General features: G+C 38.6%; 1 long non-coding RNA gene across 2 annotated transcripts; it reads right to left on the reverse strand.

Annotated features, from left to right (window-relative positions):
• Positions 1-11,682: 11,682 nt before the first annotated feature.
• LOC136012765 (uncharacterized) lies at positions 11,683-30,361 on the reverse strand. 2 transcript variants are annotated; one of them, XR_010611950.1, is made up of 6 exons: positions 30,103-30,361; positions 27,106-27,284; positions 26,098-26,170; positions 16,010-16,066; positions 14,363-14,442; positions 11,683-12,066 (listed from the first exon to the last, which is right to left on the reverse strand). It is a non-coding gene; the product is annotated as an uncharacterized LOC136012765 (long non-coding RNA). The 2 variants fall into 2 exon arrangements; XR_010611949.1 differs by lacking the exon at positions 16,010-16,066 and having other exon boundaries at positions 30,103-30,352.
• Between the last annotated feature and the right edge of the window lie 41,728 nt (positions 30,362-72,089).

Below are 72,089 nucleotides of genomic sequence, written 5' to 3' on the forward strand. Positions count from 1 at the left end.
TGTGAAGTACTATTGTTGCATTTGACCAGAAGAAGACATAGACAGATGGTAACAGTGAGAACACAGTGACAGAGAGATTTAAAAGAATATTTAGAAATTTCCATAGTTAAAAAAAAAACAACAAAAAACAACAAACAAAACAAAATAACAACAGCAACAACAAAACCAAACAAAAAAACCCAGAAAAAACAGTTTTACATTTTTGTCTCTGTTTCGGTATTAGTGGTGTGTGGAAAACTTTTTTTTTTTTTTTTATTTATACATAATACATTTTCTGATATTAAAATCCATTATTAGGTACTTCTATGGTGGAAATAAAAGCATGTGAGTGGGGAAGAAAGTGACCAAAGAAATATGTAAAGTTCAAATTTCCACCTGAATTAAACTGGAACTTATGGTAGCAGTCATAGGCATTCTCATTCGGAAAATGAGAATTCCATATCAATGAAGACAGATATATGCAGGAAAAATTAAATTAAAAGGACCTAAATGTGTCTAATTTTAGCTTTGCTACACAGTAGATGAAATCCAATGGCCTCATGTCTCTATCTGAAAAATTCAGAACGTAAACCACTAAGACCGTCCATTCTAGGCACATTTCTGTAGAAAAAAATGCAAGTGCAGTGACAGTTCTAACATCAGCTGAGGATAAAATGGAATAACGTCTATAAATGGGTCATTCAATACTCATTATTTTTGCGCAAAGAAATACAATTTAAAGAAAAGGTATCTGTTCTCCATCTGGACAAGGCCATATCTAATCATGATGGATGTATGATCAATTACCTTAGACTCAAGAAGGTGTTCTTTTTCAGGATCGAAGAAGTCAGATTCAAGTTTTGCCAAAAAAATTGATAGGGGAATATGTACACAATTTAGTAAAGTCAAATTTATAAAATGCAAAAGTCCTTAATAATTTTGCCACCTCACAAAGATACTATTTGTGACCTAAGTTCCGATAAAGACAGACTTCTCAAACTATTAGATGTTTTCATATAGATTTTAATTTTCATCTGCTGCATGAATGTTCTATCTTTTGTATCTTATAGCAAATGAATAATTGTTCATTAATAACAAGCTGGAAGAACAAAATGTAACTGAGAAGTCCTCTTGTTATGTAGTGTTTAAGAATTATATTTAGTGTAGAAATTGTTCTGCTGGCAGCTAAAAAGAGACATTACCTCTCAGTGTCTGAAAGCTCTAATCATGAGAGGAGACTAGGGGAGTACTGTATGAGCAGGAAAAGAGGTGGTCTCACACAATAATCCGTGAAGTATAAAATTAAGTCAGGAAGCAGAAACAACAAATGGAAGATAGGGAGTCCTGAGGGGGCAAGGAGTGAGGAGGGAAGAAAGAGACAAGAAGTGTTTTTGCGAAGAAGTCTGGAAGAAGGAGGTCTCGAGGAAAATATCTTGATTATGGTCAGCCACAAGAACAAATGATGCAAACCAACAGAGCATGTTGTCCGTATTTAGGAAAGTTTCATGTAAGTAGAGCTAACCTTCCCTGAAATATACTAGTTATAGGCATAAGTGAAAGATATGATTCAGAAGATTAATATATAATCAGTTACAACACATATGTAGGCTAAAGAAGTTATATTTATCATCAGCTACTATTTAAGCTGTAGCTATTTTAGGATAGGATAAACTACAGCTAGTAGAAAACTTCTTGGTGTGAATGAAATATCGTAGTAACACTGTTTACTGATGTTAAATTTTAATGGTAACAACATAAACCAAGTGAATCACCAAGTAAAAGTAAGCCTAAAATCAAGAGATGTGCAGGGCTAAATAAACTGAAATTATTCTGCTATTAATGAGCATGAGGGCAAGGTTCAAGTAACAAAGCATAAAGTAGGACTGTCAGTATAACAAGAATCTAAACTCTCATTATTTTTATTGTGAAATTATTGTAATCTTTGTTGTGAAAAGAAACCCTAGGAAAGCATTGGTAAATCATCTATCCTGTCTTTTTTTCCTCATGTCTTCCACAAACATGTGAGTAAGTAATGCCCAAGATGGTAATTTTCCCATTTCTTTCTTTTTTTTTTTTTTTTTTTAAATTCTGTGAGTATTTTATTTCTGTTTGGATCAAGCAAGGATACTGATATGTGCTAAAAAAAAGACTGCCATGACTCAGATTTCTCAGTCAAATTTTAGAATTTAATATATGTTTGAGCTACTTTCACACACTGGAATCTAAATTGGAAGCTAAACTAAGGCATATAAATTTCAAGAAATTGTTCACATAATAATACTGATTCAAACTAGAAAAGGGACAATTAACTTAAAGGTGGATAATATAGTATTTGAAAAGATATGGAAAATTCATCTCTGAAACAATGTTCAGCATAAAATTAAGCACAATCATGAAAACTTTGCTAGCAACTGATGAAGGCTGCAATTTTCAGCAGACTGGAATTTGTAACATAATTTTAAAGTCACATATGGTTTATTTATCTGACTTTAGGGCAGAAATTTTATTTAGTTCTGATATAGGAATCCTGTTACACCAGTGTTGTTCAATGCTAGGTACTGCAGTTTTCAACTAATGCTAATTGCTTTCTTTTTTTGGCTCATATAAATCTTAACCATATGTGAATAAAATAGGGAAAGTGGGTAGGCTTTACATATGGAAAAGACTGACATTTTAAATACCTCCCATATACTTATGCAATGAATTTGGCCAGATTAAAATTCAACACAGAAGAAACCATGGCTTTTGCACTTAACACAAAAATCTATTTCTGCTTAGATATCTCCAATTAAAAATCCTTATGATTTTTAATCACATGTCTATGACATACAGGAATAATTGCAACTAAAATGAGATTCGGGAAGATAAGTTCTCAAAAGAAGGATAATTTATCTAAACTTCAAGCACAGAAATAAGCACATCTGTTCTCCTTCACTAGTAAATATAATGGCAATAATCTTAATTTATAAGGCTTTTTTTTTTTAATTGACATAATTCCTCATTGAATTCCAGACATATGGCCTAGTCATACTTACTATTAAAAGAAGAGAAGGAGAGAAAGGAAGAAAGTGTGCATAGTTAATATAATCTAGCCTTTGTGTGGTAGTCTCTGTCAAGGAGGTTTATCTCTGCCCTAACTAGCTTAAAACTTGACTTCTAATGACATATTTTCCTTTACATATCCTCATTACATGATACACAAAAGTAAAATTACAGAACAATGTACATAATAATGGAAGAGGCTAAATGTCCTTTTCTAGGTCCATTCCACACCCATTTTTATATACTGTGATTTTAAGAGATTAATTTGAATAGTGATTAATAAGTTTGAGAGCTGTATTTCTGCTTCATATTGTAATAAATGTAGAAAGGTTAAATTTTATATGGATGAAGACTTTTGTAGAAGTTGTAGAATCATAGAATAGTTAGGGTTGGAAAGGACCTCAAGATCATCTAGTTCCAACCCCCCTGCCATGGGCAGGGACACCTCACACTAAACCATCCCACACAAGGCTTCATCCAACCTGGTCCCAACACTGATCCCTGAGGGACACCACTCGTTACCAGTCTCCAGCCGGACATCGAGCCATTGACCACATTTTTACTCTGGATGTAAATTTCTCTCCTATCTCTCAAGTGCAATTCACCTAATGTTCACCATCTATTGTATAGATATTTACACTGGAGGTAGTTATTGAGTCCATTTTTGTAATTGCCATAAAGAGATTCCTGTAGATGCAGTTCATTCCATCATGAGACAGAAAATAAGTGCCTGTTTCTCTTTAAAGTTCTTTAGGTAACTAGCATAGATGAAGAATATGTAAAAATGAGATGAATTATCCATATACTTTTTCAGCTGGACAAGCCCAGGATAGAGTGGAAGATTGGACTTACTATATTTCTTACGTATTTCAGTACATAATCTGTACTGAAAATTGTGTTTTTTTCTCTGACAGAAAAGTGAAATTATGTTTGCTTCATCTATTTAATATTAAGGAAATAATTTAGATTTTTGGATTATATTTTAAACATTGCAATAAGTACTGGTTTTGCTCCTAAAAATGCAGTGTTTCATTGGTGTTAGTGACCCTAAGAATTTTGATGTTTGGATAGAGAATCAAGGACCTGGTTCTGTAAAGACCTATATTTATATTTGTATATGTCAGTTGTTAGCATACTTGTTTGCTTAACACTCTTTGTAGTACCTGGTAATAAACAGCACGATAGTAAATATTTCCAAGATGGGAGAAAGAAGGAGGAAGAAAAGAAGCGTTTATAAAATGCTTTGTCAGATGAAATAACATTATTGCAGAACTGAGTGTATTTTCATCATGGTATTTACTTATTTGAAGGTTAATGCATAAATATACAAAGTTAAAAGCTTTAAGCAGCCAAAGTGTGCTTAAACAAAACAAACTGAAACAAACAACATAGCTTACAGTAAGTTTAATATATGAGGTGAAACTGTTGTGAAATTAAGGAATCAAATTCTGCTTGCTCAGGGAAATGCAGATCTCTTTTCCATGGGCTTATACGGGCACTAGCTGGAATCTTGCTTACAGTGAGTATACCTTAGTAAGTTATTTTATGATATACTGTCAGTTTTCTGTTTTGAAAGTTACCGATGAAGTAGCCTTTTCCATTATGATGAACCATGAAGCTCATTTTCCTGTTTTATTACGTAGATTCAGAATGATCTGTTTACTGTGCATTTACATATTCCTATTCTGAAAAAGAAAATAAAAAAGAACCCAAAGGCAGAGAAAACGTGCAACTGCTCACTGTAATATTTTTAGTTGATTTTTTTCTTTCTCTCTTTTATGGTAAAAAGTCAATATTGCAGAAATAAGACTGATATAGTACCTATACTTTTTACTACTTCTACTGAATAGTCTACAAATATAGTTATTCCAAACTTTGGCTCCAGAAGTGTGAATACCTCTGAAAAAAAAAAAAAACCCTAAAAACCAACTATACCACTCAGTATTTCTGGTTCAAAATGTTATTTCTTCTAACAGACCAACATTTCCTCTGGACTGCTTTTCTTTCTCTGCTTTTTCTTCCTGTGATGAATTTGTTCAGCTAACCTGTTACCTATTTACTTATGCCACTACCTCTCTGTAAGAGTGCCATGATGCTGTTTCAGTGACTGTCTCTGAGCAGGCCTGAAAATAATTAATTGCAAACATCAGAGCAGATGAACTCAGATATCTAATTAAGTCTCTGAAATATCAAACAATAAGTGTCTGGCTGTCTTAGGAGGTTGATTCAGAGGTTAATAATCAGCTAAACAGTGCCACGGATGGTTCTTCATAACTAAAGCCAATAGTCTGGTTGGACATGCCAAACTTTTGAAATATTTTTGCTTCCAAAACAAGAGATGGGACAGAGAGGTGGAATAGCCATTTCCCTTCTTGTGTGAACCATTCAACCGTCCTGTGGATAATTTGGGAGAGGATAAACTGACCTATGCCAAAACAGTTCCGGGCACAGATGTATTTCTACATCCCAAGTGTTGTGACTTAATTTACTGGTTCAGATCTACAGAGGGAAGCTCACCCTGTTCTGTTGACGGATATGACTTAGTACCACTGGAGGAATCAACATTTTTTTGAAGAAAGAAAAATGTCTTTACATTTGCTATTGACTACATCAGGAGCTCTGGTGATTCAGTGCTTCCACACATCAAACTTAAGAGCTGCTTGTGGTCTGGTGTTAGGCAAAGAAGTAGATCCTGTGTCTGTACAGGTTGCTCGGTTTTGTTTTTTTCAGGATACAAAACTGTTATGCTGGAGCAAAGCACCTTAAGCAGTGGATTTACAGAAGACCATTCAAATTAAACATCATAGCAAACAGAAGCTGTTCTCTGGAGAGCCAACCAATGACAAGCTTTATGAATACTTTTGTAGAGAACACCCAGAATTTTTAACCCATTCCTTTTATCTCATGGACATCTACTGAAATTCTCATGCTTCTTCCAGGATGAATAATATTTTATCTTTATGATGTTCATTCACTTTAGAACATGGATACGCAAATACCCCACTTACTAACAACCTGGTGAAGCAAAAAGAATGTGTAAGAAGTAACTAAGTACATTCAGAAAAAAACCAACACCTTAGTACATTCAGAAAAAAACCCCAAATTTAAATGTACACAATTATGATATAAAATTTTACATACGTATATATATATATTTTTACTAAAGATACATAATATGGACTTTTCATTACTCTATCAGAACTTAAGACACTTGATCACTGGACTGGCATATACTGAGTGACACATACCAAAAGGGAAGTAGAGCCATTCTTCCAGACGTACTTTGCATGCTGAATAAGGAAATTGTGTTTGAATTCCAGTTAAATTACAAGCAGATGCTGTTTTGAGGGTTTGGAACAAGATTTGACCATTTACTGAAATACTTACGTGTAAGTCTTGAGTCATTCCTCAAGTGTTTAGGTTTACTTATGTGAGTGACTGGTACTTGATATCCAAGCCAGTTAAATATATTGATAATCCTATGACATTTTGCATGTTTAGAGTTAAGTCCTCCAAGTTCTTTCACAGATATGGACTTCATTCAATTTCTTTTTAATTGTGTAGTTTTAAATTCAGCTATGATTAAAACAGCTGGTTGCCTTCTCTTGAAAACATATTATGTCATTGAAATTTAGAAACAAGAGTTCAGTTAAGTTAAATGTTGAAGGTCATATCCTGGGAGTAAAGAAAGGACATCATTGAAGAATTAGTAGCCTTTTTTCTCTTTCGTTTGGACAGTCTAATGAAAAGTAAATATGCAAGAAAGAGCTGATGAATATCAGCATAGGGAGACTAAAAGACTGATGGATGAAGGTGCAGAAGTCTCTCTGTAAGTTAATGGTATTTTGAAGTCCAATGTAGGCATCTGAACAGGTACCTTAATGCTACTGCTGAAACTTCTTCCTTGCAGCTAGATGCTATACTTTTCTGTTTCTGGTTGACAACACTGCTTTCCAGTTGTTCAGAGCTGTCCAGTCCTGTCAGCTCCATGACAGTGTGATCACCTTAGGCTGAAACTTTCAAATGTCACAATTTTAGTAAAGCCGAGTAACTAACTACTGCTTGTGGGATGTTTTTTTTTAGAGCTGTCTTCTCCCAGTGTTGCAGCAGGGGATTAATTTGTAAGGCAGAATCTTTTATTTTCTCTTTGGCTACTGAACCCCTAAGATTAAGTCAGTTATAAAACCCTTTTTTTGAAGACATTGTATTCCCTGAAAGTACCACTATTCTATTATGTGAAAATAGGATCCAAACAAGGTACAGGGGCTAAACCTGTAAACTGATCTTTTGATGCATAACAAATACACAGATTAAAACCAGGTGGTGTTCTTATAAATACAGCATGATAATGAGCTCATTACAAGGATCTTCAGTTTTGATGCCAGCAGTCTAAAGATACTGATCAATAATAAAAGTTTATTCTGTAGGAGTTCAAATATGATCTGAATAATGATGCAGATGTTTCTGAAACATCTTAGGCTTTCTAGCAGTCAATTTTTAATTGTTTCACTAATCTTTAATCTTTTAAGAGTTAAGCATCTAGCCTAGACAGCCTTTAGTGAAAAATGTCACTTCCTTTGACACTGATTTTAAGATAGGACAAAACACGTTCTTAGCATATTTATCTCTTTCCTGCATAAAAGAAACCTAGATTCCTGTTTTGTCAAAAAGTCAGGTAGATGAAATCTATTGTATTTCTAGAAAATTTATAAAATAAAAAAATTACATCAATTCACACACTATTTGTTTGTAAGATTAATTTTCAGAAAGTAGTAGTTTTAAATCACATTCACGTAAAAGTAATGAGGTCAGGTGGCTGGAAGCTGAAGCTAGGCATATTCAAAATAGAATGATGAGCATGACTGTAAAAAAACTCAGATTAGAGATAAGTTTGTTCCATTGACATCCAGTAGTTCTGTATTAAGTTCAGATAACTGAAGTATTCCGAAGTGGCAGTTTACCCAACTGAGAATTATGGATTTCATGGGAAGACTATATGTAAAAAACTATTACCTGTTTTATGCAAGAAGTCTCATAAGATTATTTGAGTAGTTATGTCTGGCCTTAAGAGTCTATGAACTCTTTTGAAGAATAGGGTTTTGTTTTATACAAGAAGAACTGCAGTCACATTGTCGCAGTGACTTTTATTCTATATCCAGAATTTTCTGACACTTCACAGTGCTTGCATTCTTCATATCCTCTACTAAACATTTCTGAGATTATAACCTACAAAAAGTGTCTGTTCTATGTTATAAGTGGACATATTTTACTGTTTGAAGTTGATCCATTTAAATTTCTTTCATGTTACAAAACAAAGATAGTTTATGACATAGGATAGTGATTTCAATCACTATTAAAGTTCCTTTAATATGAGATATATAAAAAGACAATACAAAAACTTATATATCATTATAATGATCCTATATATCGTTATAATGACCCTAGTAATGAGGAACTGATTGGTTATACTTGGTCTGAGTTTTTTAACTTTTAGTGTCTGATTATGCAGTTGGGATATTTATTCTAGAGCATTTACAGCCAGGGATTCATCCAGAATCTTCTTTAATCTAGAGGTATAAGCATGCCACTTGACATTCTAGTCAGCTCCACAAGTTTGCTAGTGATCTCCTCTCCAGGTATATCAAATGCACAGAAACAAACTGAAAAGTGATCATTATAGGCTGCTATCAAAACATCAATAAAATTATGGATCTAATATGAAATGGTACTTACGGCATCACCAGTGACATGGAAGGTAAAATCTAGGTCTACTTTCTTGAAACACACTTCACACCTCTTCTTAGAGTTAACTACAATGAAATTTGTAAAAAAACAAAAAACAAAAGCCAACAAAATCTAAAGAACAGTTAGGCAGTTGCTTCTACTGCCTGTAATTATCAAGTTTTTCCTCAGTGTTTCCCTAAGTGTCTTCCAGTTCCTAACTGCCTTGAGTTGAAGAAGAAAGAAAGAAGAAAGAGGAGAAGAGATGGTAAGAGCAAAGGTGCTTGGCCTTTAACACAGAAATTAGTCCGGTTTTAACAAATCTTCTGAAAAGACTGAAAATTATTGAATTTCAAATTGCAGTTTAATTCATTACTCTCTGTCGTGGTTTAAACCCAGTCAGCCACAGTTTCTACACACCCCCTCCCCCCCCCCTTCTTTCTTTCCTTCCACCACCGCCCCACCCCCCCACCCTCCCAGAGGGATGGGGAGGAGAATGAAAGAATGTAACTCCCGCAGGCGGAGATAAGAACAGTCCAGTAACTAAGGTATAACACAAACCACTGTGGCTACCGCCAATGATAATAATGGTAACAGAAATAACAAGGGAAGAGAATACGATACCACCCGCAGAAACGAGCTCGACCAAGAAGAGAGTGCCCTTCAGGGTAACTCCCAGTTACCTCCCCCGGGCATGACATACTGTGGTATGGAATACCTTGTTGGCTAGTTTGGGTCAGGTGTCCTGCCTCTCCTTCGTCCCAGCTTCCCCTCCTCCCTGGCAGAGCAGGAGACTCACAAAGTCTTATGGCCAGCTACACATTTGAGCAGTAACTAAAAACATCGGTGTTATCAGCTCTGTTCCCAGGCCAAAAGTCAAAACACAGCGCTGCACTAACTACTAAGAAGGAGAAAAAATGACTTCTACTGCTAAACCCAGGACACTCTCATTAAGACTAAATGAAAATCATAAATCAAGACCATGATGGTTTTCCTGATAGAAATATTCTGGTTCTATGACATCAGTCATAACCTTTAAATGATTCTCAGAATTCTGTTTCTTTTTGTTACAGAAGTATTAAGCTGAAAGACTGAAATAAAATTCCACTTAGTTAGAATATTAGTGAGTCTAACCCACAAACTCTGTTGGCCCATCATACATCCCCAGACAGAGCTCCATACTCTCCAGCCTCTCACTGACATAAATAGCTACTCCGCCTCCCTGTCTGCTGGGCTGTCTTTCTTGAAGAGCCTATAACCTCCCATTCCAACACTCCAGTCGTAGGAGCCATCCCACCATTTTCATTCTCTGAAGATACATTAGCCCTTAAAAATACTTTAGCTTTGTATTTTACATTCTGTTGGGAATCCCATGAATCAAATAATAGGAACTCTAGTAAAATTTTTCATGCCTGGGTTTTACAATTGTTTAAGTGACTAAATAAAGGTATAGTTTATGAGCTGTAGGCCCTTAGATATTAATATCCTGGATTTATACTTTTATCATTAGTGCAAAATACTTTCTTAAAAACACATCGTATATAAGTATTAAAAAGTTCTGATCTCAGAAGGATGTGGATTCCACCTTTTGGGTGAAGTGACCACTTGGGATTTACAGCATTTGCTTTGAATTTTGAAAGAAAAAAAAAAAAAAAAGGAATTAATTTGTATTTATCATTAACATAAATAGCCCTTTTTAAGTTTCATATCACAAGAAGATAAGACTTACTGTGATCTTAGAGTTGTCAGCAAATGGCAAAACAAGGTTTCTTTCTCACCTTGTTTGTGCACACAGAGGGAAGGCTGTGTGACTGTTACTGAAACATGTTTCTGACTCCCTGACCTGTGTTAGGAGCATTGTAGGTCTAATAGCTTTATATATTCACTCTTCTGATGAGATTATAATAAACAGTAAACCCTAGATTGATACATCAAGGGAAGTTTTAGAGGCGGATGTTCACGCTAGTACATACTTCACTGGTTAAGGGCATTTGTATAACTTTCAGTACACAGCGTGGCTGACTTCATGACCAGATTTGCTTGCTTTCCAAGTTGCACTACATAATCTCAGCAGGCTTTCTGTGAGAATCTTGTATGCCCTAAAGGTATGTAGGACACAGTACATCCCATAATCACAGCTTTTAGAGAAAGCATGCTTTCTTTTTGTAGCCATAGCTGTTGACTGGAATATGCCACTGTATTTATATTAAGACATGAAGTAGTTTCTTCTGTCAGAGCAAGTGCAGTGCTCATTTGAATACTTAGAGTTTACCTGGGATCAAGCAAAGATATGAGAAATTAATGGAACAGAAATTCTGCAAGAATCATTTAATTACATAAGCTAAATACTCCAGTAACTGGTATAGCCCAGAAGGTTGGCTGGGTAGGGTGAAAATTACTTAGTCTTGAGACAACACAATGTTGAGACTGTATACACTAAGGTTTAAATTAGGCTAGCTCTAATCAGGTCTCATGGACTGTAGGCCTGTTAGTGTCAAAGTCCAATACTTTCTAACCAAGTTCTTTTAGATATTCTGAGTGTAGAGGGTGTAACGGAAATATAAAATGTGCTTATTTAAAGATAGTTGATGTTACATGGGATTTCTGCATTAGCAGAGTGATATAAAATACATCTTAAAACACAAATTTAAGTTACACTTAGCAAAATATAGATATATAGCAATTGCAATACATAGTCCAATCACAACACCAATGCGATTACCATTACCTGTCTCTATAATCAGCTCATTGTCACAATATTGAGAGTCCCCAGACTCCAGGAAGGAATATGTGTATTGAAAACAACTCAAGTCCATTGCTCCTTTTGAAATTCTTTTGTTAGCTGATCATTTTTTATACTCTGAAACCTGCAATATGGAGGAGGGGTAAGGCTAACACTGTTTCAAGTGCAGTGGGCCTGAGAAATAAAACATATATCCCTTTAAGTGTGTGAGCACTTTTGGTTTGATTTTGTTTTATTTTTCATTTTTTTTATTTTTCATTAAGTTACACTGTAACATAATGTCAGATATGAGGTAACTCACAAATAGCAATAATAATCAAGAGTAAGGAAAAATTATTGATGCAGACAGTGTCCTTAGGTAAGCAGAAGTGTGGACAAATGAGCTCTCATTATAAAATCAGGAAAGCATAACAGCCTACACTTATCTCAACCCATTATCAGATCTAACATTTTCTTGTTGTTGAAGCCGAGATGTATTCTGAAATGTAGGAGAAGTGTTAAGGTGTGTTCAGGTCAGCCATGCTCTCGCTACTTCTTCGAAATGAAATATTCTCATTTTGGAGGCATTCTTGGAAATAATTCTGAAAAAAAAAAAAAAAAACCCAAAAAAGTAAGGTAAGATTGGGAAGCAGATTGCATCTTTCACTGAACAAGAATCCTGTATGAATGAAGGGTTCTAGTTTGGAGCACAGATGACACAGAAAAGGACTTTGATTACAAAGAACACTTTGTTTTGTCACATGGACAATGAATTTGACATGATTGTTGTTGATATCATTAAAGACTTGATGTTTTTCTGTTTGTTTTATGGTTTACATTTAATATGCCACTTAATGGACCTGCTGATTGTACCTGCATGGAATGCATTAGGTTATTTTAAGTGTACTGAAGTGCATTATGGCCACTTACTACCACTTAGCAGTATTAGCTGCCTCACTATTCCTAGCACTGACCTTTAACTTCATGTTGTGAAGAACTGAGCAACTGCTAAGACTATTTTTTTTTTTTCCTAACAAAATAGAGAACAATCTGTTTCAATAATTACAAATCCAAGTGCAAATTTAGCTTGGGTGTCCTCTGTCACCCCCATTGCTGAGGTTCAGGGCTGCATTTGCAGTATGTGATTGCAGATACAGTCCAAGAAGAGATTTATAACTAACTATTCTGAGGTTTCTGTTTCACTTAGATCACAACCTGAAACATTCAGGTTTGTGCCATCCAGATGCAAATTCCTAAATTTATTCTGAAAGAATGTCTTTGCAAAACAGTGGCAGCTTTTGGATTTTACCAAATGCTATACACTGGCTTAATTCTTTCCCCCTCTCTCTCTTTAAAAAGCAGTATCAAGCATCAATGTTACAAATAGCTGCAGGTTATATGTTCTAAGAGAACTGAGATATGATAGCATAAAAGATTACACAGTATATTGCACCAATGAAAGGATACTGAGGAGAGAAGCCTGTCCTTTTGCTTGACATGCCTCTCATAAAGTATATTTTTGTTGTAAAAGCTATTTGAAATTTCATTATTTTTTGCTCACACTACTGTATCTTGTTTTATTACAGCCTATCTTTTTAGACGGGTACGGATTTCATTCAATGGACATCATAGTCATCTATTGCTATTTGAGATACTCACACTTGACATCTTGTACTGTTTTTGGCTAGGATGGAGTTAATTTTCTCTTCTCTGCCCAGCCTGTACCTATGCCTGGGATTGCTCAGACCCAGGTGTAGGACCTTGCACTTGTCATGGTTGAACTTCATAAGGTTGGCATCAGCCCACCTCACAAGCGTGTCAAGGTCCCTCTGGATGGCATCCCTTCCCTCCAGCGTATCAACCGGACCACAAAGCTTGGTGTCATCGGCAAACTTGCTGAGGGCGCACTCAATCCCACTGTCCATGTCAGCGACAAAGATGTTGAACAAGACTGGTCCCAACACCGATCCCTGAGGGACACCACTCGTTACCGGTTTCCAGGTGGAAAATTGAGCCATTGACCACAACTCTTTGCATGCGACCATCCAGCCAGTTCTTTATCCACCGAGTGATCCACCTATGAAATTGATGTCTCTCCAATTTAGAGACAAGGATGTCATGTGGTACAGTGTCAAATGCTTTGCACAAGTCCAGGTGGATGACATCAACTGCTCTACCCCTGTCCATCAGTTCCGTAGCCCCATCATAGAAGGCCACCAAATTGGTCAGGCAGGATTTCCCCTTAGTGAAGCCATGCTGGCTGTCACCAAGCACCTTCTTGTTTTTCATGTGCCTTAGCATGCTGTCCAGGAGAATGTGCTCCAAGGTTTTACCAGGCACAGAGGTGCCTCACACCATCCCACCAACAAGTAGGTAGGGATGCACAGGAAGTTCAGAAAGGACACAGCCAAGACAGCTGACCCCAACTGACCAAAGGAATATCCCAGACCTTATGATCCCATGCTTTGCAACAAAGCTGGGGAAAGAAAGAGAGAAGGAGGGTCTCAGGAGTGATGGCATTTGCCTTCCCATATAATCCTTAATGTCTGATGGAGCCCTGCTTTCCTGGAGATGGCTGAACACCTGCCTACTGATGAGAAGTGGTAAATGAATTCCTTGTTTTCCTTTGCTGCCATATGTGTCTTTTGCTTTATCTATTAAACTGTATTTATGTCAGACTGGAAGTTTTTTCACTTTCACCCTTCAGATTCTTTCCACTGCAGGGTGGGGAGCGAGCAGCTATATGGGACTGAGTTGACAGTCCAGATTTCAACCACAGCGCATACGCAGATTGCTCACAGACATAACTGAGGACACATGTTCTTTTGTAGTTGTACCTGGATGCTGAACTGATCTGGCCATATCAAGTGGAACTGCCATGTGTGGGAAACCAAATACCTTGTGTTCCTGGTCCGTGTTCGGTCTTCCTTGAAACACATAGTCTGGCCATTCTGTCTTCTCAGATGCTTCACAGAAGGCTTTATGTGAAAAACAAAACCAAAACCAAAATTAATCAAAATAAACAGTAACAAGTGTTTGTTTGCTTGTTTGTTTGTTTGTTTTTTAAAGGCAATTTTATACAATCATCTGCCTGAACATTTGAAGTGTATATGCTTTAAGGAGCAAATACATCAGTGTATCCATTTGGGTAAGGAGACGGATTATAGAATTAGAAAACATTTAAGACTTTTTTATTAAGACTTTCACAACATATAGATCATCAAAAGACTCTTCCAACCTGGTTTTCAAAATCAGTTTAGCTACAACCGAGTCCTGCGTTTTGGGGGGAAAGGGTTGAGAGGTTGGTCATGCTTGTATGCATCCAATTTGCAAATATACACTTCTAATTGGTTTTGCACAGCTCCTGGGTTAGGCAAATGTCTCACATAGTAGGATACTCATTAAACTGTTATTTGACATTGCTTTTGCTGAACAATATAAGGAGGGGACAAGCCAAAATTGTAACCTTTGTTACAAAATAGCAATGAAAATACTGGGAAACAGCTTTTAAAATAACTGCTGCAATATGTTGATGGTTAGAAGAGAAAGGAAGTAAAAAAAAAAAAAAACCTTAACAAAAGTGTTAAATTTTAAAAAGTAAATACATTTCTTTTTACTTGTAGATGCTATTGGACACCAAGAATCCTATTAGCTAGTCATTTGCATTTGCATAGTATTTTTTTCATCTGTATATTTCTATTTTGGAAATAGAGGTCCAGGGACAAGCTTACACAGTAAACCTAGGAGAACCAAACCCTGCTAAATATCAGAAAGATTCAGCATTTATGTTTACCTCTTAATAAATATGAATTCTTTGTGTAAGTACAGTGTTAAACTGAAAACCGGTACAAGTATCAGCTTTTCACTTACGTCTGCATATTTAAACCTAAATCATCTCTGCTGATGTTAGTGTAGTACTTCCCATAATTGATGCCAACTGGTCATGAAGCAAGGAGTCACCCAAATATATTTATTCATATTCTCTTGACCTACATATCCTGAAGAAGCCCCACTGCATTATCAGTCAGACCACTACAGAATCACAGGTCACAGATGATACACTCCTGTTCATTCTTCTTACATGTGCAGTATTCTAAGGCAGATTTATGCTATTCAAACCATCAGATTTAATTGGAATACTCTGATTCTGTAGTCAGTATCCTGATAACAAACAGATAAAACATTCTGACAGCTTTTATTCCTCATTGCTCTAAAGCAACAAATATAAAGCTGTAATTTATCTGTCTGAACTTAAATATCAAAAAAGAAAAAAACAAAAGATATAAAGGCAGCAGGATGTTTCAGAATACAAGAATAGTCTGGAAAATAGTCTGGAATGTCTGTATCTTTCCTTTGGTTCACATTTCTTCTTTGCAACTTGTGGCACTCTTCCTCTGAAGTAACATCAGAGATAGTTATGTACACCAAAGGATGAAATATTCAGTAAAGAACCCTCTTAGTTATATATTCCTTTAATCCTGAGGCTGCAGAATTTCATTTATGTTCCATACATTTAATACGAATCTAATCAAAGATATGTCTCACCTGTCATAAACTTTCCTTTGGTGTTCTCCTCCCGGGGTTCAAAATCTAAAACATTATCTATTGACAAAATTTCTTTATTAAAAAGTGCAGCTGTTCATGAAATTTTGGACAGAAAAGCATATGAATATAAAATTAGCTACCATTTTTATTACTGGAGTACTAAGACTTCAGCAGGTGCAATAGATATCTAGGGTAGAATTTACTTGGAGCAGTGTACAATATTTCTCTGGGATAGGCACTGCCTGTGTGAATATACCCAATGGCAACAATAGTCGAGAATCTATTAGATTAATATGAAACTGAATTTATCGTACTAGTAAATTCATATTTAATCTTAGTCTTATGTTTTATATGCAATCAAGAGACCTGGTCAGCCACACTTACAAATCTGCTTTTTGTTTGTTTGTTTCTAACAGCAGAAATTGCCCTCTGTTTTTATAGAGCCAACTGACTTATCTCAGATACACTGAACATTTATGTGCTATTTCTTCCATCATCTATGTTAGGAAGAAACAGAAAATTACGAGTTTATTTTCATAGTTTTCCTCTGGCTCTGAAATGTCTTCATGTGCATTCCAGAGAGTTACTACATTGTTTCCAGACATTACTACTTGAGATACAGCGCCAGCGCATTAGAAAAACTGACTCAAGAATTGCCTCTGTTATTCAGTAGAAGAAATACTTTTCTCTTTGTCTCCTTGACAGAAATTCCTGGAAGCCAAAACTGCCTGAGTTTTTGAAGCTTAGTTTCAGTTTATGAGATATCTAGGTGATTGTAGTCATGATTAATGATCCTCAGATGATGCAATCTGTATATTCAGAATGTTGGCTATACTTACAAAGAAAAATATAGTAACAAAAGCTCAATTACTAGTATTGTTTGAAAGCTGCTTTTGAAAAAGAAGGAAGGCAGCCCCAGCTAAAATTCATGCCTATCTCTATATGAAGTATGCATACAATCAGACAGAGATTAGTTAAATAATTTTAATTGTTCTATTAACTGTATGAGGATTTTTATTAAATTTCATGTAGTTTTGCTATATTAAACACTCAACATTCATACCTTATAGAATTTAATTAATAAAAGTTGAATTTAGATGTAAGAATTCTGGAAAGCTCAATGAAGATAGCTCTAAAAAAACCCATGTTCTCATGTTGAAACATAAGATAGCTTATAAGCATTCACATTATGACATTGTCTAACATCTGAAGTCAAGACTTTATCGTTATAAGAACATGCATGCATTATAAAAAAAAAAAGGTGTAAAAAATTTTCCATCCTGAATTCATACATCCACAATTTTATAAACACATTCCTAAATTAAGAAGTCTCATATCCCTGATTTCTGTGAAAATAATTACTCTGGGCCTGCCTGTCAGTGTCCTAAAAGATTGACCTATGGCTATAAATTTTGTCCTGAGTTCTTTTGGGAAATCAGTTTATGTAGTTAGCTTCACAAAGCAGATTTATCAAAGATATCAATCTAGTAAAGTTCCTATACTCAGGAAATAAAAGGTTCATCTCATCTTCAAAAATCAGTCTAAAGCTAATTGTCTGGGCTCCCCTAAAATCAACAGACAGATGCAGGCTATGTCTCTATCATCTGTCTGTAGAGCACTTCCATTTTCTGGGGCTAGATATACACCAGGGCACAGTTGTACCTCATCTCAAATCATGATCTCACTGTTCATCTCTTTAAACCCCTGACATTCCAGCAAGTGAATCAGGTCGTGTACCTGGGTTGGGGCAATCCCAGGCACAGCTACAGGTTGGGCGGTGAAGAGATTCAGAGCGGTGCTGTGGAGAAGGACTTGGGGGTGTTGGCTGATGAGAAACTTAACATGAGCAGGCTTCAGTGTGTGCTTGCAGCCCAGAAAGCCAACCATATACTGTATAAGCCAACTGTATAATCACTCACCGGGTTTGCCTTTCTCTTGCCATTCACTGCCAGGATAGTTTAGAGGATTAGACTAAGCTAGGAACCTAGCATCAAGCTGGCTGAAGCTAAGTAATCATTTAACATACTACAGAAATATAGATTGTAAGGACCAGAAGTATGGATTGTAAGGACCTGAAACACCCATCTGATCATTTCTTTAAAAAGTGAATGAGAAGTACTTGACTAGAATCAACCACCTCAAATATCCATTAGGGCTTATTTTTAGTACTATGCTTTAAAATATCCAGTGAAAGAGATACCATTATCTTCCTTGGGAGCCACTTTTGTGCATAAAATCTTGTTGTTTCAGAAGTCCTAAATTCTAATTTAAAACTTCTTCACTAAAATTTAAGCCAATTTATCTTTGTTCCAGTGCCATATGGAATCTATGGGGAAAAAATGTTAGTTTTATTTTTTTCTCCACAAAACTTTCCTTTTATATAAATTTCACATTTACCACACCATTCTTGTGGCTCTCTACTGGGCTCTCTTTAATTTTTTTATCCTTAAATTATCTTGCCTAAGACTGGAAAGAGTACTCTTTCTGAGGTCCTTATTAATGTTGAATTGATTGGAGAAGTTTATTTATCTTATTTACAATTATATTTCTTAAAGTGTAGAGGAGAAAAGGATTTAATGGATATCACAACAGAGCATGCAGCATGGTAATAGCTTGTGTACTAGGTCAACTCAGATGGATTTCATCTGAGAGGAAATGAGGTGGTATTTTAAATTTGCCTAAGAACAGATGTTTAGTGTCTTATCTGTTGTTTAAGAGTACCTTTGGATACCTCCACAAGACCTTTGGTTCTTTGCCTGCAGATAAACCTCTGTAAGTACCATGTCATATTTGCAAGCCCCACAGAAATAGAGGCCATTGTATCTTGAATACCTACATGTGGCATTAGAACTGAGCTCAGGCTGTATTTCTAGTGTCCATTTGCAGAAGTAGAAAGTAGGGTGAGAGGGATCAGTTTCTGGGCTTAATCACTTAGCTCACCTGGGGCTTAATTATGGCTTAATCACTTAAGTCCGATGCAGACCCCTATATTGTAGACTTTGACAATTTAGGTAAGAATTTATTCCCCTTAGGAAAATTCTTTCTTAGTAATTAAGCAGATAGCTACTGCTTAGAGGAGCTCTTTACTTGTATTAGTGGTTTGATTTTTTTTTTTTTTTTTTTTTAAGAACAGGTTAAATGAACTCCAGAATACAATACTCCCTTGAAACTTTTTTTTTTCCCCAGTTCAATTGCATACAGTTATATGTTATTTGGCAGATTTCTGAGCTATCAAAAAATAAAGAAAAAACATTATCCCAGGTAGACACACAATTTTACTAAATAATTTTTTTCATTCTCTACACTTTAAATATTAAACTTTCTTTTGCCCTTCGATAATGCATTTATATTTTGTCTTGTGCTGCTGCAAAAGCAACAGACAGCAAACGACCCAGGTAAGAGAGGGATTTCATCTAGCAACATGGACACATTAGAAATATTTTACATCCTCAATGGATAATTTTCTAAAAGTTCTTCCAAATTTTACTGTACATCATATAATTATTTTCAATTTTTCACTTCTGCTATCAGCTTGTTCTGCAAATGTCAATAGGAAACATGATTTTAGTCATCCCAAAGTTTTGTTTATTTGGATATTACCAAATTATTATGCTTTTATATAGATTTATCAATGTTTTTCTTGTCTGCTTTTTACCTTCTGAAAGTCTGAAAGCTTTTCATAATGGATACAGAATGTATAAAACCAAGTCTGTGTCTGTCAAAGCAAAAAACAATTACCATGAAATGTAATAATTAAAAGATAGTACAAACATATCTAACAAAAAACCCAGGTGCCAATGAGACTGTGAAATTCTGCTGCTTCTGAAAAATAGATGTGCGGACATAGAGAGTTATTTATTGCCCAAAGATCTGGTAAATGCAGAGTCAATTGTTTTAAAGATGTTGATGTTTCTGTGGTCTGAATGGAGATACATAATTCTGCTGGATCCTACAGATTGATAGGGAGAATATTACCTCCACTTAGATACCAGATATGCATCTAGCGCCTGCCTCCGCTCAGAGTACAGGTTGTGAGCACAGGGCAAGCCACTGCATTACAGTCTCTGCTGGAAGATGAGAGTAGCCATTTCTTATCACCTCTGCAAAGTTCTTGGGCATAAATTATTCTACCTCAGACAGGAAAATTATATTAAGGAGTACTTGGACTGTATGATACTTGAATACTGAAGAGATAAGAACTATATGGATTCTGTATGCATAGTTATAAAAAATAACTTAATTCTGGTCACCACTTTAAAGGTTTCTTTACAGCCAGGGAAGACATTTATGCCTCTTTTTCAGAGAATGAGAGTAAATCAGTTATTCCCAATTAAATACTGAAACTACTCGATTAAATCAAATGAAATTTTGAAAGCTTGGCATGTGACATCTCCAGCAAGGACTAAGTTAATGTAGGGGGCTAAAACTGTTAGGTTGTGTGATAAACCCCATCTGACTACCCACAAAGGAGCTCAAAAAAACAACAGGAGGAGGAGGACCCCAATTAATACTTTGCTGGACTACTCCAAGGTGCCTCACTAGGGGCCATTGGTTCATCAAAATACTTACTGTGGAAATAAAGTAGGGACTCTTGAGGAGCAAATAGGTCTCTCCCAGGGCTGTCCCAGCAGAACCTCAACCATGTTGTCCAGGCATGGAATACACCACAAAGAGTTATCAGGAGCAGGTCTCCGGATAACCAAACTAGGGGGCTTGCTGCCTGGAGGTGTGGAGCACACTGAGATGCAGGGGAAAAGCCGTTCAGCTTTTACTGTGGGAGGAGGCAGGGATAGAGGGTGGGGAGCAGGGGGCACAAGGGAGGTGATTTGGAGAGAACATGTGGAAAATAGAGGTTAGGGGATGAAAATGGCTGTTTAGATGTAGATAGCTAGCTAGTCTGTATGCTTGTCTGGTTATGACCTGTGCCTAACAAGTGCAGTTTGCCTTATCTTCTTACCAAATTTCTTTCTAACTCATTCCTAAGTGAGGGCTCTCTACTCACTGTGTGTGTATGTGTATGCATGTGTGTGTGTCCATGGGATGTAAGTCCAGCAACAGGAGTCAGACGGAGTCACAGATGCCCTGTGATGCAGCAACTGGATGTGAATGCAGGTGAGCAAGAGAGTGTGGGATCACTAGTGATGAACAAGACAAAGTGACTAGGAGAAAGGAGGTGGGTGGGTCTCCAAGGGCCAGTCTGTATGTCTAGGGATGAGAGCATGGGGAGCTGCTGGGACCAGGGTAGTCCGCACCATGTGTGGTTAGCACTCTGGACTTTGAATCCACCAATCTGAGTTCTATAGGCTGCCCAGGAGGGTTGTGGACTCTCCCTCTCTGGAGACACTCAGAACCCACCGGGACATGTTCCTGTGTAACCTGCTCTAGCTGGCCCTGCCTTGGCAGAGCAATTGAACTAGATGATCTCCAGAGGTCCCTTCCAACTCTAATGATGCTGTGATTCTGTGTGTCTGTATGACAGTCTGTACCAGCAACAGGAGTGGTGGACTGCATCTCTGGAGGCTTGAATGTTAGATGCCAGCAACTGGCAAGATTGGGATTCAGGGACAGCTACTGGACAGTGTCCGAGCCCAGCTGCTGGAGGGATCCACACTGTGTGTATGTATGTATATGTTCTCACTAGGAAACCTCTATCCTGCTCAGCCAGAGAGGAGATCAGGTTAAGGCCACTGGTGCTGTCTATGCTTGTAAAGGTGTTGTGTGTGTGTCTTATCTGTGATTTGTATGGCTGGCTATGTATATGGATATACATGGTATATATATGTGCCTACTGAGAACACATGTACTACCTCACTACCAGTCAGACCTGGGGACATGAGGGAGTGTCCACCTCGCCTCTCCTAGGTTGTTGGATGTATTTTCCTCTAACAGAAACTACCTTCCACAACGTGAAATTCTGCCATTACTGAAAATACATATTACAGTCACTGCTGCTCTGTATGGCTTCTTTAAAAGAGAAAGTAAATTTACATACAAGGAAAATTCAGAATAAGAAATACACTATGAAAATAAGTCAGAGGAAAAAAAACAGAGGTAAAGAAAGAGAGTCTGGAAGCAGAGTCTTTGATGCCCTTTCACTCAACCCCAGCTGATATGCTCTTATTTTCTACCTAGGATTTCATTCTTGCATTTACATTTGTCAGAAATGACAGTTGACATGGTATGTCAGGTCTCCATAATCCCCTTTGTTGTGGTATCACTTGTAGCTTACACAACATTGTTTCGTGGAGAAATGTTAGGACAGAAATACTCCACACAATTCTGTGAAATAAACCTGCCAAACAGCATTTAGCTTTCCATTACTAACTTACTGAAGAAATTCCAAGCAGGGAGAGAGGCAAGCAGCAATTACAGTTCTAAAGAAAGACACACTGAAGTTTTTCAAAGCTGCAAAGGACTTGTCTGTACTAGGAAAAAGGAGTAATTCGATATCGATATCAATATTCGATTCTGTCCCCCCTGTCCGTCCACCCCTCCAGGCCCCTATGACCCAGATACTGTCTAAATCATTATCTACAAGCTTAACTTCACTGTCTCCTGGTTAGAATGAAGAAAGTTTTATTTTGGTGAATAAAAGTCCCAGAAAGAAAACTGGGATGCTAGAATTTGATTTTATTCTCTTCTTATTTGTTCTCTTTTTTTGTCATGTTCTGGGTCATTGCAAAGCACTCTTTTGAAAGTAATGCTTGAACCACTCATAAGACACCTCATAGCATGCAACGTATATTCACAAATGTTAAAAAGCTAGAGCAGTGTTCAGAGACAGAAAGATGTACCATGGCCTTCACTTTTTTTTAAACAGTTTGAACTGAAAATTCACAAAACTAGTAATTACATGTTGTGTTCATAGGAGCAACGCACAGATCCTTGAGAGAGGCAGGGCATAGAGCTATGTCATGTAGGCACAGGGAGCGTGCTCCAGGGTAAGTTTGCTTTCAGCAGCACAGATACATGCCAGTTCGTGCCTCTTAACCTCAGGACCTGTGCATGGTCCCCTGTCCCTCAGTCAGCTAACAGTTACACTGATACTAGTAATCACTGTCAGGGCACAGATTCTTAGTATTCTATGCACAGACGTTGAGTTCAGGAATCACAGTCCTAGATGGGTATGGATGGCAAACCCATGCTAAGCCTCGTGTAGTCAGCTAAATCCTCTTTTACATATTTTTCCTCCTCAATAACAGAGTTAAAAATTTATCTCTTTGGGGAGTCTTTCACTGAATTCCTACTTTAGGAATTGGCAGGAATGTATTACAAAGGGAAACTGAAGAGTCTGCTGTCACCTCTCTCAGACAATATAGCTTTTTTTGTGTAGTGCTAGAATTTATATTCATCTGAGTGAAAATAATGAATGAGCTGAAGAGGTCACTCAGCTGTAGGGCTGCTGAAGATTGTTTCAGTTAGAATAAAATTATGAACTCTGTGCCTTTTGGTTTACTTACAAACTTTTTTTGAGCACAAGAAGAACAGGAGGTAGTAAAGTCAGTTCCCTGACTGCAGAACTAAGTCTATTAAAATATGCAGCCTCAGTATGCTGCCTTTCTTTATTGGAACTATAGAAATAACCCTCTTGCTTTCAATAAGAAATAGTACTTACCCAAGTGAATTTACCATGTGAAGAGATGAGATAGTCATGGGAAAAATATTAGCCTGTTTTATAAGTAGAATATCCAGAATAAGATTTTTTTCCTATCTATATACCATGCCTAAGACAGGAATCTCATTTGCTCTATCCTTCAGATTCATCTGTTGTCTCCTGAGACAGAAAGGTATAGGGGTTTTTTCCATACATTATTGTATCCAATTTTCCTGATTTGGCCCAGAGATGGCAAGAACTGTATGAAGTACTGTATAGGCCTTTCTACCATTCCACAGTACTTCCAGGAACTCATTCAGAAACAGTACGTCTCCTGCATATGTCTCATATACCAAATAGAACCTCAAAGGTACTGTTTAGCCAGGATAATCTCTCAGCAATTTAGCAGATTGGAAAATATGCATTGGTGTGTATTTATGATTCTGAAAAATACACTGCAGCCCCAACTAAAACTCTACAAAACAAAGCCCAATATACTACCATTCTGGAAAATAATGACTCTGTATCAAATAGAGCTAAGAGTATAATTTATCAACATTAGTCTTGATGGGGCATCCAATGCACTGTGATTGATTTAAATGTGTAGATTTCTAATGTTTTGAACAGGTGGCTAACTTATAACAACAGTTTAAACTTTTATAGCATCTTATCACGCTGAGGCAGCTCACTGTGCTTTACAATGACATTAAAATTAAAATTTAATCTATCCTGCAGAGTTAATAATTAGCTAATGTCAGTTAAAAGTCAATGAAAATAAATCAGTCATAAATGTAGGCTTAAAAAGAAGAAAATAGGGATCTTTTGATGACAAGACAACGAGTTCTGCCAAGCAGATGCATGGCAGTGGAAAGAGCAAGCACCCTAAGTGACATTTCAGTGGGGGTTAAAATTTTGAAAGATGAGTTTTGATCTTGGTTGCTAGGCCTGCTTATGGATTCATTCACTTTTTGATTTATAAAGCACTGTAACAGTCCTTGGAGATGGGGTAAAGAGGTAGCTGTTCTCTCTTTCAATAGATGACTACTGTCACTTGAATTTGACCCCCAAACTGGGCACCAAAAAGTACTGTGGTCATTTAACTCAGTTTAACCCCAGCTGGCAGCTAAGCCCCACACAGCAGCTCACTCACCTCCCCAGTCCTCTGATGGGATGGGGGAGAGAATCAAAAGGGTAAAGTGAGAAAACTCAAGGGTTGAGATAAAGGCAGGTTAATAGGTAAAGCAAAAGCCATGCATGCAAGCAAAGGCAAGGAATTAATTCACCACTTCTCCTCTGCAGGCAGGTGTTCAGCCATCTGTAGCAAAGCAGGGCTCCATCACACATAATGGTTACTTGGGAAAGTAACTCCAACCACTACCCCCTTCCATTGCATTTTGGAGGATGGAGCAAGGAGGGGGATGATCTCTTCTCCCAAGTAGCTAGTGACTAGACAAAAGGTAACGGCCTCAAGCTGCACCAGGGGAGGTTTAGACTGCAAAAATTTCTTCACCAAAAAGGTTTTGGAATAGGGAAATGGTAGAATCACTGTCCCTGAAAGTGTTAAAAAACTGTGTAGATGGGGCCTTTAGTGACATAGTTCAGTGGAGGTCTTGCCAGTCCTGGGGTAATGGTTGGATTTGGTGATCTTAAAGGTCTTTTCCAATCTAGTTGTTTCTATGATTCTATTCCTCCTTCTTCCTCAGCTTTATACGCTGAGCACGACATCATACGTTATGGGATATTCCTTTGGTCGGTTGGGGTCAGCTGTCCTGGCTGGGTCCCCTTCCAGCTCCTTGTGCACCCCTAGCCAACTTGCTAATGGGATGGTGTGAGGAGCAGGAAAGGCCTTGAGTCTGTGTAAGCAGTAGTAGAAACATCCCTGAATTATCAACACTGTAGCACAAATCCAAAATACAGCCCATGCTAGCTATTATGAAGAAAATTAACTCTACCCCAGCTAAAACCAGCACACGCTTTTCTCTCTATCCCAGTGAGTTCTACATCTGTTTCTGCAAAGTAGCATAGTTGCAAAATGAAAAGACGCTTCAGCATCTTAAGCCACAGTTACATGTATTTGAATTTCTTCAGTCTGAATCCCAGCTAAACAGTAGAAACACCATCACCTGACCTCTGTGTTTTAGAAGAAAGAGATGCCAACTATTTTGAAAGGAGGGACACAGGTCCGTTAGTGCAGGAGAGGTTTCTGAGTTGTAAAACTGGTCTGACACAAGCACAGGATTTAAGTCTTGACCTTCTCTATTCTATAAACCTTGCACAGCATGCTGTCTGTTATGAATCCTATCTAATCCTCCTCATGCATTGTATAGAAAGTCAGCATATTTAACTAAGTGCTATGGATTGTACTTGAGAAATGAGTTTTGTTTCTGGTCTGAGCTATTTATTGTGATGTTCATCATTGACCGCTAACTACCGAGGGACCTGAGGAAACTATTTTGCTTTAGATCCCCAAGTCTGACATAGCTAAAGAATGTACCTGGTGTGGGATTCAGTGTTGCAAGGTCTCTTTATAATCTCACTTTCAAGTCAACTGTCTTTTGATTTTGTACCTGAAAAAAAAAATAAAAGGTCAATAGACTTTTTTAGTCCTTATTGGTCTGATTTTTTATTCTCATCAGAACAACTGTGTAGACCTGCATGAAGCCAATTAATTACCTTTAGGCTTGGTCAAAACGGCAAGGAAAAGGTGAAAATGTAGCAAGTTATCCTATGTTTGGTATCTTAATCCAGCTAACAGCTGTAATGAATGATGACAGTATGGGTTCTCATATGTATATTCCCAGAACATCTGGAGAGCTTGCTTTTAATACTTGTTGTTATCAGTGATAGCCCAATTAAGCCGTCACAGGTGTGCTACAAATCTGTCAAGTCTTATGTATTGCAGGTGAAACTCCTGTTGTTGACTTGCACTTACAGTCTTCTGTGGCTCTGGCTGTAGCTTCACATGGGTGGTGTTGTAAGGTATGTCCCAGCACCAAATGCTGCAGTTCACTGAGCAGAATAGAAGTAGCCAGAGAAGTGAGGATGTTGTCAACTCATGGAATCGCATGTTTAAAGCACCTCATACCTTCCTGCTGGATGTTACTGCCATACAGACTCCCTCTTCCACATGACCCAGCCCAATAAAGCTTCAAGCAAGTACAGAGAAAACTGGAAACACTCTAAAATTCTGCCTTAATTTATCTTGTAGGTGTACATTAGACAAGAAACATCTAATGATTAAACAGGTGATTTCTATTAGTTCAGCAAAGTTGCAAATATACAAGAATCTTATGGAGTAGTGTGTATATTAATGAGAAAAATTATGCAAAAGTATGTGCAGAAGAAGTATAGCTCTCTGGCTCTTGTCAAGCTGACATTATGGACATTAGTCTTGTAAAATTTGGGTAACCTGTAGGGTTTTTATATGTCATCCTAAGTACCCAGTTAGTATTACAAAAATTGACTGATAATAAGTGTAATTAGGCCAAGAGAGAGATCATACCTGTGAAGCATCTAATGATGAGATCTTGACAACAGGAGATTGCTATGTGAGGGAAGTATTAAAGAAGATACAAGAATGCATAATTACGGGGTGACAGAGGTCAGCAATTAATACTTGGACATTCGTATTTCTTTCCTCGGGACAGGACAGCAGAATCAGAAGAGGATTTAATTTCAAATCTGACACAGAAAGAGGACAAAGATGCTATTAATTTCTATTATGCTTTTAAAATTATTTTAATATGCATGCTATGCTTTTTATTCAATATTTTGTCATTTATTAGTGAACTGAAAAGACATAGATATGTTTTTGTGACCAGAGTATATAAGGTATAAATCAGGTTTCCGTGTACATGCTAATTACAAAGACAAAATTAGAGCTAACATGTCGAAGTCCTTAAGTACTATTTCCAGGTACTTGTAGTTTGGAAAGATATATACGGCAGGATAGTTTGGTATAAATTAAAATGCTTATTAAATGTCAGTAGTTCTAATAAGTGACTGATATCTAATTAATGTGTCATATGTGATAATTTTTAAATGTTAATTAATGCCTAAAGACTTAATAAGTGCTGCTTGACCTATTAATTATATTAGACAAAAACTTACAGTAATTGTTTCCTAAATGAGATGCTCAAATAAAGTGTTTAAAGTGTTACCATATGACACTGATATGGTGGCATGCTGATTTTATATAAGGCCGTGATACAGAGATAACCTTTGAACCTCTGTTTCACACACTTATGTAGAACAGAATAGCACTATTTCCAGTTTCATTGAAAGATTTACTGGCCTCTCCATTCTTTGGAAGTGAGCAATTAATATTATGGGATAGAGCCTGCTATAATTTAGACAGGCACTGCAAAAATGTTTCCTTGTGTTCCTATCAGTGCAGATCTGTCTGCAGTGGTACTCGGCAAGATGCCTTAGCTGTGGTTATCTCCTGAGCAGACTGTCAATGTCAATATGTTCTGGGGTCTATCCTCACCTAAACAAGAACTCAGCTTTAAAAAAGATGTGGCCATTAAACAAAGAGATGGAGACAAAGTGTGGTCCAGTGATTATTCCTTAAAAAGGATGGGGGGGCTGCTTCACTGATTTCCAGTGTGGCTGGGACAAAGCCATGCTACTCTTTTAAAGACACTATGTCTTAATCTTCCTCTACTCTCTCTGTGACAGAAGCATAGCATTTTCTTCACATATCAGTGCTTTGAAATAAAAATCATTAAACACTGTAAGGTGCTCTTATGCACTGATAGCTGGGAGCCAGAAAAGACATCAGAGTTTCTTTATAATTACAGTAGAATACAGTAATTACTGTTTTCAGAGAATTCACTGGAAGTTTATGTCTTCTCAGAATTATATTTACAGTATTTAGATATGTGCGCATATTATATCCATTTGATTAATAAATAAGCTGTATCTAAAATATATTTTTAAATGTAATTAGTAGCTTACAAGCATTTCTTTCTTCATCTGTAAAGAAAAATCCCAGTTTTGTCTGGGTTTGTTGGTTTGTTTTTTTTTTTTATGTTCTAATTGAGAGCAATTTTGTAAGAAAAATCCCCATCTTTTGAAGGACTAGATTTTTCAAGCATTTGTTTGGTCAATTGATACTTTAAATTAAAAAATGTTTTCAGTTAGCTTCTGAAAATAAATGCATACTTAGCTATTATGTTTGATGTTCAAGATAAATTCCACTAAATTAACAATGGGGTTGGTTTTTTTTACAGCTCCTCTTCTAGAATGCATATTCTCTGACTGTCATGGCCATGCATGTTTTGATGGAGCTATTTCAATCATCTTTTTATAAAAGTTCTATTTACTTGCTCGAAAAGTGTTTGGTAGAAAAAAATGTTCAGATGAGTTACCAGGAGTAATTTATCTTCCTCAAGCTTTAAGCTCAAATATGAGCAGTCGTAGCACTGTTGTAGATTGGTTTTCATTCAAATGTCCCCTTATTTGCCATTGGTTGCCTACAATTTCAGAAAGGAGAAAGGAGGGGAGGGGAGGGGAGAGGAGAGGAGAGGAGAGGAGAGGAGAGGAGAGGAGAGGAGAGGAGAGGAGAGGAGAGGAGAGGAGAGGAGAGGAGAGGAGAGGAGAGGAGAGGAGAGGAGAGAAGAAGAGGAGAGAGGGAAGAGAAAAGTGAAGATAGAAGAGAAAGAAGAGGAAAAGAAAGAGAAAAGAAAAAGAAAAGAAAAAAGAAAGACAAGAAAAGAAAAAAGGAGAGGAGAGGAGAGGAGAGGAGAGGAGAGGAGAGGAGAGGAGAGGAGAGGAGAGGAGAGGAGAGGAGAGGAGAGGAGAGGAGAGGAGAGGAAAGGAAAGGAAAGGAAAGGAAAGGAAAGGAAAGGAAAGGAAAGGAAAGGAAAGGAAAGGAAAGGAAAGGAAAGGAAAGGAAAGGAAAGGAAAGGAAAGGAAAGGAAAGGAAAGGAAAGGAAAGGAAAGGAAAGGAAAGGAAAGGAAAGGAAAGGAAAGGAAAGGAAAGGAAAGGAAAGGAAAGGAAAGGAAAGGAAAGGAAAGGAAAGGGAGAAGAGAAGAGAAAGAAGAGAAGAGAAGAGAAGAGAAGAGAAGAGAAGAGAAGAGAAGAGAAGAGAAGAGAAGAGAAGAAAAAATTAAAGAAAAAAAGAAAAGAAATAAAAGGAAAGAAAAAAAGAAAAAAAACAAAAAAGAAAAAAGGAAAAAGAAAAAAGGGAAGGAAGGAAGGAAGGAAGGGAGGGAGGAAGGAAGGAAAGAAGGAAAAGAAAAAATAAGAGAAAAGAAAAAAGAAAAAAGAGAAAAGAAAAGAAAAAAGAAAGAAAAGATAGGTAAAAAAAAGAAAAAAAAGGAAAGAAAAAAGGGAAGGGAGAGGGAAAGGGAAAGGAAAAGGAAGAAAAGAGCGAACTTTTGTGTGCTGTAAGACGTTATATAATCAGCTTTTTAGACACAACACTTAATTCCTGTCAGGGATGTACATAATGGTCAGAATTTCTGCATTTATAGTGAACAGTAGATTTCTCACCTTGATTTGTATCCTAGTGTCACTCTGAGAGACATACGGAGGTGTCAGTGGCTTCGATGGTGAAGTGCTACCATCAGGAATCTTAAGAAGGACTGTCAGCAACTGCAACAGTTACCAATGGAAGAAAACAACCCCTCAGGCCATGAAAAAAAAAGAAAAAAAAATCAAAACCCTGCGCATATAAGGTAAGAGTTATTTTCATCTTGAGGTTCCTAATGTACCTGTGTGTTGCACAGTTTTAAAGAAGTAACTCCATTTAAATTCCTTGGTTTATTTTTTGATAGATTTGATATAAATTAGGTGATAATTAGAACCCCAAACAAGTATTCTTAATGGTGATATGGTTTTAGAAAGGATTTTCTTAAACTCCATGCTTAGTGAATGAATAGACTCCTCCATCAGGTTGTCGTGGTTTAAACCAATCCACACAGGTCGTCCACTCACTCCCCCCCTTCCTTTCCCTCCCCCTGCTACTGGAGGGACGGAGAGGAGAATCGAAAAGAATGCAACTCCCACGGGTTGAGATAAGAACAGTTTAGTAACTAAGGTATAACACAAATCACTACTGCTACCACCAATAATAATAATGCTAAAGGAAATAACAAGAGGAAAGAATACAACACCTCAACACCAGCTGACCAATAACTCGCCCCACTCCCCCCAGCAGAGCACCGACCGATACCTCCTCCAACCCTGCAGTCCCAACCCTTCCGGGTCACTCTAAGTTACATCCTGGGCATGACGTGCTGTGGTATGGAATACCTCTTTGGTCAGTTTGGGTCAGGTGTCCTGTCTCTGCTTCCTCCCGGCCTCCCCTCCTCCCTGGCAGAGCATGAGGCTCACAAAGTCCTTGGCCAGACCAAACATTCGAGCAGCAACTGAAAACATCCACGTTATCAGCACTGTTCCCAGGCCAAAAGATCAAAACACAGCACTGTACTAGCTCCTAAGAAGGAGAAAACTGACTGCTGCTGCTCAAACCAGGACATTATCCACCCCTTATTCCATACCATTCACGTCATGCTCAGATCCCACATCTTCAATATGCCATCACTCTTACATATATATATACATCTACATACACACAGAGAAAAAGATCATTTCTTAGTGCATGGACCTATAAAGCTGCTGAGTCCATCTGGTCCATGATGTCAGGCGCCATCTCTTGTAACAGTCTCTCAGAGCAGGAGAGGCTGTGTGCAGTGTTCACACTAGTGAATAACCTGGGCAATAGTGTCCATTGCTAAGTCCACCCCTCGATCATGAGTCCGTCTCTGTGTCGCATCTCTGCCCTGATGGCCTGAAGTGCCATGGGCCCACCAGGTTCAAAATAATTCACTGTCCCCTTCAGCAGTTTCTGCAGCTTGTTGCTGGGGACTCCATAGAGCTGCCTTCCATCTCCAATGCTTCCAAAGCACTGGAGGGGCCCAGTGGACCAGGTACTCGCTCATACTGTCCCACACACACTGCCACTTATGGCTGTCCAGCCTTGGGGAAGATCTCTTGGTCCTCCCATATTGTGGTCTAACCCCAGACAAGAAGCAAACCTGAGTCTGCTTGACTTCTGAGATCAGACAAAATGGCCGTGGGTAGAACACCCTCTGTGTGTGTGCCAACATGCTGATCCCCATCACAACCAGCAGGCAGGTTCCAAGGGTACCCACAGGCCATTCAAACCCTTCAGAACTCTCCAATGACGCTGCTGTACTTGTCCCTGGGGCTGGTGCAGCTGCTGTGCTTGCCGGCTCTCCCACCACCGGCTTCTCTCTTCCTGGGTGCAGCTCTTCCTCCTCTGCCTTGCTGGGAAATGCTGCCTGGGCTCCTGCATCCTCCTGGGGCTCGGCGGGCGGCTGCCGGGGGACGCTCTCGGCCGCCACGAGGCTCGGCTCCTCCGCGGGGCTCGGCTCCTCCGCGGGGCTCGGCTCCTCCGCGGGGCTCGGCTCCTCCCGCTGCTCAGCAGCCGCCTCCTTCCCGGCCTCCGGTCCCGCTCCCGCCGCCGCCTGCTCCCCGGGGCCGCTCTCCCGGGCCGCTTCGGCCGCCGCCGGCTCCCGGGGCCGCTCCCCCTCGGCTCCCCGCAGCCTCACGAAGACGGAGGCGAGGACAAGGGCCAGGGCGGTGAAGAGCAGCGGGACGGCCCGGTACAAGTCCACGGCCACATCCATCTCTCCCTGCTGCTGGAGCCCAACCGTATTACAAGCCATTGCCATAAAGTACAGTGAAACAAAAACCTTAGCCCAAGCCCCACACTTGATAAACACGAACACAGGGAATACCGGCTCTATGTAATGTACTACATTCTGAAGCGCTGAGAGCAAGAGAAACAACTTTGAGAGCCAATAAATCAGCACTGTGGCGACTATTAATCTGATCATCTCCGTCGTTATCTCAACCCTTCGTGCCCCACGTTGGGCGCCAAAAAGAACTGTCGTGGTTTAAACCAATCCACACAGGTCGTCCACTCACTCCCCGCCTTCCTTGCCCTCCCCCTGCTACTGGAGGGACGGAGAGGAGAATCGAAAGGAATGCAACTCCCACGGGTTGAGATAAGAACAGTTTAGTAACTAAGGTATAACACAAATCACTACTGCTACCACCAATAATAATAATGCTAAAGGAAATAACAAGAGGAAAGAATACAACACCTCAACACCAGCTGACCAATAACTCGCCCCACTCCCCCCAGCAGAGCACCGACCGATACCTCCTCCAACCCTGCAGTCCCAACCCTTCCGGGTAACTCTAAGTTACATCCTGGGCATGACGTGCTGTGGTATGGAATACCTCTTTGGTCAGTTTGGGTCAGGTGTCCTGTCTCTGCTTCCTCCCGGCCTCCCCTCCTCCCTGGCAGAGCATGAGGCTCACAAAGTCCTTGGCCAGACCAAACATTCGAGCAGCAACTGAAAACATCCACGTTATCAGCACTGTTCCCAGGCCAAAAGATCAAAACACAGCACTGTACTAGCTCCTAAGAAGGAGAAAACTGACTGCTGCTGCTCAAACCAGGACACAGGTAGAAGAAAATGGAGAACTGCTATGGTCTGTGAGAGGAAAAGAAAGATCAAGAAGAGTGTTTCTCCCACAGCTATCTGGGAAACAGATTAAAGAAGTAATCAAGCTTGTGTTTCTGCACCATATAGTTCAGTACAGCTTCAAACTGCCACAAAAGTTGGATGCAGGGAGTCGATGTGACCTTTCTGCAAAGAAAACATGCCCTCAGAGGTCTTCATACCACTGTGTGTAGATGCATGGGTTAACTTGTGTACATTCACAGGGGGTTCCAGGCGGCAGCAATCACACCAGCTAGGATAAGAGTTGTATTCATAGGAGACTACATAGGCATGGTGTGGCCAGTATAACAGGCTGATGTGCGTCTTGAAAGAAGATAAGGAAATACTGTGGGATGTTCAAAGAGATCCTGAAATGCAAATGGAAGTAGCAGTAACATAGCTGGCAAAAGGTAATCTTTTCCCTTTCCTTTCCTTATTGTTTGTGATGTGTATGGACAGGGTACCCTCCTCCCTTGAAAACCCAAAAGCATGTTTAACAGCTGTGCCTCTGACTCAAGTTTGGGCCCATAAGTGTATTTTCAGAAGGGAACTAGTTTAATCTAAATGCTAATGTGCAACTTAGAATAACATGCATTTGGGTTCACGACTGCCACAAATAATAATTATTGGTCTGTTTTCATTGTTCTTAGTGGGATGTCAAGGCTGGAATAGACTTTCAGGCTGAACATGTTGATAAGATCACTGTTCAGTGATTTTGCTAATGATTGTTTTCTTGTTCATAATTTTATCAAGCGTGCTACGTAATAAAGCTGGTCTGCAAGCTTTGTGTGCCTAGTGGATACATGTGCAGTTGTCTGAAAACGGGTCAAATTATACTCAGTTTATGACCTATGGATAGTGGAAGGGCAAAGATAGTAATTCTGATAGTTCCCACTTCAACTGTGCAGCCTATCTAATAGCTACTCTAGGTGCACCAACTTAAAGATGAGTTGGTTGGTAAGGTCAGCAGATCAGGGATAACTTAAGCTATTAGCATCAGGCAAATAAGACCGTAATATTGACTGTTGGCAGGCAAGAGGAAAACATAATCCTTAGGAAGTGATAACGAAAAAGTATCTCCTGGTAGTCATGGCCTGATCATGTCCTTTTTGGGGAAAATAAAACAGCTCGAGGGTACAGAAGAGAGGCAAATATTATTTTCCAAATTATAGAAATTAAGAAATCTGAAGCAATACTGATTAGAAACTAGTGGAGTAACTATATACATGTCGTGGTTTAAGCTCAGCCATAAATCACGCAGTCACTCTCTCACTCCCCCCCCCTTTCCTTCTCCCACTCCTGGAGCGATGGGGAGGACAATTGAAAGAATGTAACTCCCACAGGTTGAGATAAGAACAGTCCAGTAACTAAGGTATAACACAAAACCACTTCTGCTACCACCAATAATAATAATGATGAGGGAAATAACAAAGGAAGAAAACACAACCGCTCACCACGCACTGACCAGTAATACCCAGCCTGACCCAATCAGTGAAGTAGCCCTTCTGGGTAACTCTCAGTTTACATCCTGGGCATGACGCGCTGTGGTATGGAATACCCCTTTGGCTAGTTTGGGTCAGGTGTCCTGTCGCTGCTTCCTCCCAGCTTCCCCTGCTCCCTGGCAGAGCATAAGACTCACAAAGTCCTTGGTCAGACTAAACATTTGAGCAGTAACTAAAAACATCGGTGTTATCAATGCTGTTCCCAGACTGAAAGTCAGAACTGCACCGGCTACTAAGAAGGAGAGAAAAATGACTGCTACTGCTGAACCCAGGAAATATATTAAGACATGTCTAACAGGGTAAAAGCCTCCAGCAGCAAAGTGGGTAAGGAGAAGGCAGTCATCCTACTGATGCTTTCTGCCAGGTTTCTTTCAATATAGTGATTAGTCTAGCACATTTAACTGTTAACTATGTAACAGTGACTAGGCTAAGTAAAAATGTTTTGGTTTGGGTTTGTGGGTTTTTGTTTTTTTATATATTTTGAACTCATATGCATCTTTTCTGTGTTTTTTTTTTTTGATTGAATTTAATCCTTAAGTTTGAAACCTCTTTCTCCATACAAACACCAGGGATGTGGTATAGAAATATCTATATTTTCAGAGAATTATCTCTGAAAATTTCAGAGATATATTCATTAAACACAGAAATATTTTAAGGAGAGGTGCCATGCTTGACCTCGTGCTCACCAACAGGGAAGGGCTCTTTGAGAATGAGGTACTCCAGGGCAGCCTTGGATGCAGCAATCACGAGATGGTCGAATTTGAGATCCCCAGGACAGTGAGAAGAGCGTGCAGCAAGCTCACTGCCCTGGACTTCAAAAGAGCAGACTTTGGCCTCTTCAGGAGCCTGCTTAGTAAGGTTCCATGGGATATAGCCCTGGAGGGCAGGGGAGCCCAAGACTCATGGTTGATATTCAAGGATCACCTGCTACAAGCTCAGGAGTGCTGCATCCCAACTAGTAGGAAGTGCAGCAGGAGGGCCAGGAGACCTCCTTGGATGGATAAGGAGCTGCTGAGGAAAATTCAAAGGAAAAAAGAAGCTTATAAAAAATGGAAGCAAGGACAGGTGGCCTGGGTAGAGTACAGGGATGTTGTCCGGGAAGCTAGGGACCAGGTTAGGAAAGCTAAGGCCCAGTTAGAATTAAACCTAGCCAGGGATGTTAAGGATAATAGGAAGGGATTCTACAGGTACGTAGCAAACAAAAAACAGACTAGGGACAACATAGGACCCCTGAGGAAGCTTTTGGGAGAACTGGCTATGCAGGATTTGGAGAAGGCTAAGGTTCTGAATGACTTCTTTGCCTCGGTCTTCACTGACAAAGGCTCTGACTGCACCACCCAGGTCTTAGAAGGTAGATGCAGGGACTGTGAGAATGAAGACCTTGGGCCCACTGTAGGAGAGGCTCTGGTTCGTGACCATCTTCAAAATCTGAACGCACACAAGTCCGTGGGACCTGATGGAATCCATCCGCGGGTCCTGAAGGAGCTGGCGAATGAAGTTGCTAAGCCACTGGCCATCATATTTGAAAAATCATGGCAGTCAGGTGAAGTTCCCAACGACTGGAAAAAGGGAAATATAACCCCCATTTTCAAGAAGGGGAAAATGGAAGACCCGGGAAATTACAGACCAGTCAGTGTCACCTCTGTGCCTGGTAAAATCTTGGAGCACATTCTCCTGGATAGCATGCTAAGGCACATGAAAAACAACAAGGTGGTTGGTGACAGCCAGCATGGCTTCACTAAGGGGAAATCCTGCCTGACCAATTTGGTGGCCTTCTATGATGGGGCTACAGAACTGATGGACAAGGGTAAAGCAGTTGATGTCATCTACCTGGACTTGTGCAAAGCGTTTGACACTGTCCCACATGACATCCTTCTCTCTAAATTGGAGAGATATCAATTTGATGGATGGACCACTCAGTGGATAAAGAACTGGCTGGATGGCTGCACACAAAGAGTTGTGATCAGTGGCTCGATGTCCGGCTGGAGACCAGTAACGAGTGGTGTCCCTCAGGGATCGCTGTTGGGACCGGTCTTGTTTAACATCTTCATCGCTGTCATGGACAGTGGGTTTGAGTGCACCCTCGACAAGTTTGCCGATGACAGCAAGCTGTGTGGTCCGGTTGATATGCTGGAGGGAAGGGATGCCATCCAGAGGGACCTTGACACGCTTGTGAGGTGGGCTGATGCCAACCTCATGAAGTTCAACCATGACAAGTGGAAGGTCCTACACCTGGGTCAGAGCAATCCCAGGCACAGCTACAGATTGGGAAAAGAAGAGATTCAGAGTGGCCCTGCAGAGAAGGACTTGGGGGTGCTGGTCGATGAGAAAATTAACATGGGCCAGCAGTGTGCACTTCCAGCCCAGAAAGCCAACCGTATCCTGGGCTGCATCAAAAGGAGTGTGACCAGCAGGTCGAAGGAGGTGATCCTGCCCCTCTACTCTGCTCTTGAGACCTCACTTGGAGTATTGTGTGCAGTTCTGGTGTCCTCAACATAAAAAGGACATGGAACTGCTGGAACAAGTGCAGAGGAGGGCCACGAGGATGATCAGGGGACTGGAGCACCTCCCGTATGAAGACAGGCTGAGGAAGTTGGGGCTGTTCAGCCTGGAGAAGAGAAGTCTGCGTGGAGACCCCATAGCAGCCTTCCAGTATCTGAAGGGGGCCTATAGGGATGCTGGGGAGGGTCTCTTCGTCAGGGACTGTAGTGACAGGACAAGGGGTAATGGGTTAAAACTTAAACAGGGGAAGTTTAGATTGGATATAAGGAGGAAATTCTTTCCTGTTATGGTGGTGAGACACTGGAATCGGTTGCCCAGGGAGGTTGTGAGTGCTCCATCCCTGGCGGTGTTCAAGGCCAGGTTGGATGAAGCCTTGTGTGGGATGGCTTAGTGTGAGGTGTCCCTGCCCATGGCAGGGGGGTTGGAACTAGATGATCTTGAGGTCCTTTCCAACCCTAACTATTCTATGATTCTATGGTTCTAATCTGCTGAAATAATGGACCTAGTATGATGAGCACAGATAGAAACAAAGAAGTGGCTATCTTTGCAGAAAACGTGGCCAAACTGTAGCTGGATGTTTGTACTGTCTATGCTATAGAAGGTGACAAATAATGAACTCAAGAAAGATCCAAATGAATCCAAGTGAGACACATTAAAATGGCAAACTTCTTTCACCAATTTACAGACCTAGTAGAAGTAAAATATAAAGAGTTATGGAAAGGAGCTTGCTCCTTGGAGCTCTACAGGTTAATATGTACAACATACAGCTGTACTGTTAAAATGTACAACATAAAATGAAGTACTTTATTCCCGAAATATTTTACAGTCTTATTTTGCAGTCCTAAAGGATTCAGATATATTTTGGTTGCCAGAATTGCCAAAAAGATTAGGAAGCATTAGCTCCTGTTTTGGGATCTTAAAAATAGTAGTGAATTTTGGAAACATCCTTTTACTAAGAGTTATCATTTTTCCTCAATATCTGCAACTGAGTACTATTAAAAAGCAAAAGAAATAGAAAAGTACTATAGAGGGAAGAATAGAGGCACCTTAAGTAACAGTAGTTTTTAAACATTAGTTTAAGAAACTAATTTTTAACACCAGAGTTAACTTGTGTGAAAGCACTGATATTATGGGGACAAGACCACGAGAAGGAATGAGGAGATTAGGACATGCACAGGCATTGTAACTAAAATATATATTAAAGTTAAAAACTACATGTAATCCTTGTTTCCTTTGCAGTTCTATCTTCTCAAGAAATATGTTCTTGACATGGCACGTAACTAATTCTATACAACATGGCACGTAACTGATTCTATCCTACATGGAAGTCATGCAGGTCATTGCCTCACATACATAGAAACCTACCAGTACCTAATACAATTTTAGAATCAGAAAACCTGCTTCTCTGCACCTGTTTTGACTTCAAATTCCTGGCCCACCTGCAGTTCACCAGATGTTCTGGTATTTCATTGCTTGCATGTCTCTATCTGTATTTTATTGTGTTTACCGAAGAAAATGCTTTGGATAAAGTTATTGGAGACGTTTATTTATTTCCCTGCTGAGTGACAAACCAGACTAGAGATTCGCAACAGATTTTCATCATACTCCTTCTTACAAGCGATAATAAAGAAAAACTGCATGTTAATATGAAAATAAATGAGTCAATGTTGTGTGCAACGTTATATAAAGATTTACCAGTGTCCTGTGGCTTCCCAAAGTTTGTATTTCATTGCCTTTACGTAAAGTAAGAAATCAATAAACAAGCAAATAAAATTGGTATACAGAAGCTTGCAATTTGAATTTGGGAAAAAATTACATGCCTGAAAAAATTCTGGAAAGGTAGAAAAACGCTCAATGAGAAAATGAGAAAAACGCTCTATGTGTGAAAATGGAACAGAAAAAAAAAAAAAGAAAGGAAAAAAAGGAAGACTGCTATGCCTTAGGGTACTAGAGAATGTATGATGAACTAGTTATATCAATATGCCTGTGATTTTCTAAGGAGGTTAGGGTTGCTCTTTTAAAAAACCTTCTGGCTAGTAATTTTAATTTAGATTGCTACCTTAAAGGGAATATTATAAATAATTACAGATCACAGTTAGATCCTGGATAAGTGCTGTACCACTAGGCACAAATACGTTGAATAAAACAGTACTAAGAAGTTTTCAAGGCAGCAAGTTCCAGATTTTCAGTTCCTTGCACTGTAAGCATGTTTGATCACTGTGCCCAACAAAATAGACTGAAACTTTATTACTTGTGTTCATCTCTTGCTAGCTGCTATCCTTCCATGAAACAGTACAGAAAAGTCTTACTTGTATTAATATCCTTCCCTTTTAAATGTTCCTTGGTCTGTATCCACTGCATGTTGATAAAGCACTTCTCAAAGAATCCGTTCATAGTTTTGAGAATTAATTCTTCTCAGTAATTAAAAAACATCCTTATTGCACACACAATTTTTTCAGATAGTTGTGAGCTTTCTAAATGAAACAAGTTATGTCAATGCATTGATGAATACCATGGGCTACTGTTAGCACTGCCATACTAATCAGTTACATCTATTCATATGTCATGATAGACAAAGTTATGAGGGGGAAGTCATGTATGACCAACCTTATAGCCTTCTATGAGGAAGTGACTAGGTGGAGGGATGATGGTAGAGTGGTAGATGTAGTTTTTCTTGATTTCAGTAAGGCATTTGATACTGTCTCCCACAGCATCCTCATAGATAAGCTAAGGAAGTGTGGGCTTGATGATCAAGTAGTGAGGTGGATCAGGAACTGGTTGAAAGGAAGAAGGCAGAGAGTTGTGGTCAATGGCGCAGAATCTAGCTGGAGGTCTGTGACTAGTGGAGTTCCTCAGGGGTCGGTGCTGGGACCGGTGCTGTTTAATATTTTCATCAATGACCTGGATGAGGGAACTGAGTGCACCCTCAGCAAGTTTGCTGATGACACAAAACTGGGAGGAGTGGCTGACACACCAGAGGACTGTGCTGCCATTCAGCGAGACCTGGACAGGCTGGAGAGTTGGGCGGGGAGAAACTTGATGAAATTTAACAAGGGCAAGTGTAGAGTCTTGCATCTGGGGAAGAACAACCCCATGTACCAGTACAGGTTGGGGGTTGACCTGCTGGAAAGTAGTGAAGGGGAAAGGGACCTGGGGGTCCTGGTGGATAGGAGGATGACCATGAGCCAGCAATGTGCTCTTGTGGCCAAGAAGGCAAATGGCATCTTAGGGTGCATTAGAAAGGGAGTGGTTAGTAGGTCAAGAGAGGTTCTCCTCCCCCTCTACTCAGCCTTGGTGAGGCCGCATCTGGAATATTGCGTCCAGTTCTGGGCCCCTCTGTTCAAGAAGGACAGGGAATTGCTTGAAGGAGTCCAGCGCAGAGCCACAAAGATGATTAAGGGAGTGGAACATCTCCCTTATGAGGAGAGGCTGAGGGAGCTGGGTCTCTTTAGCTTGCAAAAGAGGAGACTGAGGGGTGACCTCATCAATGTTTACAAATATGTGAATGGTAGGTGTCAGGATGATGGAGCTAGGCTTTTTTCAGTGATATCCAGTGATAGGACAAGGGGCAATGGGTGTAAACTGGAACATAGGAAGTTCCACGTTAACATCAGGAAGAACTTCTTTACTGTAAGAGTGACAGAGCACTGGAACAGGTTGCCCAGGGGGGTTGTGGAGTCTCCTACACTGGAGATATTCAAGGCCCGCCTGGACAAGTTCCTGTGTGATGTACTGTAGGTTACCCTGCTCTTGCAGGGGGGTTGGACTAGATGATCTTTTTAGGTCCCTTCCAACCCTTGGGATTCTGTGATTCTGTGATTCTGTAGCTCAACATAAGACTTGTTTTGCTGAAAATATAGAAATATTCCTACAGCAACTCTGGCAGCTGAGTTTGTTTGCAAATTTACCTGAAGGCTTCATGTAATGGAATAAATAATCCTGCACCCTATATTAATTGTGCATATATACTGCCATGTCCAGCCCAAGGCAAAAGGCAGAAAATGCTTTGTGCAGATCCTTCAGAAAGCTTTGTGTGCCTATTCAAGAAGTATGTTTTTTTTAGTCTTACTGTCAGTTGTTGTTGTTACTAAGAACTAATAGATTTATTTGCTGGATACCGCATATTTCATATCTGACAAAGGTACCTGAAGTGTCTGTTGCCAATTTGTTTTGTCACTGTTTTTGTATCATCATGCTGTTTCTGCCAGCATGCTGACAAGAAAAATAATTTCAGATTTATTGCAAAATAGAAATCACTGAAAAAATCACCCTAGTCAGTATGTGGTGGAAGTGCAAAAGAAAAATAAAGTACTGTCACTGTTGACAATAATCTCAGAATATCTACAGGTGCCTTTCACCAGAAGCTGAAGTTAGTTTTGTTTGTTTGTTTGTTTGTTTGGGTTTTGCTTTTTTCTTATTCCTCCTAAACAGTCTTAATGGTCCAAACATTCAGGTTAAAGGCTCTGTTACTGAAGGCCAGGAACATGGATGGTGCCCACACTGGAGTAGTCTGTTCCTGAAGGACTGCACCCCATGGAAGGGACCCTCACTGGAGCAGGTTGTGAAGAATAGATCTATGGGAAGGACTCATGTGGGAGAAGCCCATGGAGGATTTGGTTTTATATCTTGTTACCCTACTCTGATTTAATTGGAAATAAATTAAACTAATTTCCCTACCCAAGTCTATTTTGCCCTGTGACAGTAATTGGTGAGTGATCTCTCCCTGACGTTATCTTGACCCATGAGCCCTTTGTTATATTTTCTCTCCCCTGTCCAGCTGAGGAAGGGAGTGACACAGCTTTTGCGGGCTCCTGAAATCCAGCCAGGGTCAACCCACCATAGAACTAGATGCTTTTATATTCCATGTGCCCCTACAGCTGTGACCTTTTCTGTTTAGTTTAGCCTTCAAAGGAGTGAGCATATGTGTGTGAGAAAAAAAATATATGAAGAAGACATGCAGAGAAGGAGCAGGGGGGAACCATAACCACCTGCAGGAGAATTTAAAGGAATAGGAATTAATGGGAAAAGAAGCTGAAGAGAAAAAGATGAAAAATTGACTAGAGGTTCTACGTTTAGCAAACAAAAAATTAATAGGGACTGAGGTGACGTCATTGAGACTGGGAACAGAGATGCTGCTGAGCAGAAAACCCAAATGGAGGGAAAAAGGAAAGGGAGTAATAGCAGAAGTTGAGGAGACTCTTATTCCTTAAATAAATAAAAAAATAACAAAACCAAACCAAAATAGGAGCACTTCATTTTAAAATGGAGAATACTACTGTGTTTCAAATACATTTTCAAATTAAGGATCTGTCTATTCTTTGTAAAATGCATTAATACCATATGATCAAAAGTGCTTTTTTTATCTGATAGGAATTTATACATATTGAATTTATAAAACACATTTCTGAGAGAAGTAAATGTTAAAGGCACAAATTACTGATTAGAATTAGAGAGCATTCCAGTACATTTCTAAAATCGGTTACTTTTTTCAGTTCTTCAGTTTCATGGGCATATTGGTGTTATTCTAATTTCCTAGCAGCTATCATCTATTTTGCAGTTGACTAAAACAGCCAAAATTGAGCCTGGGAGAGCTTCCTACTGCATTCTGAAAAAATAAGCCACAAATTTCACAAAATGATAGAATAGTATAGGTTCAAAAGGATTTATAGACATAATTTAGTCAAAACGTGTCCAGATAGAAAAGTTTATTAAGGGACTTGTCCAGACTTCTGAATCTCTCCATGGATGGAAATATCACAGTTCTCTCTGGGCAACCTATTAAAATATTTGTCTACCCTCACAGTAAGACCAATCTTCTTCATATTGAGTCAAAATTTCTCAGGCTGCAGCTTTTCTCAGGCTGAAGATTATGTCCATTGTTTATTGACCTATTCATCCCAAAGCTAAATTCTGGTTCCCTCATTTAGATCCAAACAACCCCGTGCAAGGCTACAGGCTTGGGGTAGAGTGGCTGGAAAGCTGCTCAGTGGAAAAGGACCTGGGCACCTGGAGGTGTTGGCTGACAGCCAGCTGAACATGAGCCAGCTTGTGCCCAGGCAGCCAAGAAGGCCAACAGCATCCTGGCTTGTATCAGCAATAGTGCGGTCAGCAGGGCCAGGGAAGTTATCATCCCCCTGTACTTGGCACTGGTGAGGCCACACCTCAAATCCTATGTCCAGTTTTGAGCCCCTAACTACAAGAAAGACATTGAAGTGCTGGAGTGGGTCCAGAGAAGGGCAACAAAGCTGGTAAAGGGATAGAGCATAAGTTTTATGAGGAGCAGCTAAGGGAGCTGGGGTTGTTTCATCTGGGGAAAAGAAGGCTCAAGAGAGATGTTATCACTGTCTACAGCTACCTGAAAGGAGGTCGTAGCAAGGTGGGTGTCTCGCCAAGTAGCAACTGAAAGGACAAGAGAAAATGGTCTCGAGTTGTGCCAAGGAAGGTTCAGAATGGATATTAGGAAAAATTTCCTCTCCAAAATGGTTGTCAAGCATTGGAGCAAGATTTCTAGGGAAGTGATGAGTCCCCATCCTTGGAGGTATTTAAAAGATGTGTAGACATGGTGCTTAGGAGCATGGTTTAGTGCTGGACTTCATGGAGTTAGTTTAATGGTTGGACTCAACTATATCTAAAGGGGGTCTACAAGGATGCTGGGGAGGGACTCTTCATCAGGGGCTGAGTGATAGGACAATGGGTAATGGGTTCAAACATAAACAGGGGAAGTTTAGGTTAGATGTAATTAAGTTCTTTACTGTGAGGGTGGTGAGGCACTGGAGCAGGTTGCCCAGAGAAGTGGTAAATGCTCCATACCTGGCAGTGTTCAAGGGCAGGTTGGACAGGGCTTTGGGCAACATGGTCTAGTGTGAGGCATTCCTGCCCATGGCAGTGGGGTTGGAACCAAATGATCTTAAGGTCTTTTCCAACCCTAACTATTCTATGATTCTATGAACTTAAAAGTCTTTTCCAGCCTGGATGTTTCTATGATTCTATCCTGTGTATTTCTGAAAAGAATCTGGCTCCACCTTATCTACACCTTCCCACTATGTAGCTGTAGACAGCAATAGGATTTCCCCTTCACCTTCCAAAGTTTCAACAATTTTTGATTCTATGTGATTGTGTGTGTGAAACTTAATTCTCTTTGATGTTGTAATTTATCTGTTCCTTATCTGTTTTGGTATCTCTCTGCTGCATTCGAGTATGTCAATGTCATGTGTTAATGCTAGCGTACAATTTTAACATTATGTTTCAAATGTGCATAGAAATAATCCTAGTTCTTTAAACAGTATTTAAATAATTTTTGGTCTACCTTATCGAAGTGTGAAACAAATAGTGGCAACTCTGAATTCTGCTGGTTTTCATCTAGAAAGGCTTTGTTTCATCTCTATATCTGGCTTTTGCACATAAAAATACATTTAAAATACTTCACTGTTTTTTCATGTTTTAAAAATCCTTTGTTCTTTTTTGTTGTTGAACTGCAACAGTAACATCTCAGAAAATATCTACCGTCTCCTCCTCAGTTCTCTTACTCATATCATGAAAAAGGTGTTAGACCAGCTGCAGGTCCACAATGATTCATAGTGTCAGTATATTCTTTGAAGATTTCATTGCATTGAACTACTACATCCATGTAGCAGAGGGTTCACTTGGGCCTTGGAATCAATTTAAATGACTTAGTCTTTTGGGTGGATGCACTGTGATGCAGTACTGTGAACATACCAGTTTCAAATAGGTGTAGGCTCCCCACAGTTTCTTCCATACCTTGTGCAGATATAGCCATAGGAACTCCCATAATTATTAAAAAAGTGTAAGGAGCCAAGGAAACAGTAAGTTTCTTGCTTTCCTCATTGTTTGTTTAAACTTTAAAAAATATTATGTTGGAAGAATCACTGGTAGAGCGTATGTGTTATACAAAAAGCTTGTAGGCATTTTGGATTTAGCTTCACTTTATGACTAGTGCAATAATGAGACCTTGATGTGGTGAAAATCTGGAAGTCAACTTCACATGAAGACACTCAGATGTTCAAATGAAAAAAGAATGTTTAAGCACTTGTTATTGGTCATAAGAACTACAGGCTCATTTAGTTGAATAAGCACAGATGAGTAGTGCAGAATATCTAAGACATCCCTTAGGACCTGCAGACAAGATTGTTGAAGACCTGTGCTTTCCTGGAGCACAGTACAATGCCAGCTGGGGAAGCCTAGGCCATTTTGAATAGCCCTACAACTTTAGACATATGACTCAAGATTTGATTTTTTTTCTGCTGGTTATCTGAGTCAGTCTAGGTTCTGCTGGCCTGAAGTCCATTCAAGGTCTACAATTTGGCCTTTTATATAATAGCATGATTACAGCTGATACTGTACTTTGCAGGACACAGTGTTAGGACTGTTATTTGCTCCTGCTGGTTCATGTGGGTACCAGTGATACAGCCAGGAGCAGTCTGAGGGGTATCAGGAAGGATTACAGAGCCCTGGGAGAGGTGGAAAAGGACTCTGGAATGCAGGGAATTTTTCACCAGTACTCCTAGTCAAAGGGAAGGGGTTTGAAAGGGCCAGTTGGATCTGGTGAATCAACAAGTGTTTTTGGGACTGGTAACACAGCCAGGGCTGAGGACACTTAGACTATGCTACTCGATCTGTCAAACCTTATGTACTGGGTGCTGATGGGGTCATTCTGTGAGAGAAAGACAATAGCAAGAAATTTTCTTACAGACATTTATTCTTATTCCTTAAATTTAAACACCTGAATCATTTGAAGTTGCAAAATTATGTCTTTTAAAGAGCCCAAGCACAGTTATTGGCCAGTGGACTAATAACAAGGACAGAAGAACCAAAAGTTTAGGTACAGAAACTATTACTAGCTGTGCTTCTTTGAACAGAAAAATTCTAGCTGTTCAGCTCCAGGCATAAGCTGGACATGAAATCTCATTACAGGGCCTTGGAAATAATTTTAAAGAAGCCAGTGTTGAGTACTTTCAAACAACTACAATGAAAATTATCAAGATTCCAGCAGCAGGATGTTTCATGTTCAGGAAAATCGTTTTCTGGTGACAGAGATGTCAAACAGGGAAGAAAGTAACTCATAACCTAAGAGAACAGAATCTGTCAACATCCTACAGTGTTTTTTGCTTCTTTTGAAGGGGTGCCTACTACTTCATGGGGGTTCCAAATAAATCACAAAGAAGAAAGAGGTGAAACGGCAAAAAATGTATCTTATCCTATACTGGTCAGATCACAAGGAAAAATTGCCTAATGCTGGCAGCTTAAACTGGGATTCTGTATCAAGAGAATTATGTGCTAATTTTGGTGAACCAAAGACCTGACAGAATATTAAGAAAGCATATTCCTTGCTCAGGTACACCTGGAACAAGTCAAAGAATTAACATACTAGTCAGGAAAAAAAAAAAAAAAAAGCTGTAGTGTGATTGGAACAGCATAAAATTCTTCAAGATCACAGTAACTCAAGATAGAGGATTATACGGCTTAAGAAATTCCATCTTGCTTCTGAGACAGAGTGAAATCAACAGTTGTATTTTTACTGAGAGTGATGTGATCAAGTCAGCTAGTCCTTCAGTTTCCAAGAAGGAAACTACCTAAATGTATGTAAGATATTGAAAGTGAGTATGGCAAAATATGGCTTTCAGGATCTGATGCATGAGTATAAGAAGCTACAAATCATTCAAGCACCATTTAAATGCTGCTACAGCAAGTGAGAATTTGAACACATGATACCTGCCCTTGAATATTTGGAAAGCAATAAGAAACCAAATTTAGCTATATGACAAAGGCAGGTGGCACAGTTGGCAAAGGTGGCAAAGGCAGAGAAAAAATATCTCTATGTAGAAATATCAAATTATTCAACTTCTCTGTCATCAGATTCTATAATGCATTTTAGGGACTGATAAATAAAAGGAATATGTAACAATCTGCATTAGCCTTGGACAAAGTGGCCAGCATTAGTTAGGCTCAGCCAGTGTGTATGCAAATGCTGAAATGCCAGCTAACAGTGCTGTAATTAGTTTTCTCAGTGTAAAGCCAAGTTTTAATGCAACATAATTTTGGTTTTTGTTTTTTTTCCTTTGGATTACAAGCCAGCATGTAGAGCACGAATCAAGAAGAATCTCAACAGGACATTGAGATCTGATAGCTCTGTCTTCAGAAAAGAAGAATAAACTGTTACTAAAAATAAAAGTCTGCCCCTGGAATTTCCGAAAACTGTTTTAAAAATTAAAATGCAGGAAAAAATATAATTAAAGAATATGCTAATTTGTTTTTTAATGTATGCCAGTAGTTGGGTATCATTCATAGAACCTCCATGTTCCTCTTTGTGAGAAAAACAAGCCCTCCATTTATAATAAGTATATAAAAATTATATTCTGTGTTTAGAAATATCAGAGGACATGATGTAACACTGAAAAATGTAGCCTACAGCTTCCTCATTAGAATTTCATATGTCTACCTCAATCTTTAATTAGAATTTAAAGTTGAGATCTGAAGCACTAGTTAAATACAAATTACAGCTGGATTTCCTGACCTTTAGCTAAGTGTCCCTTTCATCTGAAGGTTTGGTAACTTTTTTTGCTTTTAAGAAAAGGAACAATTTGCTCTGGGTTAATGTGATTGTCTGCCTATAGGCAAAATTGCAAAACTTTTGTAGATGCAAATTTTACACGTGTAAGAATCTGCATTTCTACAGGCAAACTGACATTTGCAAGTGCAAATTAGATAGCAGGAAATGGAGTTATCCAGTTTACACATTCAAAAGTTGTTTTGAGTTCACTTGGACAGCTATGTGGCATGGCACCAGGAAATCATTCAGCGAATGGAAGCTTACAAAGCATCCTTGGCAAAGTACACACATTAGGCAGCTTGAACTGATAAAGAAATGAATGCAGATAATTTCTTTGTAGGTAAGACCAAGGAAAAGTCAAAGTTCTTTCAAGTTCATGAGAAGAAAAAGAATGAGGAACTTACTGGAAATGGGACCAGCTGGTCATATTTACTGAATCAGTGTTTATTGAAGAAACCTAAAAAGGCCCAAAAGAAGGCCATGAATATGTTTTTTGTTGGGATTTTTTCAGTTCAGAAAGAGCAAGAGAAGGTGTCTGTGTTAATCTACCCCATGGTTTATTTAAGAAACAACTTCTAAAGTTACTAAAACCCTAAGAGCAGAGGAACCGTAAAACAAAGGGCAAGTTTTGCCCAGGTCAGTTCTGTCAACCAGAATAATGTTCTGAGATGCCTTTAGAGCTTTGTTAGCATAGAATCATAGAATTATAGAACAGTTATGGTTGGAAAGGACCTTAAGATCTTCTAGTCCCTATCCCCTTGCCATGGGCAGGGACACCTCACACTAAACCATGCCACCCAAGGCTCTGTCCAGCCTGGCCTCGAACATTGCCAGGGATGGAGCATTCGTAACTTCCCTGGGCAACCCATTCCAGTGCCTCACCACCCTTACAGTAATGAGCTTCCTCCTTATATCCAATCTAAACTTCCCCTGTTTAAGTTTTAACCCATTACCCCTTGATGGCTCAAACCATCATGGTTCCGTCAAGATGGGTTGTGCCTGATCCTCTCCTACAATGGGCCTAGGGTCTTCATTCTCGCAGTCACTGCATCTGCCTTCCAAGACTTGGGAGGTGTGGTCGGAGCCTTTGCCAGTGAAGACCAAGGCAAAGAAGTCATTAATGAACCTCAGCCTTCTCCAGATCCAGGGTAGCCAGTTCTCCTGACAGATTCTGGAGAGAGCCCACTTTGTCCGTAATCTGTCCTTTAATTTGCAATGTACGGATAGAATCCCTTCCTGTTGCCTTTCACATCCCTAGCCAAGTTTAATTCTAACTGGGCCTTAGCTTTTCTAACCTGGTCCCTAGCTTCCCGGACAACACCCCTGTATTCTTCCCAGGCTGCCTGTCCTTCCTTCTACAAAATCCTTGAAATAGTAAAAATTCATCAGTTACAATGACTGTTGGGACTTATCTGCCTTAAATGTATGTATACATGCAAATTTGTAATCTACATCTAAGGGACTCTCATGGCCTGCATTACCTAACTACTCCAAGAGGAGATAAATAGCCCTCTGGAGAATTCTCTTCCTTACAACTGATAATAAAAAGGGATCAAAGTGGTAAGTTAGGCTTTTATGATTATGTTTATAGTTCAGATCATCTAACTACTAAACACCTAAGTCAGTAAGATGAATCCCACCTAAGTCCGCCTATAGACATCTGGAGAACAACAGCTGCAGCAGACGCTGCAGAATTCTGCTTTACAGTGTGAATCTGAAAACTCTGGAGCCAGACTTTGCTACACATGAAACCATCGTAAAAGATTTCTTGTACTGGCTTGTCTGACCTTTGAGGTGAAACTGAGACAGTTATTTTGTATTGTTTTGGTTTTTTTTCCTTTTTTGCTAAGAGAGATGTTTATCTAGTGTTACACCATCTTCTTTCTTTTTAAAAGGGTATAAGAAGAGAGAAGCCTGATTAAACCAATTTTCTCTGAATAATGGCTTTGCTCTCTGAAGTGTGTCTCCTGATGTCTGCTAGGAACTTTACAATTTTTTTCTATTTTTTCCTCCTTTTTATTATGCTGTTAAGTTCTTTTACATTAATGCAGATTAATTTAATGAGGTTATTCACGGTCGCTATTCTCACTTGTAGAGGTATATCTTGATATATGTTGCAATAAAATATAATCTTATTTCTTTCAAAAAGAGTGCTCTGTAAAACCATGTTTCTGCTGTACCATTGTCAAAAACTTAACAATTATCTAGACTGCAAAGAACTTGCTTTTTGTACTTATGCTGTTCCTTAACATATCTTTTTCTCACAGGCTTTAATACTTTTTTTCTTAGTAATTTTAATCACTATACCCATGTCTGATTTTTTTTTTTTTTTAATTCATTTTTGGGTTTGGTTTGGTTTTTAAAAAAAAAATAAAATTCTAAGCAATATACTGAAACACAGTCAATTTGAATTTTTTTCACTATTTTTTTTTTAACTGTCCTACAGAATGAAATTTCGTCATCACAAAGGATAGGTATTATTGTCATATTCTTTGTCATTTATCAAAGTTCATTTTGCCCCCTCCTTTCTTGTGAGTACTGCTACAGTGATATCCATCTCCTTTATTTTATAATCTGTATTTGTCTGATGAAATTCTGAGGGTACTTCAAAAGTATACGGCATATTGACCAGGTAAAATATCTATGTGGTTACAATCAAGCTTTTCACATAAAATTCTTGAGCTTCAGACACCCAGTGTAACAGGTCCTCTTGTCATCTGATCTAAACCTTGTCTACATTTGTATTTGCAGTCTTCGAATCTTTACATAAAAATGTATCTTCAGAAGTTTACCTAAAATGAATGGGTTGAGAACTCTTACTTACTGTGTTAACTCTGGGCAGCATAGAGACACTGGGAGCCTGTTTCAAACAGCTATCTTCAGACAAGTTCTCCTTCCTGATCCTTGACCCTTCGCAGGGCATCTTTAGGCAAAAGATTGATGGGACTGTATCTTCTTCTGGGTTTGCAGTACTGCAGGCTTACAGTGATTCAAGACCTTTGCTTGAAGGTGGAATTATGAGAAGAGAACAAACCTTAAAACATATCCTTAGTGCCACTTCTTTCTTATGTAATGGACATCTTTTGCCATTTATGAGTATCTCCTAATTTTATGTAATAGGTAAAAGGTAACAGATAAAAACTAAAACTGTCAAAAGCAAATAGAAATTTAAATGGAAGACTCACCTCTAAATAATGTCACATTACTTTCATATTTCAGCTCTTTTTTCTGCTCAAATGCCACTGTTAAGAGGTTCTAGAAGATTAGTGGATTTTGACACCTGTATCTCTGGATATCCTACCCACTGCAGACAGAGGAAACAAACTTCTGTGTGCCCTTTTAGTAATCACTTTTTCATGTTGGTCTGTTGTTAATGGTTCCTTACTAACATTATGGTTCATGCTTGACAATATTTCATTTCTTCTTGCCTCCTGACATGCCCTCCAATTTCAAATTATTGTTCTCCTTTCTATACCACCCAGAGATGTAAATTGTGCTCTTTATGTCTTTTTCATTTGTTTCAGGTTTTCTTAGTTTTAGCCTGCCTATCTGTGCAGTTTCATCAGGGCATCCTAGTTCAGGTTCTTGTTCTTTCTCCAGTGTGAACCCCTACAGTTTCCTGGTTTCTGCCACCTTCCTCATCTACTATCGTTTACCTTCATTATCTGAAAGGATTTATTTGAAAAAGTAGATAGATTCAGGAAAGACTTTTTCTGCTTTCTTGTTTTTGGTAACTTCTCATTTTTTATTTGGCTGGAAAGTCTCTTCAGTCTTTCTTTAGGAAATAATTTATCTTTATGCTTTTGAGAGGTTAGCCTGTGGAACAGTCCTTTGTTATATGTTGTCAGAATGGACTTGGATCTTCTCTCTTACATTTCTTTGTTGTATGTCCGTACAGCGTCTCATCCTGTGGGATATCCTCAGTCTTCAGAAACTCCTACTAAAGGTAAGAGAAACAAATTCCTGTGAAGTATCTCCATCTTTTCAGTGACAGAGAAGTCAGAAATACCCTTTGCCAGGCCATGTCAGATGCTGTTCTCCCTACCTGTATCTGCTGAAAGTGTGTGGTTACAGGTATTTAAGTTCAACTCAGGAACAATCTAGCCTGGAGGTCATCAAATTCTGCATAATCATTCAGCCATTAGGAGGGTCTTATTTATAATTGCCACAGAAAGAAATAGTTTTCCCGCAAAGGTCACAGAAGTGCCCATATTCAAAAATAGCAAAGAACTGAAGACAATATAATAGGTTTGGGTTTTTTTTTTGTTTGTTTGTTTGTTTGTTTTGTGGGTTTTTTTTTTCCCCCAAGAAACTGTCATTAATTTATAAAAGTGTCAAAATCTGTGGGATTTTTTTTTTTTCCCAGATAACATTAATTCAGTCTTTCCAGGCTGTCTCCTCAATCTGCTTACCTTCCTCCAAATGCTAATCAGAGTCCGTTTGTAGGCAGAACATTATGCCAGCTTGTATCTGATGTAGCTCAAGCTAAGCATCTCATGTAAATGCGCTCTGTACAACTGCAAAAACAGAGACAGAACTGTGTTCCTAGCACTGCTGAACTGTCAAGATCATGGTGAGCTGCATGCTAACTTAATCTTATAAAGAGTTTACTTAAAATTAAACTCTGGTTTCCTTCCCTATTACTTTCACTCTTACTTCACCAAGGGAGCTTGGATAATCATAGTGATCAAGATTTTTAAACTTCTTTGCCCTCTATTGAGTACTAGCGCTTCAAAACTGATGTTCCATCAAGGACCATTTCTTAGCCTCACCTCGCTTACCTTGCACTGATGAGACGCAGCATAGGTTCTATATCTGCATTAGACAAGCTCATTAAAGTCTGTGAAATGCTCAGAAAGTGTGCTAATAGAGGGCATGTAAGTATGCAGATAGACGCAAACACCTGCTAATTGCTTGGAAGAAGGCTGATTAGTCTAATTCTGACAAAGTACAATTTATGTGCTGTCAGGCTTCTTCCTTTTCTGAGATGACCAAAAGTGGCTGAACTACTTTGGTGCATCCTCTAGTCTTCAAAGAAGCAGGACACAGTGTTATGAGTAGGATATTCTTGTTTCTGAAATCATGAATATCGTGTTTGGCTCTGTGTGTAAAGAACTGAGCTATAGTTTTTATTTCATTTGTCATACTTAGTCTGAGGTATGTATTGCCATGATACTTATTTACGTTTGTGAAATTATGCGCACTCCATCCATTATGTGAGGTTTGATTTAAAGAGATTTGAACAGTTTGAGGTAGAGTAGCTATTTGGAGGGTAATTAAATTATCTCACTTTGCTTCCCTGGAAACCTCAATTAGGAGAGAGATATTTCTGTTGCAAATGAAGTGTGTTTTGTTGATATGTAGAAAAATGAAGAACAAAGATGGAAGGGAAGCAGTTTGTGATGTCTAATGATGGGGAGGGGAGCATGTAACAGACACAACTGAGAATTCTCCATCAAGGAGAAGTTTGTAATGTCTCAAATAATGGCTGTAATATACATAATCCTTTAGGAATTACTATTATGGTTAATGGAATAAAAAATAAGTTAATAACACTTCAGTTCCTTCTAACAGTTCTGCTGTACTTACCTTATTTAACTGTCACATAACAGTAATAGGATGAGTCATTGATGGCGAACATCTTCCTGTGGAAGGACTAGCGTAAGAGGATCTCTCTCACAGATCTGGTCCCTTTGTTTTTTATTCTGTCAAAATAAAAATTATTATTACCGTCATTGTAAGAGAAAAAGGGAAATTGTTATTCTTTAGAGAAGAGTTTTCTGAATTCTAGCAACTTCATAACATCATTTTGAGGAGACACAGGGGGAATCCAAATATTTAATCCCATTCTGAAACTGATAGTAGCTTCAGGCAACACATTCAGTGGCCTTGAGCTAATTTCTTAATCTTTCTGTTCTCAAGTTCTGCCACATCTCTAGTAGAATGAGGTGAAGTAATTCATCTAGTTGAAAACTCTAGCTACCAGTGTGAGGCCCACATACATATAGTGATCAGCAATAACTGACTGTAAAAAATGCGTCATTGCAATCAAAGTTGTGTCTACACTGTGTGGTTAATGCAAACTGAATTTGCTTTCTAACTCTCTGCCCGTTGTCATTGTTCTGTGAGGACATGGAAATTATCTCTACCAAAGGGGAGACAAAAAGGTGTTGATGTGTGTGGAGAGATACAGAATCATAGAATCATAGAATAGTTAGGGTTGGAAAGGACCTCAAGATCATGTAGTTCCAATCCCCCTGCCATGGGCAGGGACATCTCACACTAAACCATGACACCCAAGGCTCTGTCCAACCTGGCCTTGAACACCACCAGGGATGGAGCACTCACAACCTCCCTGGGCAACCGATTCCAGTGCCTCACCACCCTAACAGGAAAGAATTTCTTCCTTATATCCAATCTAAACTTCCCCTGTTTAAGTTTTAATCCATTACCTGTTGTCCTATCACTACAGTCCCTAATGAAGAGTCCCTCCCCAGCATCCTTGTAGGCCCCCTTCAGACACTGGAAGGCTGCTATGAGGTCTCCACGCAGCCTTCTCTTCTCCAGGCTGAACAGCCCCAACTTTCTCAGCCTATCTTCATACGGGAGGTGCTCCAGTCCCCTGATCATCCTTGCGGCCCTCCTCTGGACTTGTTCCAACAGTTCCATGTCCTTTTTATGTTGAGGACACCAGAATTGTACACAACACTCCAAGCGCTCTAATATACGAGCAGATATTGTACTGGCTGTACATCTGTACTGTACACATGTATCACACTCTACTGTCTGACACCTGTGCAAATGCTTTGCTACTCTTCTGTCTTAATGTAAAACCAAATAGGACTTCTTTAATCCACACGTAGCTTATACTGATTGGTTGTTTCAGTGCAAATGGCCTATGATCATCAGCTGAATATTTAATTTATAAGAAAAACAGTATGAAATATCCCTAGAGGAAGTGGTTTACATTTATCTATTTGTCTTGAAAATGGAACAGCATATAGCAAAGCCTCACGTTGATCCAGATATAAAGTAAATACTAGTGTGGATGCATCAGCAGCAGACCAGCCTTCATGTATCTGTATATTGATTGTCTTCTCTGTTTAATCCACGACTGTACCCACTGTGCAGACCACGGTAAAACTTCTGATTTCGCAAGTCTCAAGATTCAATTTTATTCTTGATATCTGGCCTTAGTGAGAGAGAGCCTCCAAATGATGTACTTTAAAGAATGCTCTGTAAATTGCTACCTAGCTTTATTGCAATCAGACCTAAATGCCAGAACATCAGTAACAAATGGATCAGAATTGAGTGTTTATCAAATTTAATTTTACAATGTGAAAAATACTATAATATCTCTAAGAATAATGACTCATTCTGGTTCCAGTGGTTGCAGAGGCATCTGTTTCTTTTAATCCAGCTATATACAAATTGGTAACTGCTACATACACAAACCAGTGTCTTCTTGGTTACTTCTTTATGAATTTTTTTAATGCCCTACAAATACAAAATTATTTGAGCTCTGAAACAAAATCATGACACTCTCTTAAAACTGCCAGGGCAAGCCCAAAATGGGAGACAAAGACATGATATTCAAAGGCTCTAGCAAGGCTTCAAAGAGGCTGAGCCCTTCCTGACAGTTATTTTTATAACAAGGACAGCCATAGACATATTTGCAAAATGTTGTCTTATTTCAGTGGGTAGCAGGGTATCTGAGAAAGGTACCTTTTATGACTTCAGACACACTATATATTGATAACGTAGCAATTTTATTTTATTTTTTCCTCCTTGGATTGCACTGTCATGGTTAAGATAATGCCAGAATTTATTTTTCAGATGCCTTTTGATTTTAACGAATCGTCCATAGTAAAATTTCACTAGGTTTGAACAGGAGCACGCGTGTGGAAGCTATGAATTAGGAAGTCAAATGTGTTACATTGGAGGGTCCTTAACTATAAGGTGTGTTAATACGATAATTGTAAGATTCAGTCAGCGAAATACCTGAAGACTGTTAATTATCTTGAAATTCCAGTGTTGCCTTTGTTTCATAGCCATTATAGACTTTTACATCTGTGTATTGTCTTGAGTAGAGGTTTTTTTCTTGAATTGTATGATACATATTAGTTTTACAGTGTAAAAAGTAATGTGTATATTTAAATAATAAATGCACCGTACATAGGCTTACAGAGAACAAATTCAAGACTTGTCAGTAAAAGCAGAGCTGGTTCGAATTTCTTTTTGTGTGTTTTTGGCAAGACTAGATTCATAAAACAAGATCATGATCTCCTGTGGTCATTACACAATCTGGAAGGAGTTTATTATTCTCCATACTGAACTTTCTTTGTTTACTTGGGCCCCCATTTGTGTGTCGGACAGTGTTTTCAAATCTTGAATGTTTTCAACTCTAATGGCCACCTTAGAAAGACAACCTTCTGTCCCCCAGAATAGATCCTTCACATAGCACAGAAGAAAATTTCTCTCATTTGACCACTACCCAAGTCTTTTAAAAAATCATTGTAAAGCTAAGGATAACAGACATACATAAAACTACATTTAACGATTGCACAGGTTATGATAAAAGCCAGGCTACTTGCTTTGTTCCCTTTAAATCCTTCCAGAATGCTGCTGTGAAAGTCAGTTTTATCTTCTGAATCTCAGGCCATGAAACTTCCCAATTAAAATTCTTTCACTGCTTATCATCCCTTTAGTCGTGTTTAAGATCCTTGTCTTCCATCAAGGCTGTACTTTCATTTCTGCTTAGTGTACTTCTTTTCTGGACTGCACACAAGATTCCCACCTAGGTGCTGCTTTCAATCCCTCCTTCTACTTTTATCTTTGTATTTTGTTCCCGCCTAAGTTGGAACTGCAGCTGAAATTATTCTCAGGCAAAGACACCTACAGTGCCTGTGCGTCAGCCACTCCTCAGCCCCACTATCCACCCTTGCCTGCCCATTCCTCTTATCATAAGTGGTTTACAGCCATTTGTTTTTGCCATGGTGGATATATGGGAGACTTTGAGAGCTGGAAGCATAATTCTCTGCAGCTTAATTTAAGAAGACAGGCTCTGTGGTTGTGAGAATGAGAATTTCTCACTTTCCCTTTGGATTGAGTTTAGGAAAAGATCATAGGAAAAAAAGACTAGTGGAGAGACTGCTTTAACTTCCATCCAGCTATGCCATCCTCAGCAGTCCAGAGCACTCTGTGAGCCCTTGAAGGAATGTGGTTTCAATGTTCTAGGGCTTTTATGCAGTTTTATCAGCAAACATTCATCATTCCCTCATCTTTATCTTAAAAAAAAAAAAAAAAGAAAAAAAAAATTAAAATAGCCAATTTGCCAATTAGCTTCAGGTTGTTGGTGGATTACTGAAGCCTCAGACCGGGATGTAGCTTGCACATATTCCATATGTGGCATAATTTCAAAAAGAAGCCATGTGAATTGAAGATGAAAGTTTGTGTTTTAAATGTCTATCCTGTGCTTGCTATCCATTGAAATAGAACATATAAAGAGATGAATACGATGACATTGGAGGTAAAAGAAAACCTAACAGTTTGGTTTGCTGGCTTATATTGAACTTATATTTCTGTACTTAAAGGGTAATTTTGAGTTTTCAGGTCATGTCACAGCCAGCTGATCCACATATATATATATATATATACACACACACATATGGACATAGGAGAAATGTGTAAAAATTAAAGACTAGATATCATCAGGATAAAATATCAGGTTTGAATCTAAGCGGAAATAACATCTACTCATTGCCTTTAATTAGTTAAATATGAGGGGCAGATGCAAACTTTGCCTGCTGTGAGCAAATTGAAGCAATTTGTTCAAAAAAAAAGGAAGTTTTTCACTTGCTTATGGCAAAGTTTTGGGAATCTGGAAAACATTCATGAGAAATGAATTCATGAGAAACTGGAATTCCTTATTAATTAGAAGAAATTTGATGCAAGTGGTATTGCTGCAATCTGGAGAGGTGATGTGATTGGAATATTCAGATTATAAATTGCAACTTGTTCAGCAAAGCCTGAGAGGATGGGGAAATGAACAAAAGTCATTAATTTGTAAATGGGAACAAGATCATGGTTTGAATTTAATATACAAGACATTTTCAAGCAATAATCTGCTCACATATATCTACTTTGCTTTTCAGAAGGTTTAATTTCCCCCAAAAATAATAAAAATGCAAAATAAAGGATTAAAATATAAACCCTGGAAGAAACCACATTATTTTAAATGTATCTTTGTATAGAGAAAACAGGTTACTTCCATGGCCAAGGAGAACACCTTTGGTTAAAATCTACCTTACTGTTAGAGACCAAGAAAAAGTCATTTAAGAAGATCTAGTTTGTCTATCTATCTTCTAAATATATCTGAGTATATGAAGGAAATAAAAGAGGTCTTTTATTATGTGAATTAAAAACAAATTAACAAAACAGCTTACATGATCAGGTAAACGTAATATTTAGTCTGAGAGCAATCCAAAGGAAAATAATTAAAAAGCTTCAATGGGATTAAATTGATTGAGGAATAAAGTACATGGATAGAATTATGTGCTAATACATTTTTATGGAAAATGTCTCTTGTCAAACTTTATTTCATTACTAGTAAAATTTTTGTTGAAATAAAGGTTATAAATATACATCTAATACATCAGACATTTATCAGACATTTGACAGTATGACATGACATTCTGATTTAAAAATTAATGCCATATAATCTCAAAGTAGCACACAATATACGAATTAATGAACAAATGAAAAACACTTCTCAAAAAAAGTAATTTCAAATGGGGAAACATGTTCGAATTCTTTCCCAATAGAGTACTCTAAGAAAATCCAATTGCCTTTTAATATTTTTATCTGTGGCAAACATGAGAAAACAAGCTCTCCTAAGGGAGATGTTAACTATATAATCTCCAGTTAGTGATCCCTGAACTGTTTACAAGTTGTTGACTTGGATTGTCCTCACATTACACAGACTGATAAAAATCATATATTTGTGTGTGTTTCATTCAGTTTTAATCAACGTTAATAGCAGACTAATATTTTTCTCGCATGAAACTGAAGGTGTATATATTCATGAGACTATGAAGGTGAGTTAATGGATGTTCTATCGCTCCCTTCCTCAGCTGGACAGGGGAGAGAAATTGTAACAGAAGGCTTGTGGGTTGAGATAAGCATGGGCTTTCTGTGGGATCACAGCCTCCTTCGGGCATCCCCCTGCTCTTGTGTGGGATCCTCCAAGGGCTACAGGTGGAGATCTGCTCCATCATGGACCTCCATGGGCTGCATGGGCACAGCTGCCTCACCATGGTCTGCAGCACGGGCTGCAGGGGAATCTCTGCTTCTCTGCCTAGAGCACTTCTTCCCCTCCTTCTGCACTGACCTGGGTGTCTGTAGCGATGTTTGCCTCACATGTTCTCACTTCTCTCGCTACGGAGCTTTTTTTCCCTTTCTTAACTATGTTATCCCGGAGATGCTATCACTGTCACTGACGGGCTTAGTCTTGGTCTGAGATGGGTCTGTCTTGGAGCCCACTGTCATTGGCTCTATTGGACACAGGGGAAGCTTCTGTCAGCTTCTTACAGAATCTACTTATGTAGCCCCACAGCTCCCAAAACCAAACTAAAATGCATTTCTCAGACCTGCTAATGCATCTAAAACAATGCTCAGGTTGATGTAATTTCTTGATATTTTAGGCCATAAAAGGACAAGTATTCTGTTAAAGAGATTAAGATATTGTTGCTTAGTTGTTAGGAGAGTTGACTCTGTAGTTATTTAAGATTTAATATCTCATTATTATCTTTGGAAATTTGCAAATAGCATTTACAAGAGATGCCCATGTAAATGCATAGCTGTGCCTGTAGCCATATAACACAGGACACTGTTCTGGAAACAGTCCTTTTTGATATCAGGTGTCTGTGAGATTCTGTAAAAAATATTGTGGTTATGTAGATTCAGTGGATTTTGGCTTAGCCAGTGCTAATCTAAGTTGAAATGTAAGCTCTCTGACTGGGGCTGCTGATCAGTGAAAGAACTGCTTTTGGTGGTTCATGTTTTTTATATTGAAGGACAAAATGAAGAACTACAGGTAGAAGGAAACAGAATCATGTCTGAGAATGGCTTTATGCTTCAATTTGCAAAGATTAATGAAGAAAAAGAAGAAAAGTGTGTTTATCTGGCTTGTTTGCAGATAGTAAATTACCCTGATCATGAAGTGATGTCAGCTCTGTTGTACCACATAAGAGAAACAACATGTTTGAAACTTTCCTGTGCAGAACTCTTTGTTGATTAACACAGAATTTCTTTGATTTCAAATAGATAACTGCACATTCTGGTACTTTTGTTTATAACCCTGAATCATGCCAAGGTATATGATCCTTTGCAAAGGAATATTCAATACTTATTTAATAGAACACTGGAGCTAACTTTAGAGAAGAAATACTCCACACAAAAAATTTCGTTAATCTTCTGAAGTAAGATTTATACACTTCATAAAAATGTGTACACAAGGTAATATAACAGAAACTGTTTCTAATTGCTCATTGAAATCAGCATGGGCTCATAACTATCAGCTGCAGGGCTCCTGCTCTTGACTTTGTAATCTCTTTCCTAAAGGTATCCATTTCTTATTGGAGGTAAGAGATGAATGTGCAGCTACTGAGTGTGAGGAGAATGGTAATGGAAATCAGTAGTGTTAATTAAATTATGAAAGTTAACATATCTATTATTTCTTGCTCCGCTAAGCTTTTTGAAACTGATAATGAGAATGAAGATTATTTTATGATCTTCTCATGGAACAATCTATATCCATTATCTTTGCCAAGATGCAGTTGAAATTTTGACTAATTGTCTATTTGTTTTGGTCTCCCCCTTCTCTCTTAAGAGAATCATTAGTTAAAAAAAATACAGAATGAAAAACAGACAAAAAAAAACAACAACCTCCTTTCTTTTCATCTTAGTAGGATCAGACTTTGACCCTGCATCTTTGGGTAGTAATAAAACATTATTCCACCCCCCAGAAAAACAGAGAATTAGTGAAAAACTTGTGTGACTTTTTTTCTTCTCACTGTTCTGCTTGCTTAATATTGTATTGGTGGCTGCAAAGTTGGTCAAGTTTGGACAAAAGTTGTTTTTTGCAACAGTCTAAAAGAAATAATTGCTGAAAATTATAGTGAATGTGTTCAACTTGAAACAGTGATGAGTAGGAAATTGATAGGTAAGACAGGCTCACCATTATTAGTTACAGCAAAAACCTTTTGAATCTTGTTTTGTCCTCCATTTAGCAGTACACTGATGGAAACTTTTAAGATTCCTTATGTACCTAGGCAAACTGCATTGTTTAGCTACTAAGGTACTCAGTGAAATTGTGCTTGTAACTTTACATTTTTTCAATTTATTTAAGGTAAAACAGACAAACAAAAAGAGAATATGAAGTCCTAGGTCTTATTGATTTCTCTTTACACAGCTAATTACTCTGCTTCTTAGTTAGCATATGTTTCTCCATCTGCTTAGATTTGACTTTTCTTATTGAGGTTAATTATTGTTTTCCATCATGACTGGGGTTTTGATTTGTCCTTTTTTAATCAATTATCTAACTGAGGCAGCTTTTACATTTCAGAAAAATACATTTACACATTTATAAATAATGCAACTGAACCTTTTGTCAGTGATCATAGAGCAGGATTTAATATAGTATAAAATTATAATGGTATTTGGTAAATTTTAATTCTGATAAAAATTTTTCCATTTTCATGCCTTCATTTGGCATGAAATTTGCAAGGATAAATTTCTAACAAATTACTAACACTGATGTTAGTAGGATATTGTAGAGAGGAAAAGATTGAAAGAACAAGTGCAAAACAGCCTTTATGTACATAAACTTTTGTACCCAAACTAGTAGTCCTTACTCCCTGGAAAATTCCAGCACATTTCAAGACGACCAGCAGTTTCTGAGTCATTGTGTGACCTGTTGTTCAATGAGATTGCATATCAAAAAAACCCCAAACTAACAAAAAAGCCAAAAAACAAACCAACCAACCCACCAACCAACCAAAAAAAAAGCAACAAACAAAACCCCAAAACCAACCAACCAAACAAAACACAGTAGGTGAAAATCTAGAGCTATATTAGCTGTATTAAATCCAAAATCGTATGCAAGTAACCTTCACAATTTTAAAAAGTCTGTTTTCTCATGGTATATATTAAAAACCAATTATGGTTGATACACTATATAATGCGAAAATGCTATATATCAAAAACCAACTATGGTTGATAAACTATATAATGAGAAATAGGTATTTTTAAAAAATCAAGAATGAGTAGTACATTTGCAGTTTCAAACCAAATGAAACATTTTGTAGATATTGCTTTATTTGTGATATGAAGAAGCAAAGTCATTATGTAAAGGACTATTTTTTTTTCTCTTGCTACTCATGGCAAATTTCTGTTCTTGAGAACAATCAATTTTCAAGAAACAAGCACTCATTGTCTCAGCTTTTTAAGACCAATGTGAAATGGGAATTAGCACAAGAAACATAAAAGCACAATGGTAATTACATTTTACCCACCCTTTCTTCATCTTTCTTAAAGCTTTCTGGGGCTTTCAATTTTCAGCAAAATCTTTTTTTTGGCTCACCTTGAAGAACTCTTTTTCCATTTCGTTCATAAATGTTATCTTTTGTGTTGTTATCACAGCATAAATACATGCGTTTCAAACACTTACCCAAAGCTCGTCTTCTGACTTACGACTGTTATCATTTTTATGCCACAGGACATTTTTTTTCCCCTGAACAATAATCTTGCTCAACTTGTAAAATTAACTATTTGACCTTCAGCAACGTTTTCTTCATTCACTTGGGAATTTAATTATTTCCATTTTTAGAAGATATTTACTTGTAACATTCCTTGAAATGATGTTAAAGTCAATTCTACCTGGTGTGGTACACTCGTGTCTTAGGTGTTAAACTGTGAATGCTAATAGAAGGTAGATAATTGAATGTATGTGAGTGTAAGCACTCAAAGTTGAACTTCTGAACTCACAAAAAGAAGCCTGCTATTTGCTAATGGAACAGCTATGGGCTGGTTGTAATTTTTTGTAACAGAGGCACCAAACAGACTTAGCACATCCAAAATCCTTCAGTTAATTAAAAGACGAGAGAACCACCAATTAGGAAGCTGATCACATGTGCTTTTGCGCAGACTGGTTAGAGAAAAATGAGAATTTAGGATGCCAAATAGAAGGGCTGGTGATGAAAAAGAGGGTTCACAAAAAGAAGAAATGGCCTTGGAAAGAAGTGGTCTCAGAAAGGTGGTGGTGAATACCTTTATTTTGCTCTAGCAGAAGGAAACATCCCAGAAGTGAGGAAAGATCCCAGCAATCACAGATATCATGGAGGGGAAAGCTGGGAGGCTCCCAGGGGTCACCCTGGCTAGTGATACCCAAGACTGAGCAGAGGCATGGAATGAACTGATATAGCTCACTGCCCAGCTTTCCCAGAGCAACAATGACCTCCACCCAGGAAAAAGAAGCTGAGTCCTACTGAAGGCAATGATGTAGGGTAGTAAGTAAGTACCTGAGGTAATCAATTAGCTTTAATCTCATTTGTTTTAAAACAGATCATGGCATCCAGATCCACAAGCTGTTGCTTACTCTTGTCTCTCTTGAGACAAGAGTGCAGGAGACAAGAGACTGTGAGAATGTACTATATCCAAAAGTTAATGAGTAAACAGTCCAGACTTTCAACATGCAATCTCTATTAGGTTTTCCCCTTGCAGGCAGATGAGTATTTAAAGCTTCCTGCTTTATGGAAAGGTTGTTATTTTCTATTTTTTATGGCATTCATTATGAGCCACCTATGTACATTGAAAGGCTACAATACGGTCTTCCTGGAGACTTCTCTTCTCCAGGCTGAATAATCCCTACTTCCTAAATCTTTCTTCACAGAAAAGGTGTTCCAGCACTCTGGTCATTTCCATGGCCCTTCATTAGACCCTCTTCAAGAGGTCCATGGATTTCTTGTGCTGGGAGCCCCAGAGCTGAATGCAGTACTGCAGGTGGCATCTCACAAGAGCAGAGTAGATGGGGAGAATCACCTCCCTTGACCTGCTGGTCACGCATCTTTTGAGGCATCCCAGAATATGATTGGCTTTCCAGGCTTTGAGCACACATTGCTGGCTTATACTAAATTTTTTCACTTCCAGTATCTACAGGTCTTTCTTCACAGGGCTGCTCTCAATCCCCAGTCTTTACTTATATCGTTGACTTCCCCAGTGTACATGCAGGGCCTTGCACTTGACCTTGCTGAACTTCATAAGGGGGCTTGTATATGGTCAGTTTCCTCAGATGGTCTTGAACCTGATCTCCTACAATGGATGTGACTTCATTCCCCCCAGTCCCTGCTTTGAGATTCAGGAACATCAGACATGTGGGAAAAGAAATTAACAGTGAAAACTGAGGCTAAAAATGTTGCTGAGTACTTTAAACTTCTCTTTGTCAGCTGTCACCAGATCTGATCTCATTTACCAGGGGTGAGGCACAATTTCATCTTCCTTTTCTGACTAATGTACCTGTAGAAGCCCTTCATATTATACTTCAAAATCTTTGCCAAATTTAGCTCCAGCTGTGCTTTAGTATTCCTGATCCCATCCTGTCCTGGGTTCACCAGTAGCAGTTTTTCTCTTTCTTAGTAGCTGATGCAGCGCTGTGTTTTGACTTTTGGCCTGAGAACAGAGCTGATAACACCAATGTTTTTAGTTGTTGTTAAGTAATGTTTATTCTGGCCAAGGACTCTGTGAGTCTCATGCTCTGCTGGGGACGAGGGGAGGCCAGGAAGAAGCAGAGACAGGACACCTGACCTAAGCTAGCCAAAGAGGTATTCCATACCACAGCACGTCATGCCCAGGGAGGTAACTGGGAGTTAGCTGGAAGGGCACGGGCTCTCTTCGAGGGGGGTGGAACTCATTCGGCGGTGGTATCATATTCTCTTCCCTTGTTATTTTCTCTTATCATTATTATCATTGGTGGTAGCAGCAGTGATTTCTGTTATACCTTAGTTACTGGGCTGCTCTTAGCTCAACCCTTGGGAGTAACATTCTCTCGATTCTCCCCCCCATCCCTCCGGGAGCGGGGAGCTGGTGGGGGAGGAAAGAAAGAGGGGGAGTGAGTGAACAAGCTGTGTGGATCGGTTTAAACCACGACACATCCCCACACTCCCAGTCAGTATTTCTATATTCTTCGTAGGATGTGTGTCCCTACTTTCACTGCCTACTCATTTCCCTAGCGTTTCAGTTTGATCAGGATGTCCTTACTCAGCCAGATACTCAATATTTGCTTTTGAAAGTGAATCTCTTACCTTTCCTACACATCGTGCATTGGTCTGCACCAGAAGTTTAACATCAGAACACAAGGCTTATTCCTCCTGCATGAAAGTACAACAGAAGTTGAGTGGCAAGAGTGCACCCAACAGAATCTGCCTGCTGATGTGTATTCAGCCTGTGGAAAAGATGACATTCAGTCTGAAGTAAGCCTCCCAAAACATTCACAGAGTCAAGGTCAAGTTCTTCCCACCAGCTCCTTCACTCTTCAACTTCTGTCCCTTAGCACCAGTGTTGTAATGTGGGCAAACACTACAAAGCACCTTAGCGGTGAACTTGCCTCATATTGGCTTTGTTTGCTCCTCTCCCTTCCAAAGTTCACAATTTTTTTTTTGTTGTTGTATAGTGTATTGATATAGGAAATGATTTCTGACTGCAATAACACAAAATTCACTAAAAAAACCCAACAGTGTACGATTATTGCTATTTATTTTCTCTTCTGCAGAAAATAAAGAGGCCCCTTTATAAGGCAATGTGCCCAACATATATGGAACCTGAGTAAGACATTTACTCGTATTTTGGATATTGCCAAAAGCAGATCATGAAAACACAAGGTGGATAAAATACAGCCTGGAAAAGAAAAATAAAAAATGTTATTACAAAATATCATTGTAATCTGCATTTTGCACTGAGGCATAGGGAGGATAAGCATAGTAACCAGAAAGACAGGATCATTCACACACACAAAGAGATTTATGGTATTTATATGTACCTTAGCAGGAGGGTCATAGAAAACATGATAATAGAAAAGAAGAAAGATGGTTCTTCTGTCATTATATGTTTCTGTTGGGTTTATGAGCTGTTTTAAAAAACTTAGATTTGTTTATGTCCTTGCTCCATCACAGTATGAGCGACAGGACTGTGTCATCACAATAAATAGACAAAATTTTCTTTTTAGTTTCTTGTTTTTAAGTATACGAAAGAAAGAAAAAGGAATTTGTAAGAATGAATATGTTTTAAAGTGGAGCTTTTTCCAGAAATTCTCACTCAATTTAAATATTTCTATTGAGAACAGTGGTTACAGAGAAGAAATGCTCCATAAACAAGGGAAGTTCAGGTTAGATATAAGGAAGAAGTCCTTTACTGTGGGGGTGGTTAGGCACTGGAATGGGTTGCCCAAAGGAGTGGTAAATGCTCCATCCCTGGCAGCGATCAAAGTCCAGGATGGATGGAGTCTTGGGTGACATGGTCTAATGTGAGGTGTCCCTACCTATGGCAGCGGGGCTAGAACTAGACGATATTAAGGTCCTTTCCAACCCTAACTGTTCTATGATTCTGTGATTCTAGAAATAAGAGAAAGAGGAAGCTAGAACAGACCATATATGTCGGTCCCAAAGATCTACTTTGGCCAGGAGATGTATTTTCAACCTTCCAGCGATTGTATTTCAATACAATACCTATGCAAATTAAAGTATGGAAAACTGAAAGGCATTTATTTCTCTCTGTTACTCCCTCTAGCAGCCCTCTGGTCAGAGCGCTGGTCCAGCATGGGGAAAGTGCAGCATGAAGGTCAGAACTTGTGTCTTTCCTGTCTCAAATGAAAAGTTCATCAGTTTTGAGCTGTGCAGGAGATGTTGCAGGCTTAGATGGTGAAAAAAGAAAGAAATTCTCTGGTTCTGTGTATGGAAAGAGTTTCATAATATTTGGGAGTTGGAAACTGGCATACAGAATTGTAAGGAATAGTGATGAAAACATTTTAATGACAGTATTTGGCTCATAAAGTTTCACTTGCAGTAATTTTATTTTATAGTTCTGTATTGTACTTTATGCACATATTTTCCACTAAGTGATAAGCCAACTCTTCCTCAAAAACAAACAAGCAAAACCAAATGCAAAAACGGACAAAAGCAAAAAATCAGCCAAAATGCAAAACCAAATCACACCAAACCTAAATGTTTAAGAACCTTGGGGAAAGAATTGACTGAGTTTTCCCATGTACACCGAAGTCAGATCTAAAAGTCTGCTGGCATTTTACTAATTCTTTGGGTAGCTGACTGAAGGATATGGGATCACTAAACACTAGAACAGCTGAAACTCACTGAAGAATATTATAAAAAATTTTTTGCTTTCAGTAATTTTAAAATATGTTTATCCCTTCCTTGCACTTTTCCACCTACTCAAAGTTCGAGTTTATGTACTGTGGTTTAGCCCCAAATTCTGGGAATGAATAAACTAAAGCAGTCCAGCTACTGAAACTGGCAAGGGCATATTTGAGAAAAGCAAACAGGAGAAAAACATGCATCAGATCTGCATCAATCTTGACAGCGCACTACAACTCTGATAGGCAGCTTGTGCAAAGGGGAAAGTACAAAGACAGTTACAAATGGCAAGGTGCACATTTATGAATACCAATAAAATTCACCCTCTGCTCTATCATCGCTTTAAGGTGCTGTTCTTCAAATAACCATTTTAGAAGTAGCTTTATAATTGCTTTCACTTTAAATACCTAAATTAAATATACATATATATAGTAAGGAACATTTGTCTTGCACCTTTTTTCAGAAGCGTGGCACTTTTTAAAGTAGCATTCCTGATTTATAAGCAATATGACTGATTTTAAGTCATATCTGTGATTTATAAGTCAGGACCTCATATACTCCGAGTATTAAGATCTATTTTATGAAACCCAGTTTATTTGTTAAAAAAGACTGATTTGCTAGCCTGGTTTATTAATCATGGCTTGGCAATTTAAACCAAAGTCTTGGTTTAAAGTCTTATATTTATAAATTAGATGCTTAAATCAAATTCTAATTTATACAAAATGGGATTGGTTCTAGGGATGTGCAAATAGTAATATATCCAGTCCTACCACTACCTGAAGATAACAATCCTGCTTTCACAATTAATTTGGTTATTCACATTGATGCGAAAATTGTATCGTTAATCAGATGGGTACTATTTGGAAAGCACTCCATATCAAGGAGCCAGACAGAAAGAAATACTGACTTTCAGGCAGTAAATGAATAGCCTAATCTGAAATATTGTAATACTGAGATTTTGAACTCTGCTTTTCCAGAGTTTTCAAGTTACCGAGTCCATGCACCACTGGGACTATTATTGCCACTTCAACAAGAAGACGACTTTCATTTGCTGTCATTTGTCCCTTTCATTAATTCTGAAAGAAAATACAGACGTGATATTAAATTCCCCCTTCCCAGCTTCCACTCCTAATTATTATTTTTATTTTACAAAATTTTATATGTTTATATTTATTTTATGCCCAGAAATGCCAGCCCTCTGGAAGGCAAGACATACCAGCTACTTGAAAAGTGCAAACAGCAATGACCAAGGTGAGGTATATTTGAACATCTTACTTTCTAGTCAAAGCCATCTAGCCGAAGAAAATTAATACAATTCCAGAAATACTTTTCTTCCTTATTATGCAGTGCCATGTCTTGAAATGTCAGGTTTAGATAAGCTGAAAGCAATATGGCTGAAAGGTACATTTTCTAATCAACTTTCTGAATAATCTTTGACTCCAGACGTAGCAATATATGTAATCAATATATGAAACCTACCATACCAATTTGTCCAACACATTGGAAGCTGGTCTTTTAATTCTTTAGCAGTGTCTCACTATGTTAACCTTGACCTGATACTTCTTGTTAAATTCCCTAGTTCTGAAGGCATGTTGTCTTCAAGTTAAAAAAGAATAAAAATCCATCCTTGAGTTTGTGAGAGGAAGCCTTGAGATGTTCCTGTGAGCTTGTTCTGTACATCGTGCATACATAGTTTCTTCCTGAATTTACAGCGACACAGTTCATAGAATTTTGTTGACCTACTTATATCCATGGGACTAAACAAAAATCTACAATCACTGTGAAGGCTGTGTGTCACACATCAAAATCAGAGATAGAAACTTCTTACAATACTAGATATCAGACTGCTTTTCATTTTGCTTTGTAGGCAGGCTTGATACACAGAAGGATAAGATGCCTTCTGTTGTAATGCTTCCCTCAGATACTTTGTACCTTGTGCCAAATAGAAAAATATGAGTAGGCAATGTCCTGTGGACTGATTGGGGATAGTTTGACTGGCAGAGTCCTTCTTAACCCACCCTCTCAAGACACCCTTCAGTGGAGTGTGCTTTCCTTTTGTGTTCATCCAGATTCTTTCTCCTTTCTCTGCAGAAATCCCAACACATCTGTTCAACAGCCCCACCTCCAGCTGAGAGCAAGGTAGTGATGGATTGCAGAATCCTGTTCCACATTCTGTTAATCTTGGCATTGCCTTCCCCTTCACATTCAAAGTACACTAACTGCAGGTTGCATTTGTTCCACCATTTTGTCCTTTTGTAGCATAAAACAAAATTGGACTACTTTGGTTTGACTTGAACTAGCAGTAAGAAAGACCCTTGAATCACTCTTTTTGCAGATGCGCTGTTGAAGTGCACTGTAGCATACAGTAGGACGCGATACAGGGGGAAGGCACAGAGGTCAACATCCCATCTTTAGAAGTTCAGAATTTGGGTGGCAAGTACACACTTGAGACTTCGTATAAAATTTAGTCAGTTTTGTGAAACATGTCATGTACGTTTTCAGGAACACTTGCCTCTGACACCAGCAAAATGAAAATGAAACTGCTTTTGAAAGAGGAATATGAATTGAATTGGCACAGCACATAGTTCAAGTTATTTGGTTTCTACAGGGAGTAAATAAAAAGTTGTTGTAGAACTGGCTCAAATGTCAGGTTTCTCCATAACCCAGCTGTAAACTCCAGTGTGACATGAACTCTCACTCTTCTTCAGCTTTTAAAAATCTCGTAATTCCTCATTTTCTCAAATAAGTTATTCTTTAATCAGAAATTTCTTGGAGCTAGTGATATTTGCAGATGTGGTGATGACCTCCTAAGTCACAGTGAAGAGGCAGAACATTTTGACTGACTGATGCAGAACTCTGAACCTATTAGCAGACTGACAGTCCTCTCACAGTATTAAGATTTATATTGGCACTCTGAAAATAGAGAAAGGATGTAAAAAAAGGAAGAATGAATGAGATTGAAGAGTGAATTAATGAAAGAAAAAGGAGAATAACAAAGGAGAACATAATAAGATCTTTTCTTTGTTTACATAAGTGGGGAATTATTCTTTGGCTACATCAGGGAACGTTAGGTAGAAGGGACAAATGCTATTTTGTAATGAAGGTGGTAGAAAAAGAAGACCTATTAAAAGAAGAAAATTACCCTAACTGTCCTCTAAAAGTTAGGCAATATTACACTTTATAGGTTAAATTGTGGTTTAGCCATATATATATATCTGCTGGTGCATCAGTTACTAAGTTTTAGCAGTTAATTACTGGAATTAGTTCAATCATAGTAGTCATGAGAAAGCAATAAAACATGTTTCTCCAGTCAGAACAAGGTCCACAGAGCCTGCTAAGCTGTTCATTAACGAAGGCATGCTCTCTATTCTTTTAGGCTGTAAGAGAATAGGGTCAAAAGAAGAGGATATTGCAGAGGGACCGGCTGCCAAGAGGAAAACCTCTGAGTTTCTAACAGAGGTAGCTCTTCTCTTCTCTGAATATACTCACACTGTCCCTTTTCCCTATGTATCAACATACTAGGAGGTCACTCTTGGAAAGACGTCAGGTTCCAGATATTCTCAAAAAAAAAAAAATACTGAAGAGAGTAGGATTGTGGTACAGATATTTGCTCTTTTGCCTCTCAAACCCTTAACTTCACCATTGGTTTAATTTAAAGGAGCAATGATTCTGAGCTACTAGTTTCCATATCATATATAATATATGCATATATATGTACACATATATACAAACTTCCTAACACTTGAATATAAGAAGCAGAGAGACACTTCATTGGATTTATCATTAAGGAAAAAGACAAGATAAAATAAATAATAAAACCAACACATAAAAGAGACAACCAGTGAGCATGATGTAAATACCTGGCAAGACTAAGAAGTTAAATCCCAGAGGAGAAAAATATAAGGAAACAAAAATGAAGAGAAGTTCTGGTGGAAGCACATATTAACAGTGTGCATAAGTGCATAAGGTAAATGTTGGGGAGACAGCATGGAGAGGAAGGCAAAATAACAAAAAAAGTAGTGATGGAATAGGAAAATAATAAAGTATAGGTACACCAACTTGTTATAACAAATCACTAAAGTAAGAGAAATATTACTCTAATACAAAGCGAAAAGTATGACAGTTGCTGGGAATGAGAGACTTGAAATAAGACATGCATACTGCAAATATGGTCAGCAGACTATTACATGAGGCTTAATGAAGGCAGAGTGAAAACAAAAGCAGAGGCATATTTTGAATTAGACAAGTGAAGCTCTGAGAGGTTTGACTGATAGACATTTGACTGTACAAGTGAGAGAATATCCAAAATTCAGACCAAAAGAAATGTTTTGAGAGCAGCTTGAGTTTTTCCCAAGTTAGCTCAGTGTTTTTCAAACTGTGATACAGTGTGAACATAACAAAAAAAGATTTGCTTATTTGCAAGATTAGGAAGGAAATAAAAGAAAGCATGTGTGATCTGAAGTGTTTCACTGAAATACTGTTCTCTCTGCTGAGTATGACTTCCACTCAGGACTCATAAATACTTATCCTGCTGTTGCAATGGGTTATTTATTTTATGTTAGTGTCCAAAGGGAACCTTAAGGTCAGAACTTTTATTGCTCCACAGGCTATTTACAGGGTACTGAAAGTGTGGGTGGTGAGAGAGGTCCCAAATGCACCAAAAGATTGGCTGGGCATTCAAGCCAACTGTAGAAGAGCTTAATAAACCAGGAAAAGTGTGTAACCAGAGTAATAATACATATTATGTGAGATAGCAGTTGTGAAGTTTAATGGTGCCAAGATTCCTAAAATCCATGCTCCGTCTTGATCTATTTAGGGGACTTTTAAATCTCCTGATGTTTCTAGGAACCTAGCAAAGGAAATGCCCACAGGTGATCATTTGCATACAATCCAAAGCTTCTGGAGCTCAACCAGCTGGGTCTGATCCTTTTCAGTGGGAGAAAAAAACAAG

This window comes from Lathamus discolor, chromosome 4, assembly GCF_037157495.1.
Source record: "Lathamus discolor isolate bLatDis1 chromosome 4, bLatDis1.hap1, whole genome shotgun sequence".
Classification (NCBI taxonomy): Eukaryota; Metazoa; Chordata; class Aves; order Psittaciformes; family Psittacidae; genus Lathamus; species Lathamus discolor.